The sequence below is a fragment of the Canis lupus genome, chromosome 9 (assembly GCF_003254725.2).
Source record: "Canis lupus dingo isolate Sandy chromosome 9, ASM325472v2, whole genome shotgun sequence".
In the NCBI taxonomy this organism is placed as follows: domain Eukaryota; kingdom Metazoa; phylum Chordata; class Mammalia; order Carnivora; family Canidae; genus Canis; species Canis lupus.
This window is the reverse complement of record NC_064251.1, coordinates 38754409-38826140: the sequence shown is the minus strand read 5'-3', so window position 1 is coordinate 38826140 and position 71732 is coordinate 38754409. Positions and strand designations below refer to the sequence as shown.

The following is a 71732-nucleotide window of genomic DNA, read 5'->3' as shown; positions in this document are numbered from 1 at the left end:
GCCACCTTTCTGCACAATTCTCTACATAGTGCATCAGAACATTTTGAGAAGTCCTTTGGCAAGCTGCACCCCACGGCCCCCAGTTTACCCTCAACCAGTGCCCCAGACCAAACCTTTGGTCCCTCTGAATGATTTTCTTTCTTGTTCAATATGATTTCTTAATCTGTGAGCCATTAATAATTAAGGTCTTGATCCTGATATGATATATGACTCTAAAGCACAAGTTGCAAACTCGGCCAAGCCACTTAGATGGGAGGAGATACTGCTTTGAACCTAAAGGATGCTGGTTACAATGGCCACTCAGGCCCCTCAAGCATGCCATTGGCCTCGCTGCCAGAGAAGGGACTAGGCTGTGCTTCTGCTGTGGCCAGGATGACGGAGGGATCTCGTCCTAGATCTGGTGACTTTAATACCTTCGTCACAGTCCTTGATTTTACAGCTTCAATGATACAAGGTGGCTTTTGCTCAAATTAGCCTTTGATCAAGTACTCCTCTGCCATTCTAAGTATGTGGTGCATTTTCTCACTGACCCCAAGAAAGGGAAGAGAAGGCAATGAAGTTTGCCATGTGTCAGACTTCAGACACTGGAAAGACCTGGTGTTGGCTCCTGCCACTACATCTGGAATGGTGTCACAAACAGCAAGAGATCTCAGGAGGCACCAGGGCTCAGGGGCTGAGCAGCAGCACTGTCTCCTTGGTGACAGAGGCCCTAACTGGGAACCACACTGGGTATCATGCCACCCTACGACACCCAGGAGGGAAGAAGCCACCTTTGTAGATGCAAAGGTGGGAGTCATGAAGGCATCAGATGCCTGGGAGGTCAGGGATGATATGATTCCTCAACTGTTTATGAGTTTCTGCCTTGAAGGCTCACTGGTCACCTCCCTGCAAAAAAGCCCAGTTGTTATGCCTCCCAAAAGACACTCAGATGTATATGGTCCCAGCAGAACCAATCCGAGCTGAATCCATATGGGTGTGTGTCGTGTGTCTTCTCCTTCTGTTTTCCTGCTGATCAACGCATTGGCCAAAAAGCTGAAGCTTATTTCTCTGAATTTTCCTCATTTTTAAATTTTTGTGTTTTTTTCTTTATTAAAGTTACACTTTTCTTGCAAGAGCTAAACCAAAAGGGATAACTCTGCCTACACTCTTACCCTCTTGAAATAATCGCCATTAGTAGCTGGGTGAACATTATTTCAATTTCTTCTATAAGTATGCCGATTTAGACTTATTTTCACATTATGTCCTATTTCACATCATATTACATTATGTACTATATACTGTTTATAAGCAGGCCTGCTTCCAGATATCTGCGTCTGAGTTGCCTTTGTATTCACTGGGTCTTTTCTGATGTCAGGAGCCTACGTGGCTCTCTGCCAAGGCAACCAGGAGTGTGAGGGCTGGAGAACAGTCTATCAGGAGGGGATATGGTCCAATCTACTTCTCAGCTCTGCCCGGATCCCCAAGCCCCACGTAACCCAGGGAGACTTGCTTAGCTCTGCCCACACTTCTCTTTCTTGGGTGGTTAATCCCCATGGTCTCTGCTTTCAGGCTTGTCATTTCTGAGGGATTAGCATGACATGGCACTGTGTGTCTCTACTTTCTGAGCACAGAAACCTCTTCTTTTACTTCATTATACAAGTAATGCATGCCCATATAGAAATACTACTAATAAAAAAGAAATTATCCATCATCCTACCACCTGGACAACCATGTTAACATTTATTTTTTTTTAATTTTTATTTATTTATGATAGTCACAGAGAGAGAGAGAGAGAGGCAGAGACACAGGCAGAGGGAGAAGCAGGCTCCATGCACCAGGAGCCCGATGTGGGATTCGATCCTAAGTCTCCAGGATCGCGCCCTAGGCCAAAGGCAGGCGCCAAACCGCTGCGCCACCTAGGGATCCCCCATGTTAACATTTAAATAAAAGTTTCCATAATTCACAAATGTGTACACACACACACACTTTTGCAGATTTCACAATGCATAGAGGTTTATTTGTGGTTACTGTGCTAAGCACTGGAAGGATAATTAAGGAGAGGTCTGTGTCCTTAAAGATCTTATAGTAATAGAAACATATAAACAAGCCAACAAAAATCTAGGAAATGAACATGTATTTATGATTTTCACAAATGTGATGTCATCCCTAATCAATAAATCATCCCTAATCAATAAATACAGTTCTACCATATGTTTTAAATGGCTTTATTGTGTTAGTATATAGGTATGCCTTATTTTCCACACCTTGTCCTGCTACACTTAGAAATTCTGTCATTTGAGGCTAAAGTTCTGTAACAAGTACAAGACAAATGTCCTTGAGTGAAATAATATTTCTTTTTTTTAAAAGATTTTATTTATTCATGAGAGACACAGAGAGAAAGGCAGAGACACAGGCAGAGGGAGAAACAGGCTCCCTGCAAGGAGCCTGATGCAGGACTCCATTCCAGGACCCCGGGATCACGCCCGGAGCCAAAGGCAGACACTTTACTGCTGAGCCACCCAGGTGTCCTGAAATCATATTTCTTTAGGAGAAATTCCTAAAAGTGGCATTGCCAAACGTCCAATTGAAAGTTTTGATGTATGTTGTAAATGCCTTCGTTAGGCATTTACACCCCACATATTTGTAACTTAGTAGACAAATGTCTGCTAACATTTTATGTGTGTATTTAGGTATATTATTGATGTTTTTCTGTTTATATTTGTAAAAACACGGAGAAAATTCTGGAAGGAGTAGAATCAGAAACAGTGGATACCTCCTGGGAAGTGGACTTGGTGGGTTCGGGAAAGGGAGACTGACTTTTTACTTTATATAGTTGAGTGTTTTTTGTCTTTTAAAAATGAAAATATATTATGAATATTGGCCCACCAGTAACTTTCCACAGCACTGACCCCAGTGCACTGGTAGGAAGCAGCTGCTTCCCTGGGCAGCATCATGTGCCATTTAGACCTCAGCAACATTGCAAGCCACCGTCAGGTGAGATGGTACTACTGTTAAAACCCAACCCTACAGGTCCCCTCTTAATCTCTCAAAGTTAATATGAATAAATATTATATATTATAATAGTGCAAACTATGCAGATATCTATATATTTTGAATTGAACAAAAGTTTAAACAAATAACAGCCCCCCCCTGCTCTCCTGCCAGGCTTGACAGTTCTCATTTTCTGGTGGTAGGTCTCTGTGTGGAATAGTGCCAAGGACACTGGGACTGTGGGGTTGACTGGCCATGTGTCAGTAGCCGATGCAGCCACGTCTGTGTGCCAGCCCAAGACAATGGTAAGAGCAACACATCCTGTTTGCATACCTTAGACTGACTGGAGGCCTAGTCCTGCCCAGACAATGGCTTCAGGCCCAACATGTGCGTGCACACAATAACACACACACACACACACACACACACACACACACACAAGTTGGCTGCAAGGGGGCCAGTGTTACCTCTGTGAAAATTAGAAACGATGTCCCTTCTCCCAGGTCTAGAAGACTATGAAGACAGATAAATAAAATCTTGCTTAGAAGTATTTGTAAACCTTGAAAAACCTGGAAGTAGTCTTAAAACAAAAATGAAAAATCAGTAAGTTACCAAATTATTCCTCAGCAAGGGCCAGAAGGAACATGGGTATGAACAAGTTAGCCTATATCTCACACCCAAACAGAGGTCTGTTCAATCACTCCACCAATCTTCATACCTGCCCAGGCTGATTCTTGCCTGCTGTGGCTGGAAGTTGCTATTTTACCAGAGACACATGTAGCTTGAACATCACCTCATGCTGGAGTCCTCCGAGCAGGGCACTAGGAACCGAAAGCCAGCACACCCCACAGTGAATGATCTCAGGAGCCAGTAGGATGGATGGTCCAGTGACTAGTCTGGAGAATAATGCCCAAGGCAGTGATAACTGAATTGCTCTTCTAGTCACCATTCCTGTGCTCCACAGAGATTGTAAAGAATAGCCTCTTAGCTTTGGGGGTTTAACACCCAACTGGGGATAAGACATGCATTTAGAAAAGGAAAATATTTTATATAATATATCAGGTGTTAGATTTTTTTCTCTAAGTTATTTCCTTATCCTTACAAATAGCCCCAGGAGTGAATAATCTGAGCCTCTAATCCTTGAAGAAACCTGCTGAGACTAATTGCCAAGGATGTAGTAGATTATTATTAGGATGTAGTAGAGCCTGCTTTTAGATCCAGATCCTGGTGGCTCCAAAACACCCTCTTTTTTTCCTATACTTCCTCCAGAAATTATAATTAGGATGTGTATTATCTGGCAACCAACCAATTTGAAAGCATGTATACTCCTTACTCTCCCGTGAAGGGAAGCACTGATAGTATCGGGGCCTTAGGAATAGAACTGGAGGGTTTCTTAACATGGTTAGTGACTTGTTATGGGATCTTGATTAACATTTGGGAGACCGAGAGTTTGAAAGACCTGGACCGATTATGCAGTCTCTCTGTACCAAGTTAATTAAATAGTTCCTAAAATAGAGGCTATGGGTCTTGGGTCCTCCTAAAACTTTGAGAGATTAAGAGGGGACCTGTAGGGTTGGGTTTTAACAGTAGTACCATCTCACCTGACGGTGGCTTACAATGTTGCTGAGGTCTAAATGGCACATGATGCTGCCCAGGGAAGCAGCTGCTTCCTACCAGTGCACTGGGGTCGGTGCTGTGGAAAGTTACTGGCGGGCCAGAAATCTGTGCATATTTCAAATAGGTCCAAATCTAAAATATGTATCATCCTACCCCTTTTCTCTTTTTCATTGAGCTTCACTTTCTCAGTTTCATGAAATCCCAGGGCTCACAAATATTCCCTCTACTATGCCAATACAATGCATGATAGTATAGCCCCAAAGTCCTCGAGCCCCACCCCCATCCCACCACAGCCTGTAGGAAGAAATAAAGTTACATCTAAATGACAACATGGGCTGATACTCCTTAAATGCAGTAAGAATGTAGTATTTCATAACAGCTGTACCACCACCATTATTCACAAAATATCAATAGTGACTTCAAGAAATTAGAAATCTCAAAAAGTGGCCAGCCTCTCTGTTTAGCAGTGCAGTGTGGATGGGGAGAGAGGAGCTGGGGGCAGGAAAGGCTGGACAGGAGAAAGAGATCAAACTGGTTTGTCAAAAGGGATGTGACTGATTAGAATTCACATTACATTAATTAGTTACTACAACAAATAAACTCCCAAGACTTATGGGCTTACTTCAACTGAGGTTTACTCCCTTATGGTGTGAAATCTAAAATGTGTATTCTTGAACAACAGACAGCTTTTTTCTGAGTGGTAATTTGGGGACCAAGCACCTTCCATCTTGATTCACCAATCTCAATACTTGGCTTCCAAGATCATTTGTCTATGTGCTCAGGCTAGCAAGTGGAAGAAAGGAATGCAGGGTTGCGCATGGTAGGAAGGGAGGGGAAGTTGGGCGCCTCACCCTAGAGGTAGTGCATATCACTTCTGTTCACATTCTGTTGCCTAGAACTCAATCACATGGCCATAGCTAACTGTGGGGGAAGGTGGGAACTGTAATGTACTGTTCTCAAGAAGAAGACATGAGTCTACCTGCTGCTCCTGTGGAGGTTGGCCTTCCTGACTGTGGCCAAGGCTGCATAGTACTTAGACATTCCACAGAGCCATCCTTATAAGAAGAATGTTCTTCCAAACAGTTTTTCAAAAGGAAAAACAAAAATGTCTACATAAAAGCTGGATCAACATTTCTGAGAAGCTGTAATAAAAGAAGGCTTGAGGATTCTATGTAAGGTGGAAGGAGGGAAAAAGTTGTTATACTCAGATATGGGGTTTTTCCTGCACCTGAACATGGTAGGAGGCGTTTTTACCTAAGGGAATCTCTACTTGTTAGCATTTCAGATAGCATGACCAGATGAGGAATTCTAAATAATTCTATGAAGACTGGGGGAGAAGTAGAGAGGTTCCCTGTTCATAGACCAGGCTCTGAGCCCTGCAATATTAATTTTTGGATCTAACATCTGGTGAATAGCTATGTGTAAGGAAAAGGCATAACTGTGTGTGGAGGAGAGAGCTTAGGATTTAGATCAGGAGGACCTGAGTAATTAGGAAGTTACTGGAGAGGGCCTTCTCTTCATATGTAATGGCAATAATTGTGGAGAGTACTTTTATTTTTTATTTAATTATTTTTATTTTTTTTTACTTTTTGTTTTTAAGGGGGAGATAGAATGCATATATATAGTAGTTTAAAGATAAATTTATATATACTATTTAAAATAGATATCTATAATATCCAATTTGTATATGTGTATGTTTGTAAAATCTGGCATACAGAGGTGCTCAGTAAGTACCTATTCCCTTTCAGTCCACTCTCTTTCCTTCTGCCATTCACAGTGGCCTCTCTTCTAGGGCACCTGGCTGGCTCTTGTGGAAGAGTTTGCCACCCTTGATCTTAGGGTCATGTGTTCAAGTACCACGTGGGGTGTAGAGATTACTTAAACAAATAAAACTTAGAATAAAAGTGGCCTCTGTTCTTTAACAGTCTTGATTATTAGGTGGAAACTATTTTACTTGGGCTCAGAGAGCTTGTTTGAAGATACACCATTACTCAATATTAAACATGGATCTGTATAATCCTGAAAGGTCAGCTGCCCACATCAGGGCTTAAGCTTCCAAATACCTGTATCTTGACTCAGGTTCCACACCCTGGCCCATCTCAGTGGGAGGAAGGGTAAGGACATCAGCCTCTCTCTGCCCATCTGCATTGTCATCAAAGGAGACTCCACATAGCAATATGGCATGAGGGTGTCCTCTTCCTTGCAGCCCTCCCCACTCTCAGCATAGAGCTTCAGGGTCTGCCCTCCAAACTTGCAAGGTGATTGGCAAATCCAATCAGCCACTGCTTGCCAATGCGAGAACAAGGAAATGGATAGAAGGATGCGGGTACAAAGATGAGCAGGAGGGGAAGGGAGTGGGGAAGGCAGGGGCACAAGGCATTGTATGGGAAGAGGAAGCCCAGGGTGGCATCTCAAGTGCCACCTCCATCTCTACTCACATGCTGTCCTCTTTTCCAGAGCTCCTTTGCAAGGGGCCTCTTCTGCTCCTGCATTCACTGGTATTCACCCCGGCATCTTGCTGCCCACATAGCAATGCTCAAGAGCACTGGTAATATAGAATTCACTTCATTTAAAGAAGCATACACCTGTGTCTGTGTAAAGGAGAAGTGCTCACGTCCAAGGGGTTTCAAAAGGGGGTTGGGAGGGTACTTGTGAGCTTCCTGCTCTAGCAACAGCTCTTAGCAATGAGGAGCCTTTCATCCCACAAAGATGGAATGACTTAACCAAGGTCACACAATCTGAGGTGTAAACCTAAGTACATTTAGTTATAAGCAAGAATTCCTTTTTAGAAGTGCCTGGGTGGCTCCATTGGTTAAGGGGCTATCTTCAGCTCAGGTCAGGATCTCAAGGTCCTGGAATGGAGCCTCCTGTCCAGCTCACTGCTCAGCAGGAAGTCTGCTTCTCCCTCTCCTGTTGCCCCTCCCCCACCACTTGTGTGGTCACACTCTCTTTCTTAAATAAATAGATAAAATCTTAAAAATAAAAGAACTTCTTTTTAAATAACACTGACACTGATTCTGAAAATAGCTATAATTATAAGGTGCTTGCTGTCTTCCAGATATGGTGCTGAATTATAAACATAATTCTCATTGAATTCTCATCCCAACACTGTGGGGCAGGTAGTATTCTTATGCTCGCTTTACAGGGGAGGAAACAGAGCCTCCCAAGGGTTCAGTAACTTGTCCCTGGTCACATAGCTACTGAGTGGGAATCAGGATATAACCCCTGAGCTCAGACTCTTGCCTGCTACATGATCTAGATTTGACACAGCACAAAGAGGACACATGTTTAGCATTCTTCTGAGGATCAGATGTTATCCTCTCCAGGTCACCTCCACCTTGGTCTCACGCTCTAATTGAATAGCTCAGGGAGCAGCAGAGCTGGTATTTGGAGCAGGTGAATGTTCACTAGGCATTGCTGATAATGAGCTCCTTGTCCTGCAAAGGCTCTTATCTGGAGCAAGGACTCTTTGGATGGGGACAGTACCTTCTAAGGTACTATGCTCTTTACCACTTTGAGGAGAAATGATATAAGATTATGACTTAATTGACCCTCATTAGGCAAAACTTGGTCACATGCTACGTTTCCTGACCTTCAGATGGGAATCATGAGCCCACATACAGTTGTTGAATGGATAGTAATATCAGTTAAGTCTTGCAGTCTCTTCATGGTTCAGATTATAATTTCCAGCAGCATAAAATATGGACAGGTTCTGATTCCCCTTTCTTTTGTGATATTTCCTTAATGAGCTGGTACATTTTTGCATGGGCTGTCTATAAGTGCCCTGCTATTGGGAATAGAAAGCCGTACATTCCTTTTCTTTCTTTCTTCCTTTCTCTTTCTTTCTTTCTTTCTTTCTTTCTTTCTTTCTTTCTTTCTTTCTTTCTTTCTTTCTTTCTTTCTATGCTGTCTATTCATGAGAGACAGAGAGACAAAGACATAGGCAGAGGGAGAAAAAGGATCCTTGTGGGGAGCCTGATGCAGGACTCAGTCCTAGGACCCTGGGATCACAACCCAAGCAGAAGCCACCCAGGCACCCCCATGCATTCCCCTTCATAGAAATTAATTATAATGGTAGCTGCCAGTTTTGAGGACTGTGCCAGAAGTAGATATATGTACATATATGTTTATTTAATTTGCCCACCAAGCCAATGAGGTAGGAATTATAGTGCCTGCTTTACAGATGAGGAAGTGAGGCTCAGAAAGGGAAATTAATTTTCCCAAGGTGTTATAGCTACCAAGTAGTGGAGCCAGAGGCAAACTGGATCTGTTGCACCCTGGAGTCCTCACATTTATGCATTGGGCTATACTCGTATCAGCCTTAGTGAACAGCCAGAAATAAGGATCATATTGCTGTTCCTCAACTCTCTTAAAATCAAAGTTACAGTTTTAGGTGGATGAGTCCTACCTTTAACCTGACTGGGCATCAGAATCCACTGTAGCAAAGCAGTTGTGCTCTGCTAATGAAACCTTAGCACCAGGCCTATTGCCATGTCTTCAAAACCCATTTACCTGTGTCCCACAAAGAAGTCAAAGTTATTTTCTAGGAACTTGGACCTGGCCTGACAGTAATGTGTACTGGTTAAGAGCAGTCTTTGGCGTTTGATCTTAGTTCTGCTGTATTATTTTGGGTATGTTACTAAACCTCTGTGATTTCATTTTCTCACCTGTAAAAGGGAAGTAATAGTGCTCGTCTGTATTGGAAACTATATGGGGTATCTTCCTAATTACAATGGCTCCCTCAATTGTCCCCCCTGAACACACACACATAGGGCCCTCAGGAACTTTGTTTGTATCATCAACAATCTGACCATCAAATTCTCTCCTGCAGCATTCTAAATGTGGGATTGAAAATATCTAGTACTTTTTGGATTGACTTTAAACTTAGGGTTCCAAAGTGGTCACATTTCCTCCAATATATGGCTTGAGAAGCAGGAAGAATCATGGGTGGGGAACCCTTTGAAGGTTGCTGATTTTTTTTGGGGGGGGTGGCAGATTGGGAGCACAATCAAGTTTAAATGCAAACGTCACTCCCCTTGATAGGCCTGGGGGACATTTGCTCAAAATTTGCTTATATAAACAGATTATTTTCTTCGTTTCATACTAGCATGTGTGCTGTTGAATGTTTACCTCTCCCTTTGTAAGAGTAAGTCCACCTTGTTCATACCACATCTCCAGCATTTATACAGGGTGTGATACAGAGTAAGAGATCAATAAGGCTTTTTCCAAAAAACTGTTAAAGCAATTTTTTCATTCACTAATATTAATATTTGCCCATGAACACACCCAGGAAATGACCACATGGAAGGATTCAAATGAAAGTTTATCAAGCTGCAATACCATGTCTGTCCTGCTATTAGTGCCTTTATGGGGCTTCCATTCGGGCAATGAAAAGGTGCACAATGGGTGCTATTCAGACCCATTCTCAACCCCATGCACCAAAACCCCTTCCACTCTCCCACTCTTCTCTCTCCCAACCTTTAGTAAAAACTCCCATTCATTTCTCATTGTCTCTACTATGTGTTCATTTAATGATCATTGAGCAAAGTAAATGCTTATCACTGAGCACAGAAGACAAAATATACATAGGATGACTCCCTCATCCTAGCCATCAGGATATTCACAGAAGAGATATGTAAAAATAATAATAATTAATTGTAATGTAGTGTGCTAAGTGCTATGATCAGACAAGTATAAAGTTACCCCTCCCAGGGTTGAGGAGGGTTTTAGCAGTGATGTTTGCGCTAAGCCTGGCAAGACGTGGCAGGAAAAGAAAGGGAAAAGGTGTTCCAAGTTCAAAGAACAGAGTATGATGTACTGGCAAGGGGCAGCAACCAGAGCAGCCCAGAGTGCCAGGGTGAAGAGGAAGGAAGGAGGCAGGGAAGCCAGCTAGGGCTGCATTGCCAAGGCCCTATTCAGCTCTGAGTAACCCAAAGGACAAACAAAGCATGTGCTTAGGGCACTGGCAAAACAAGGCACCCAAAGTAAAATCAGGGAAAAAAGGACATCTAAAAGGAAACAGGCTTAATTTCAACATACTTTTGAGTTTCATTGAAATTTCAAAATTATTTCAAAATATTTTTTATTTCAAAGTTAAGCATTTTTTAAAAATTGGAATTGCACATGGAGAACATCATTATAGTTTTTTCAGTGTTTAGGACCTCTTAAATGTTTCTCTCTGGCTCTGACTCTGTTATAGAAATTGGACACCAACCAACTTCAGCTTTGGGATAGGCAGGATTGAGTTGAGGCAGTTGGCAAAATTGCTTTGTGAATAACCTGTAACTGTATTTCTTAACCTACATGGGGTTACTAGCAGTTTATGATGTCAGTTCTTTGCCCAAAGGACCTCTCACTGGTGTCATTTCAGGAACTGTGACAGAGGAAGCATGATAGGGAGGGTCTCTTTCTGTAGCCCTAGAATTAAAAACCAGGGCCCCAGGTAAAATGTCAAGGACTCTACTTGAAGTGATGGGGATTGAAAAGAAGTCAACCCTCTCCCTAGAGCTATAAGAATCTGCAAACTAATCCTGCCATTCCCAAGCAGCCAGTCATCCTTATACGACATCAAATAAGACATCTTATGGGACACAATATTCATGGTCAGAAGTTACATGTGCCTCTGCCCCTACTGCCACTGGGGAGGGAAGGAGGGCGTATTCCTCCAAATAAACCAAGGGGAGTATAGGTTTCAGAAAATCACTTATGTAGCTTAAGAACACTTACAAGAAGGGGGAAATGAAATCTCACTCCCAGATGGTTGGTTGCTGTAGCTACCCTGCCCTTCCTCCCTTCTACCCGAGTGCTGCCTGATGAGAGACATCTTGTATGTTGAGAGTTAGGGTTCTCATAAAAGAAGGTGAACAAGATAAAATGAAATCCTATGTCAAGAAAAGGACATATATAGGCAAAGACAACCACAGCTGCCTAAATCAGACCAACCCAGAAAACTAACGGGGCCTCATTCCCACTAGCCGGTGACCTAGGAGCATCCCTGCCGGTTCTCCTCACTCTCTGTCCTCAATACCAGAGACTCTAGGTCCCAGAGCCGGCGGGGGGGGGGGGGGGGAGGGGGGGGAGAAGTGAAATAGGGGGCTGCACCCTTGCCAATATCCAGTTCTTAATTGTAAATTCTATAAGGGTGTATTCCGTGCCTAGCATGTGCCTGGCCCAGAGGAGACATTTACTTGTGTTGAAAAAGGAATGAGTGGATAAAGTACATGATAAGAGTCAGTGGTCACCCTCACCCACTGCACCCCTTTCTCTGTCACTCACAGCTTTCCTGCTTTAGGAGACTCTTACTCATCTGCCAGAGAAGGGTGTTCCTTTGGCTCAGAGACTATCTTGGGCAACAATGAGGCCTTACTCAGGAGACCTACTGGTGTGAGTTCTTCAGAAGTAGTTTCTGGGCAGGGCTTAGGTTCTCATCCCTAGTCCCACCCCTGGCCTTGTGTTCCGGCTCAGTGGGTGGAGGAGCATAAATTTCAGCTGTTCTCAGTCTTGCTGCCTTTTTACCGAAGACTTCCGACAGCAACATGAAGTTGGGGGGATTCCTCCTTCTGGTGATGCTTCTCACCCTCAGCTCAGAGGTACAGGAGCTCCAGGCTGCGGTAAGACCATTGAGACTTCTAGGTGAGTCTGGGCAGAAGGCAAGATACTTGAGTCCAGGAGCCACCTTGACTGCTGTACCTCTCTCCTTCTGTCTCCATTATTCCCCCTCCTTTTCTTGGCTGGTTCCTGTGGCTGGACTCGCCACTCTTCCCTTTTGCTCCCCCATCAGCCACCTGCCATCTTCCCCAGTGTCTCTTTCCCCCCTGGATTTCTTGGTCTCTTGCTACAAATAGATCAGATCACTAAAGAACACATTTTCTTAATCATGTTAAATGTGAATCATCTCATTCTACACTTTTCCCTTTACTACCAACATTCTCAAGGGAGCAGTCTTAACTCTCTGCCCTTACTACTCCACAACTCATTCCTTTACCCCTTGAAGACTGAGTGTCACCATTCCTGTCCCCAGCAATCTCCAGGAATTTCACTCCCAAGATCTGCTGGCAAATCTGCAAATCTCTTGGCTCTCCTCAGCAGTGAAAATCTGTAACTCCCTCAATCCTTAAACTTTCTTCTCTCCTGGATTATCTTCACTGTAGCCCCCTTCTTCTCCCTAAAGATTCTTGGATTCAACTCTTAACTCCTCTCTCTCCCTTGCTGTCCTCCCCCCACTTTAAACCAGTTGCCAAATACCATCCGTTCTTTGAAATTGTTTCTTGCGTGTGCTCCTTCCTCTCCATTCCCCTTTGCCACACAGCAAGTCCGGCCCTGACTACCCCATGCTTGGGCCAACACAGTAGTTTCCTGATAGCACTTCCTGGTCCTTGATTGCTTCTCAGGTTTGCTTGCTCACTGAATCCTGGTCCATTCTGTGTCCTCACACCAGAATAGTCTTCTTAAGTGAACTGCAGGCATATCCCTCCCTTGGCCTACCAAATGAAACCCAAACTCCTCAGGTCCTCAAAATCTGGCCCTGGTAACTTTATGTCCTGCCTCCTTTTCCTGCCTGACTTCCAACTGCCCCCTTATCCTTATCCCACCTTGCATTTATTTGCCAGTCCTCCTGTATTCCTTGTATTTTAGACAGAGGAATGAGGAGATGAGGCACCAGGGTGCCATATTTAAGGAGGTGGTCACTCTCAGGGTTGTACAAATGCTTCCTTAAACTAGGTGCCTTGCACACATCTTCCCACTCCAGGCCCTGTTACATTTCCCCTTGTGAACTTTTTCTAGTAATTCTTTTCTCTTCTACAAGACTCTACCACCACTACCCGCCTCAATTCTGCCTTAAAAAGATTCCTATACTTCAAGACTCACCTTTTCTGGTTTATCTAATTGGAAGTAATGTCCTCTCTCTTCTGAGCCCCTTTTCCTTTGCATGAAACCTCTCAGGACACTTGTCACATACTGCCTTGTTTTTAATATTTTGAATACAAGTCTTCTCTCCATTGTTAGATTCTAAGCTGCTCTACTTTATATCTTTATATTTTCTGAATAACTTAGCTCTATGCTGTGTGCATAGTAAGAAATGAACAGATTTAATGAATGACCAAACTATTATGAGTGAGGACAAAATCTGCAATCTTTTCACCAATACATAACAACAGAGAATAAAAGCATGGAGGTGTTGTATTGACTTTCTCTGAGGTCTGCAAGTATATTGTAGACATTCCACCAGGCCCCCTTCTTACAGTCTTACACTGCTGGTCATCACAGCATTCTTTTCCTTCTGAGCCTGGACAAGGTATCCCAGCCTTCTCAACGTAGCATCGGATAGTCATCTCTACTGATCAGAGTTGACACTGGAGAATGAATTTCATTTTCCCTGCTGGATCCAAGAGCTCCATTTTACAAATGAGGAAACAAAAACCCAGAGAAGTCCAGACACAAAATCAGGTAGAGAAACTCCTGATATTGGTTGAGTAGAAGCAAAAGCACAAGCACAACAGAAGCACAGCATACGTTTGTCCAGAGCTCTGCATACATTTAACTAGAAGTTCTTGTGGAGTCTTAACCAGCTTCTTGGACCTACTTCACTGGTTCTTAAAGACTATCTTTGAGGCTCTGGGAACCTGGGGGGCTTCCACTCAGGTCAGGAATGACTCCTTGAAATTGGGAGATGTGCTCTTCATGTTAGGGTCTATTTCATCATGTGGGACAGCAGAGGGAACTTGGCCTCGGGCCAGGCAGGTCACGATTTAATTCCACTTCTGTAACTACTAATAGGGGGGATTCACCTCGGTGCACCCCAGCTGCCACAACTGTAAGTCAGATTCATCCTGCAGGGTGACTGCAGGGCACCCTTGACGACATTTGGTGAATATGTTTCCTGTCTTCTGTCCCTTTTCCTGCAGAGGAGTGAAGTAAGGACATATGAATGGGCTTCTTTACACTTCTCTTCTGCAAACACAGTTATTCTCTTCTTTAAAATAGGCCTTCCTTTATTGTGAGAATGTGAATGCATTGTTTTTACCTAAAATATAGAAGATGTTAATGAGTATTGTTCTGTGAGTAATCATTTACAAATTCCCTTATTTACTGAACTAAAAGACAAAAGTGGAACTGGTTCTTTCAATCAGTCCTCTCTGATAACTGTGCTTAAAGCAGGGTCATTTTCAGCTGGTCTGTTCTGACATAGGAACCTGCGTTGAGCTCTGCACAAATGACGAGGATTGTGATCTAGGAGAGCACTGTGTCAGCAATGGGTGTGGCCACATCTGTGCTCCAGCCTAAGGACAGGTAAAAACATCAGGCCCTTCCCTTCTTCCTCAAACCTCATCCAAGCTAGATAGGTTGGCTGTGATGGGACTTTCCAGAAGTGGGTGGGACAGAAGCCTGTCTCTGTGCCCTCTCCCTCTTATACCTTTCCCAAGAAAAGGAAGTATCTGTCACTGGATGGTGGCTTCCAAACCTTTAAAATAATTTCATTACCCAGTATATCCAGGACAGAACTCAGACTATTTATTTGAACAAAAAGAATATAAAAATCAGTCACATTATCCCCTACTCCCAAATGATGTCTGCTTAATACTTTGGTGCATATTTTATTTTTTAATTTTTTAAAAGATTTTATTTATTTATTTTATTTATTTATTTTATTTATTTATTCATGAGAGACACAGAGAAAGGCAGAGACACAGGCAGAGGGAGAAGCAAGCTCCCTGCAGGGAGCCTGATGTGGGACTCGATCCCAGGATTCCAGGATCATGCCCTGGGAGGAAGGCTCAACAGCTGAGCCAACCCAGGCGTTCCTGGTGCATATTTTAAACACACATGCAAATATATAATACATAAATTGAAATGAGATAATCTTGTGTCTATTTTGATTTCTTAATTATTTCACTTAGAAATAGTTGGTGAACGATCTTTAACACCAATCTTCTATACCATCACCTTTAACAGCCTTATAGAATTCCATCATATATGCTCATATACTTAGTAATCTCCACTAATACACATTTAATATGTTTATTGTTTATGTTATTAACATGGTTATAATGAATACTAAATTGATGTACATGCCCTTAGTAATTTCCTTGGGATAAATTCCAAGAATTATAATTTATGACCAAAGACTATGTTCATTTTAAGCCTCTGATGCACACTGCCAGATGGACCTAGGAGAATCCCTCTTCTGTAGAAATATTTCAGGATTTTCACATGATAGTTTCTTTATTTTCAGTAGCCATCCAATGAAAAAAAATGCACAATGAAAAGTTATCATGATTCAGTCTTGATTATAAATTAAATTGTATTTATTAACTAATGTAATATTAACACAAGAGAATCAACATAAACTTTAAGTTACCCATTTGTGTTTAGAAGGTACTATCTATCCAATCCATCCACAACATTTGGGATGCTTTTGGCCTTGCTGGCTCTTTGTAGGTGCTTATTGATTCCAAGAACTGGGAACTGTCACCTCAATTGCCTTCTGTAATTTCAGGTCCCCAAAACAGCAGGTCTCATGTATAATTTTTTGGTCCATTTTTCAGATGAAGATTTATCTTAAGGCTCATCCTTCTCTAATAATTTCTCATCGCTTCCTATCTTCAAAGATATGACCAGAACTCCTTGACCAGGAAGACAGTTGAAAATGGGGGCGTGTGTGTGGAGATTACAAGAGATGTGTTGGGGAAAGGAAAAAGAGTCATTTCTTTTAATAAATCATCATTGTTAAAAGCACCCACACTGCTTGCATTGTTATTTGATTAAGGGTGATGATAAAGTAGAGGACAGAGTGGGAGACAGATGACATTTATCAAACACTTGGTATGCAACTGTGTTATATTCTCCACAAGCATCAACTAATTTATCCTTACAACTACCTTGTGACTATGCTTTTCATCAATGCCATTTTACATATAAGGATGCTGGGGCTTGGAGAGATTAAATAATTTGTTCAAAGTTATATGGTAGATAAGTTTCAGGGCCTTACCTCTAATCCTGTGTCAAACTCCAGGGCCTATGCATTATAGCGTCGTAGTTAGGAGCTCTGGCTCTGAATTTCAAACTCAGATCCACTACACAATTGTGTGACTTTCAGCAAGTGTCCTAACCTTTCTGTGCTTCAGTTTTCTGATCTGTATAACAATATATACCTCATAGAACTACAAGGACAAAAGAAGTTAGTTCATGTAAAGTACTTGGCATAGTGCCTGATACAGAAAACATTCAATAATGTTAACTACAATTGTTATGGTTATTATCACATAGTTGGGCTGATGGCCTTAGTGCTAATTTTATAGGACTCTAGAACAGAAGTCTAGGAAAATCCTCCTTCCTAGCCTATCCTAGTTCAGCTGGATCCTGAAAGCCAGCCCCTCTCTTCTGGTTTTCCCCATTATAAAACATGGGTGGTAAAGATAGAGATGCAGTAAAACAATGGGGCACCTGCACCCCAATGTTTATAGCAGCAATGTCCACAATAGCCAAACTGTGGAAGGAACTTCGGTATCCATTGAAAGATGAATGGATAAAGAAGATGTTATATATATATATATATATATATATATATATATATATATATATGTAATGATGTTATTGTGTTATATATATAACATTTATTTTTTATATATAACATTTATATGTTATACATATTATGTTATATATGTAACTATATATATATATATATATATATATATATACACACACACACACAATGGAATATTACTCAGCCATTAGAAACGACAAATACCCATCATTTGCTTCGACGTGGATGGAACTGGAGGGTATTATGCTGAGTGAAGTAAGTCAATTGGAGAAGGACAAACATTATATGATCTCATTCATTTGGGGAATATAAAAAATAGTGAAAGGGAATAAAGGGGAAAGGAGAGAAAATGAGTGGGAAATATCAGTGAGGGTGACAGAACATGAGAGACACCTAACTCTGGGAAATGAACAAGGGATAGTGGAAAGGGAGGTGGGCGGGGAGGTGGGGCGACTGGGTGACGGGCACTGAAGGGGGAACTTGACAGGATGAGCACTGGGTGTTATGCTATATGTTGGCAAATTGAACTCCAATAAAAAAATATACAAAAAAAAAAACCCATGGGAGGTAAAAATAGACTTACAATTTCTTGTCTATGTTCTTCACAATCACAACTGGCCTGGGTTGTAGTCTGAATTTGGCCAATTTACTGCCTGTGTGGCCCTTGACAAACCATATTTTCTTTCTTTAAGACATCTAAACTTTTCTTATCTGTAAAAAGGGGGAAATAACAGTATCTATCTGATTTGGAAGCTAAGATTTATAGAACCCAATAGTTTACAAAGTATTTTCACAAAGATCCCATTTGATTTCCACATCAACCAACAGATGAGAAATAGGAGGCTCTGAATAAATGGTGAATTTATTCAGTCTTCTTGCAAGTATTGGGAGGTGTCTACCATGACTCAAGTGCTGTGCTAGCATTGGGGATACAATAGGAACCAGATAGACAATTTGTATGCCTTCACAAATTTCACACTCTAGAGGAAGAAACAGATAATATAATAATAAAGAAGATAACTATACATTATGGTAAATTTTCTCAAGGAAATAAACAAAGATGAGAATTAGAAGGGGAAGGAGGTAAAGCCTACTTCAGTTAAAATAATCCCGACTCTAATGAGGTGATTAAAATAGTCTTGACAGAGTTCCAAAACATGAAAGAGGTGATATTCCAGAATAAGGCTCCAAATCACCTTATGTGCAGAATTTATAAAAGGAAATTGGCCGTGAACATGCTTAACATCTTTAAAGCCCCAAGGTCACTGTAGGATTAAAAAATATTGAGAATGAGGAGGAGTCAGCAAAAACAAGAGGGCAGTCCATCGTCTTTGTACTGCTTGCGAACGTGCTAAGCACGTACACTTTCTTCCAGCACCCAGGCCAGTATTGAGATTGGTTCTCTGTATGAAGGAAACAACTTCTTTACCTCAATTACTCGTGCCCAGTTTGAAGAATTAAATGCTGACCTATTCCATGGCACCCTGGACCCTGTAGAGAAAGCTCTTCAGGATGCCAAGCTGGACAAGTCTCAGATCCATGATATTTTCCTGGTGGGTGATTCTACCCATATCCCCAAGATTCAGAAACTTCTGCAAGATTTCTTCAATGGAAAGGAACTGAATAAGAGTATCAACCCTGATGAGGCTGTTGCTTATGGTGCAGCTGTCCAGGCAGCCATTCTTTCTGGTGACAAATCTGAAAATGTTCAAGACTTGCTGCTATTGGATGTCACCCCACTTTCTCTTGGCATTGAAACTGCTGGAGGAGTCATGATTGTGCTCATCAAGCACAATATTACCATTCCTACCAAACAGACACAAACCTTTACTACCTACTCTGACAACCAGCCTGGTGTGCTTATTCAGGTCTATGAAAGTGAGCATGCTATGACCAAGGATAATAACCTACTTGGCAAGTTTGAATTCACAGGCATACCTCCTGCCCCTGTGGCATTCCTCAGATTGAAGTCACTTTTGATATTGATGCTAATGGTATCCTCAATGTGTCTGCTGTGCATAAGAGCACAGGAAAAGAGAACAAGATTACCATCACTAATGACAAGGGCCACTTGAGCAAGGAGGACATTGAGCGCATGGTCCAGGAAGCTGAGAAGTACAAAGCTGAAGATGAGAAGCAGTGAGACGAGGTGTCTTTCAAGAATTCACTTGAGTCTTATGCATTCAACATGAAAGCAACTATTGAAGATGAAAAACTTCAGGGCAAAATCAATGACGAAGATAAACAGAAGATTCTTGACAAGTGCAAATGAAATCATCAACTGGCTTGATAAGAACCAGACTGCAGAGAAGGAAGAATTTGAACATCAGCAGAAAGAGCTGGAGAAAGTCTGCAACCCCATCATTACGAAGCTATATCAGAGTGCAGGAGGCATGCCGGAAGGAATGCCTGGAGGCTTTCCTGGTGGTGGAGCTCCTTTCTCTGGTGGTGCCTCCTCTGGGCCTACTACCATTGAAGAAGTTGAATAAGTCAACCTGATGACCGGTCTAGCATTGTTCCACACATTTGAAGGACCCAAATTTGTAGCAAATTCCATGGCAGTTTTAAAGTCAAGCTTCTATAGTAAATATACTGGGCATTCTTGATATGTGAATATGGAATATGTGCACAGAGAAAGGAAATAAACATTGCACTTTATAAGCACTGTATTGTTAAGTGGAAAATGCAATGTCTAAATAAAACTGCATTTAAAATTGGCACCAAAAGAGAGAGAGAGAGAGAGAGAAAATGAGGAGGAGTTAGGATGTGTAAGGAGATTTTTTTGGAAGAACTTTCGCCAAGGTTTAAGTTCCACAGTTTAGGAGTGGCTATCATTTAAATATGAGCCAATGAAGAGGGGCTCTCAGGGCTTCCCCCTAGAGCTTGATAAATGTTTTCTTCAGTTGGTGTCACTAAAGGGTAGGAATGTTCATTTCTTTGTCTGCCATCTGCAAGGGTATATTCCATCAGAACTCAACAGAATGGTATCGTTATACTTACAATATCTGGGTCATTTAGTCCTGAGTAACAGTATATGTGGGCTATCCACGTTACAAACTAAGATAAGCCACACTGAACCCAGATCTTTCCACAGTCTACGTCACATCACCTCCACTGTGGTAATGACACAGGTCTCACATCCTTCTAACACAATGTGTTGGAAATATCTTGTGCACTGCTTCAAATACTCTTGGCCTTACACTCTCATTTTAATCAATCCCTACAGCAACCAGTTTCTGTCAGGCATCTACTAGTTTAGCACAAGGTAACTTGTCAGAGACTTGCCTTGGACTTGTACCCTATACCTCTCACTTTTGCCTCAGGGCTTCTTCGTGCAACAAGAAACTCCTGCAGGAACCACCACCCCCAATGCATGCTCAAATAAGAAGCACTGGAGAACTGATGCTTGGTGGGGTAATGCTTGACAACAGAATTCGAAGAATTCAAAGACTAACAGTTATATGCTTCTATCTCCATTCCTCAGGAGGGGACTTCTTAGAAAACGGCCAATTCAATAGTACATATAGGTACCGATTCCCCTTTCTTCCCTGTTCATTCCTGAATAAATCACTCATACATCAACATCATCTAAGGTTCAGCTTTGGGAGAAATCAAACTAACACATCGTGATTAGGTTTCAGCTCCTGATCTTCTCTGAGCAAATGTTTGAATATCACAAATACACACGTTCCCAAGAATATGCAATAATATACAAGCACAATGGAATCTAAATCCAAACAAAAAATTAATATCTCTCCCCAAAGAAGTCTAAAGTCTTCAGACAACAAGCTCTTCTATAGCCTGCCACCAACTGTGACTGCCAAACAAAGTGTTTTAGTCTCAGGATAAAACATGCACATTCAGGTGACTTCAAGGTTTTCCCTAAGAACCATTGATAAGAATCTGCTTTATATTTGCATAATTCAAAGGCCCAAGAGATGACCAAGTGTAAATTTTATGCCTTCACCTCTTGGGTGACTAAAAACCGTTAACAGCTTTTATTTTATTTTTAAAATATTTTATTTATTTATTCATGAGAGACACAGAGAGAGAGAGAGAGACAAAGACAGAGACACAGGCAGAGGGAGAGGGAGAAGCAGGCTCCATGCAGGGAGCCCGATGTGGTACTTGCTACTCAGGACTCAATCCCGGGATCCCGCCCTGGGCCAAAGGCAAGCGCTAAACCACTGAGCCACCCAGGGATCCCCTTTTCAGCTTTTAAAATGGCTATTTCTTTTAAATAAAACCTTTTACAGCTTTTAAAATGGCTATTTCTTTTCCAGTTTTTTGCTTTTAAGAATACAGGAAATCTCGGGGTGTCCAATCTCAACCAGGTCAAACCTTTGCAGGTTATATTTTTACATGACTTGGTTTGAACTTCAAATGACTTGTGTGGTGAAGCGCAAGATCTAAAGGAGGATGCACAGCCAGCTGCAATGAATACTGGGAAATGTACCCCTTATTCGGGGTGCTTTTGTGCCCAAGAATCAAGGGCTCTCACACGATATGAGAAGAGGCCAAGGATGTCGTAGAACTAGCACTTTCTGCTATTGCCACCAACAGCAGCCCTTCTCCAACTCCAACCCGCCTGAAACGCTAGTACTACTAAATAGGCCTGTCAGCCCTTCCCAGGAACACACTTCCTAGGAGGACAGGGCTCCACTTTTCAGTCGGGGCTCAAAAACAACTGGGAGATGAAAAAGCCTCCCAGCTAATTTCGCACAACCATTTGCAAAGCATCCCGGAGAGCATCCCGGGTCTTTCAATAGGAGCCTGGCCTAAAGAAGTAGTTCCGGAGCCGGCGCGCGGAGGCGGGGATGCCCCGGAAGTAGTTCTCTGTTGTCCTACGTAGGCAAGATGGCGGCGGTACAAGTGGCCGGCTCCCTCCCGGGTGAGCCGACGCGGGAGGTGCCCCGAGAGTCACCACCGCCGGAGCAGAGCAGTGGGTTCCGCTGCTTGTCGGCCAGGCTCTGCGCCCTGCGCCCGGATGACAGCAGCTCCGCCCGGACCGAGATCCACCTGCTCTTCGACCAGCTCATCTCTGAGAACTACAGCGAGGGCGGCGGCGTGGACCCCCGAGGTAGGCGCTGTGCCGGGTGGGGCGGCCTCGTCCCGCCTGCCGCTCCCGTCCCGCCCGTCCCGTCCGTCCCGCGCCTGCTGCTCGTCCCGCCTGCCGCTCCCGGCTTTTCCCAGCAGCGCTTCGCGTTACTTAGTTCTAGGCTCGTTTGCTCCCCACCCCGGACCGTGGCAGCCTCTGCCCTCCTGTCTCTGGAAGATCCTGCAGTGCTTGGCAAACTCGCATCCTGCAAAACCCCGCTTGATGACTTCTCTGATAACACCGCAGGTGTCATCCCTAGTCCCACCTTCCGGTCCCCCAGCTCCACTCTTTGCGTACAAAATACTTTGTATATAGGGACGCATGGTGGCTTAGTGGTTGAGCATCTGCCTTCCGTCCAGGGTGTGATCCCGGGATCGAGTCCCGCCTGGGGCTCCCTGCGGGGATCCTGCTTCTCCCTCTGCCTGTGTCTCCGCCTCTCTCTTGCTCTGTCTCTCTGAATAAATAAATAAGGTCTTTAAGAAAAACAAAACCCCAAATACTTCTACCATATATAAAGGGACCATATATATAAGTATATAAGTCAGTATATAAGTATATAATAAGTATTATATCATATATATAAGTATATAAAATCCACTTCTACCATTTCGTGTACTGTCCCGTGTACGATTCTGGGAATCTTACAGTGTGGGTATTATTAGATCTACTTTACTGATAAAAATACTGAGGCACATAAAGATCCAATGTCATACTGCTGGCAAAAAGGCAGAGGTAAAATTGGAGCCTAAGGCCGTCACATGGTCCCTACCATTTTCTGTTCCTTCGTGCTAGCTCTTCCCTCTCAACCTCGTCTTTAGAAGTACTCTGACTCTGCGTAAAAGTAATAGTCACACACATCAGGCCTTGGATACTACTTACTGAACTCCCAGAACTCTTGATTCAGTCATACCACTGCCTCTGGTGCTCACAGGCACCTCAAACCTGACAGTTCCTAAAAATGAGTTACACTGTCTTGTAGGCACATTGTATCCATAACCCATCCCATCCCCCAACGGAAACCTGCGGAGTTCGCCAAGTCACAGTGGCACAAACACTGGTGCTTGCCCTTTGTCCCTCCCAGATCTATCCAAGTCGAGTTTTTCAGATTCTATCTCATAAATATTTCTCATCCCCTTTTCTGTGTTCCCATTGTCAGGGCCTTAAGCCTTCAGACAAGAGGACTCTTTCCTGAACCTTTCCACTGATCTCCTCAAACTTCTCTTCTGGTTCCTCCTGTCTAGCCCTCCTCCAAACCATTCTTTGCTCTGCTGCTTAGAGTGATCTTTTCTTTCGTGGGGTGGGGGGGGGGGGGGAATTCTGATTAGAAAGGCAAAATTCAGATTTGGGAAGATCTTCAGTACATATTGGTAGATGGTCAGAGCAAGGTCCAGAATGGTTCATTGCAGCATGACACCAATATAGGGTAAGGAGCACGTTGAACAGAATATGTACGGTTATCGATGTAAAGGGTTCAAAACAATGAATGGAAGAGTTTACAACAAAATGATAGTGTGTGTCACTAGGTGGTGGAGTGGAATTAAAGGGGTACTTGGGAACTTTTGCTTTATTGGTATAATTTGATATTTTTATATCAAAAAATATGTGCATTTCCAGTATCCTGTCACTTCTTTTGTGCCCTGTGTGCAGTCATTTTAAACCTGCTATTCCTCAAGCATCTACTAGTGTTTCACACCTACTGGTATTCTAGGTCTTTGCACACCATTCCCTTTGCTTGCAGTGTCTTTTATTGCTTTGTCTGGCAGATTTTAATCATCCTTCAGATCATTCGAGATTATGCTTTAAAATCACTTCTGTGGGCTCCTGGGTGACACAGTGGGCTAAATATCTGACTCTTAGTTTTGGCTTAGGTCATGATCTCAGGGTCCTGGGATTGAGCCCCACATCGGGCTCTGTGCTCAGTGCAGTCTGCTTGGGATTCTCTCTCCCTCTCTCTCTCTCTGCTGTCTCTCCTCTCTCTCTCTAAAATAAATAAATGCTTGTGCTGTCTCTCTGTCTCTCTCTAAAATAAATAAATCTTTTTTAAAAAGCACCTCTGTAAGACCTCTCTAATTACCATTTCCCCACAGAGTTTGCACTTAATTCCTTCAGCATTTAATTCACTTTAATTATTTGTGAGTATTTCTGTCTCCCTCATTATGAGCTCTTTAAGATTCAGGAATATGCTTGTTCACCTTTGGAGCCCAAAGATCTAGCATGCTACCTAACACATAGTAGGTGCTCCAAACCGTTTAGTTCAATAAATATCAGTGGACGAATGAATAGTGTGATTTACAAATAGGTGGCCCCCCCTTTTTTAGAATTACCTAGTTTTACAATAAATTTATACAAGTGTCATTTCTGATTTTTCCCACTAGCATTGAAAATATGGTTTACTTACTTTTTCTTTTTTAAGATAGAATGAATGAGTTCTATTTTTTTAATTAAAATTTTTTTAAAATTCCCATATAGTTAACATAGTATTATATTAATTTTAGGTGTACAATACAGTGATTCAACAATTCCATACATCACCTGGTACTCTTCACAAGTGCACTCCTTAATCCCTATCACATATTTCACCCATCCCCCTATCCATCTCCCCTCTAATAACCATTAGTTTATTTCTATAATTAAGAGTCTGTTTCATGGTTTGTCTCTCTTTTTTTCCCTTTGCTTGTTTTGTTTCTTCAATTCACAGATGAGTGAAATCATACGGTGTTTGCTTTTCTCTGACTGACTTATTCTGCTTAGCATAATACTGTCTAGCCCCATCCACAACATTGCAAATGGCAAGATTTCATTCTTTTTTATGGCTGAATAATAGTCCTTTTTTTTTTTAAGATTTTATTTATTTATTCATGACAAACATAGAAAGAGAGAGGCAGAGACACAGGCAGAGGGAGAAGCAGGCCCCACGTAGGGAGCCTGATGTGGGACTCGATCCCAGGTCCCCAGGATCACACCCCTGGCGGAAGGTGGCGCTAAACCGCTGGGCCACCGGGGCTGCTCTCCATTGTGTATATAAACCACATCTTTATCCATTTATGGACATTTGGGCTGCTTCCATACTTTGGCTATTCTAAATAATGCTGCTATAAACAGGGATGCATGTATCCTTTTGAATTAGTGTTTTTTTTTTATCCTTTGGGTAAATAGCCAGTAGTGCAATTGCTGGATCTTAGGGTGGTTCTATTTTTAATTTTTTGAGGAGCTTCTGTACTGTTTTCCAAGTGTCTGTGCCAGTTTGCATCCCCATCTACAGTGCATGAGGGCTCCTTTTTCTCCACATCCTCACTAACACTTGTTGTTTCTTGTGTTTTTTATTTTAGCCATTCTGACATGGCTAAAATGTGTGCAGTGTGCAGTGATGTGTGCAGTGATGTCTCATTGTAGTTTTGATTTGCATTTCCCTAATAATGAGTGATGTTCAGCATCTTTTCATGCATTTATTTGCTACCTTTTGGTATTTTTAACTTCAATGTGTGCTTTTACATTCTAGAACCCTTTCTTTGGTTATTTAATTGCACTCTCTACATATGTAGAGGCTGGAGTCTTTAGCCTGATAACCATATTGAGTCTTTTACTTTTTTAGCACATCCTATTTCTGTGGTATCATTTAATTTTTTTTCCTACTTTCTGCTGCAGATTTCATCTTTCCTCATTTTGAATGTGAACGTTCACTTTCATTTTTCCATTTGGCCATGTTGGGTGGGGGGGTGGGGGGGCTGGTTCTTCAATTGATTGATAGGCATATTGCCTTTTCATTGTCTTTTTTTTTTTTTTTTGGTAGGATGTCAGTACTCTTCTTGTCCAAGCTTGCCGACTGGTGCCTCTTAATCAGAATCATCTTGTTAGCAAAGTGTCTCAACTTATCCACCATTTACTTAACAGATTACAGGTAATCATTGTATGACTTTAGAATTCATCATGAATTAACCCTTCGAAATACTACATCTGTATTAGATATGATAGGCTAATCTTTTGAGAAACTAAAAAAAAAACAATTCCTTACTAAGAATGATACTAAATAAAATTCTGACCCAAAAAATATGCTGTACAATTCTAGAAGTTTGTCCATTAGAGGTGTCTCTTTCTGTTTGTTTCAGGAAACCAATATCACTGAGGCCCCCAGGTTTTAGGATTTTTTATGGAAGATGTATCTGACCAAGACATATCTAAGAATAATTTGAAACAATCCCCTACTCCTTTCCTTCTGATATTTATTCCCCTTTCCCAAAGGTACCATTTTTGTGGTCTACTTTTGCTTATCATAAAACATAAGAAGTAGCTTGAGAACAAGAGGACACTAGATAAAAGACCCTTGTTATTTATATCAAGATCTGTACTGTAATTCCCCTTTCTCCAAAACCTTTTTAAATAAATCCTAAATAAATCTCATCAGAAATTACAGCTGTTATCTACCATAAGATACCCCATGAGTATGTGAATATAGTTAGCACAAAACTTACAGTTAGCATGATGCAATCTAGAATTCTTTTGGCTGCAAGAAACAGAAAAGCCAATCTAGAATACCTTAAAAAAATTTTTTTTTAATTCTCTCATCTCATAACCCCCAAAAGAGGCACTCTAAGGGGGAACTGAGTAATGAGAAACTTCCTGATATTTTCCATTTGCTATCAGTGTCTGGGTCATCCTCAGCTAGCATCTCTCATAGTCAGGATGGCTGCCTCAGTTCCTGGAATCCCATGTGAAATAAATAACACCCCACAGAAGCAAAAGAACAATTTATTTTGTGTCCCTTTGATTTAAGAACGAGGCACCTTGTCCTCCACACTATCCATCAGAACTCCCCTGATATCTGGCTGGGGAGACCTAGGTCATATGAGAACCCCTCTATACCCGCCTGTTCAGGGGAATGATATTACCATGAGTGGCTTAAACCAGGGGTCAACTTGTCTGCACATTGGAATCACCTGAGGGCTTAAGTTCCCTAGATGATTACAATGTGCAGCTCAACTCTTATATCAGGGTTTCTTAATCTCAGCATCATTAATATTTTGGATCAGATGATTCTTAGTTGTGGGGGGCTTAGTTGTGCATTGTAGGTTTTTAGCAGCATCCCTGACTTCTCAGTAGGCTTCTAATTTTAGAAGCCAGTAGCATGCCTCCAATTGTGACAGTCAAAAATGTCTACAGTCATGGCCAAATGGGCAAAAAAATCTTATTTCCCTCAGAAATAACATCGCCCCTGTTAGAGAATCATTGTCTTAGCTAATTGGAATTTACCGTCAGGTCTCATGTGTGAGAGATGAGCATTCAAATAAAATCAGTACTCTGCCAGCAAGAGAGAGAAGATGTAGGTAAACAATGTCTGCTATGTCTCCTAAATGAGATGAGGCTATTTTCAAGTTTAGAATTTTTCACACTGATATGGTGGCTTCTGAATGTTTATTATTCTCAGGTATATTAGTACTTTGTAATACTGGCAGTTGGAAAAATTCCTGATCACATATACCTACAGCCCTTAACCAACTTTCTAGCTTTTGATGACATTTTATCTCAATTATTCATGAATTGATACTTTGATTAGCTGACATTGCCCCAAAAGGACTATAAATTCCTTGAGGACAAGGATATGCCATCTCTTCCTGCTGTATTTCCCATATCATAGTGAGACATAGTAGCTATTTAGCAGACATAGCATTTACATGTAGAAGACAATTTCATTGGCTTGAGTCTTATATGTATGGATTTATAGCTGCCAGTGTCCGGTTAGCTCAAGGAAAATTTACAAGGACTTTGCTAGATTCTACTTTGAGTGGAAGGAGTAAAGGGGAGGAAATGAGCAAGGCCCTGGGCCAAGGAGAAGGCCTTGTCTTGATCAAACTTTCAAGGCCTTTAGAGTTGATCTTTTTGACCTCAAAAAGATGGACACATGTGCTCTCTTTCATAGCCTGATTTAGATGAGCATACGTGTCTGAAAGAATTAAAATATTTTTTTACAAGTTAGATTATGCATATTTTTTCCTCTCCTGATAGGTGATTGTGGATGAACAGAACCTGGATTTCCTGCTGGCATATGCTATTTCTGCTCTTCAGCAGTGTAGTTCCTGGACACACATGGAAATTCTTCAAGCCCTGGCAGCTCTGGTTTACTGCAATGGCTCAAAATGTCAAAAGGTAGTTTAAACTGTGTTCTTTCTTTCCTTCAAAAGTTAGGAACACAGGCTCTGAACCTGTGCTGAGGTTTCTATCCTATCATTCAAGAAATATGTGACCTTGAGCAACCTTTACTCAACCACTGTGAGCCTCATTTCTTCATCTATACAGTAGTTCCTCTGAGGATGAAGTAAGACAATCCTTGCAAAGTGCTTGGCATTCGGTAAATATTATTACCATTATTATTAAATCGTGTTATTATCATTACCCTTCAGCTATGCGCCTACAACTAAAGAGCTTCAGCAATTACCTGGGCTGGGAGTGGTGATCCCCACTGGTGTTTTGGGGGCACATCTTTGCATGCCCATCTGGAAGATTTACCTGGCAGCTAGTCTTTTGGTACTTAACTGCCCTTTAGTTTAAAAAATGGCATGTCTAAAGAGTAATATTTTTCTAGAAGTTTTCTTTGACCAACATTAGCTATTATTTTGTTTTAGTATCTCCCAGACTTGCTAGGCAAGAGCGGGATTTTGATGAAGTTGAGTGACTTGGCTCAGCCCGACCCTGAAGTTAGGAGAGCTGCAGTGCACTGTATGGCAAACTTATGTCTCAGGTATGTGGATCCAGTCACATCACCCAGCTGTAATAAGGTAGAGCCTCTCATGGATCCTTTATAGGTAGTTCAATCTGTCTGAAGCCAAAGCCAACTTAGAAAAATTACCTACTTTGTGTTTCCTGTGTTCCTTGCTAATAATATCATCATATATTGTTTATTTTTTAATTTTAATATTGCTGATAAAAAAGATAAAGGAAAAACAGACTAGGACTTTATCCCTAAAATAGGGTAAAAGTAGTCCATGTGCAATATGTCAAGGTTTTGTTTTCTTCTATAAATTTTAACCATATTAAGTCTTTTAGAATATAGTTGTATAAAGTTAAGCTTTGGTGAGGCCTCTGTCAAGGTCAGTTTCTTCTAAGAAATTGGAGCTAATCCCAGCCACCAAGTTGTAGATTCATGCCATGAAAAATCTTGTCCTAGGCTCAGGCCGGCCTAGGACAGCCGGCTCAGCTGAGTGACTCTAGCTTGACAGGACCTGTCTGCATTATTTCCCTTTAAGCACTGAAAAAAACTAAAAAAGATTTCTTTCTCTATAATTCTTCCACTATAGACCTGTAACTTTTCCCTTTGGATACATACTGCTCTTCCTCCTTCTTATTTATTCCATCCTTGTTCTGTCCCATAGCCATAGTTAATCACCCAAAGTGAATAGTCTTCCTTAATACAGTTTCATACAAGGGTGTATTCCAGCTCCATTGGTTGGTATTACTGCTGTTTTTAATTCTTACTCTTTGCAAGCCCCATTAAAGGAGACTATGTTTGAGTCACTTTTTCTATGTGTGTTTTAGTGTGCCAGGACAGCCATACTTGGAGGAGCCCTACCCAAATATCTGCTTCCAGGCTTTCTTGACCACTTTACAGTCTCCAAAATCATCTGATATGGATGATATCACGTTTTGCATGGTAGGTGGGGCTACTACTGATCCTTGTGAATGTTACAGAGATGTCTAGAAGCAGCAGTAGAACAGAAGCTGTTACTAAAAAGTATAATTTGGTTGCTGAATTAGTTTTGTCTAGAGATAATAGGCATACATGGAATATTTAAAACTTCCAAAGATGGACATCGTATCTTTCAAAGTTAAGTTATAAGACAGTTTCTGTTTGGCAGCCTTGGTGGCTCAGCGGTTTGGCGCCGCCTTCAGCCCAGGGCATGATCTTGGAGACCCAGGATTGAGTCCCACATCGGGCTCCCTGCATGGAGCCTGCTTTTCCCTCTGCCTGTGTCTCTGGCGCTCTCTCTCTCTCTCTCTCTCTCTCTCTCTATGTCTCTCATGCATAAATAAAATCTTAAAAAAAAAAAAAAAAGTTTATTTTGTTTTGCAGTTCTGGATTCTTAAAAGTATTTTTTTCCTCCTGACTATAAAAGTGATATAATTTTAGACTAGTAACTTTTTTTTTATTTGTTTATTTTTTTAGAGAGAGAGAAAGAGAGAATACAACAGGGCGCAGAGGGCAGAAGGAGAGGGAGTGAGAGAATCCCAAGCAGGCTCCACACACCCAGTGTGTAGCTTGATGTGGGGCTCAATCTCAACCCCGAGATTAGGACCTGAGCTAAAATCAAGAGTCTAATGCTTAACTGACTGAGCACTCAGGCACCTCTAGTAACTATCTATCCTTTTGATGGTAGGGAAAGGAGTAGATTTCAACAGTATCTGCAATAGTATTTCTTTTTAAAAGTTTTGATGCAAATATGACAATGTATTACCATGTTTTAAGTTCAGGGTGACACATAGCAGAAATTACAGATCTTTGACACTGAAAGTTCCTCATAGCTCCATGCTCAGATATAACCACCTGGAACAACAATTTGTTCTGCAAGTCCCCAAATATTTTTTTTCTCTATGTAAATGAGCATATTTTATAATTTTCAGGTGGGGTCATATTAAATATGCTGTTTTACAACTCTCCTTTTTAAAGTTAATATTTCTTGGGCATCTTTTCCATACATGTTGATGTACCTCATGCTTTCTAACTGCTGTCGCTGGGAGACCTTGGGCAAGTTACTGAACTTCTTGAGCCTCCATCCCTTCTCTCTGAAATGGGACAAATGATGCAATTTCCTTGTGGGGTCCTATGAGCAGTATATGAAACACAGCATTTAAAGTGCTTGGCAGATGCTTGCTGATACTGTGGTTGAATTTCCCATGTAGAGAGGAGGGTCAGCTTCTTACACCATCATTGTTGTAACCGATGGAAATGGAATTTCTTCAGTGTTTCTACTATTTCAGAAAAAAGGCTATGGTTCACATCCTCTCCATGGGGGGAGTATTTCTTAAGGATGGTATTTCTCAATGAGAATGCTGAGTCAGAAGGTCAGTCTGGATCAGAATTGCCCTCTAGAAATCTTCTCCCACATACATGCCTTTGCCTTTAAGATCTAATGAGGTTCCTGCATCAGAGAGCTTCCCCGCTTCCCATCTCCACTGCCACTTTCTCATCCCTGTCACCGTCTTCCCACTACACACCTGTTTTTTTTTTTTTCTTGCTCACCATTTGTACATGCTAGCTTAAGAACATGTACGATAAGACCACTCTTCTTTGGTGAAAGCACTCTATATTTCTAGAAAATAATTAGTAGTAGCTCATCAGATCTCTCTCCTCTGGATCTTCATTCTTTTTTCCTCCTTTTGAATGTGTTTTTTTTTTTTTTTTTTTTTTGTCATCTAGAGACTTTCTCCTCTAGCCTCAGTGATGGTAGAAAGTTGATCCCTAGATAACCACATTTCCTTTACCTTTAAACTCATCCTCTTCTTTCCCCTAGTTGTTACAAAATGCATTAAAAGGCATACAGTCTCTTCTAAATGGGGGTAAGATGAAACTGACACAGACTGAGGAACTTGGAGCTCTTCTGGCTGTGCTAAAGGTAAGGCATTGCCCTTTAAACCCAAGTCCTCATTATGGCAAGTGTCTATCCTACTTTATACCCTGGCTGTAAAGACCACTTTATATCATCACTCCAGTATTTTAGGAAAGATCATTCAAATGTTATATTTTAGGAGAGATCATTCAAATGTTCATATACAAGCATACTTAAAATTAAGAACTGAAAAACAGTTTTAACTAAATGTTTCAAAATTCTAAAACTTTACTTATGAATCTTAACTTAGGAAAAGAATAGGTTATGTAGATAATTTAATTTCAGATCGTCTCAAACCTGTTTGTACTTGAAAGAAGAAACCAGGGCTTCCCTTTGGCTCTTGCCCCATGCAGTAGGCAAACCAGTCAAGTTGGCGTCAGTAGGCTGCATGCTTTGGCTTCTGAGCCTGCCGGTCAGTGGGAAGGTCAGATCAGCCTCTTTGGGGACCCACGTTTCAGTTCAGTCAGGAAGCGGCCTCGGGTCAAAGCCATCCATGTATGATAACCTAGCTTGATCGTGACTAAAACTTCAAATCTTTACCTGTCCAATCTCCCAGATAGACAGACAGCTAGGTCTAGACACAGATAAGTGAAATAATGATAGATTGGTTAAAAATTATAGATAGACCACAAAGAATTGGATAAAACAGGTTGGATAAATTTAAAAATTAATAATTAACCCATCCTCTCCATGGGGGGAGTATTTCTTAAGGATGGTATTTCTCAATGAGAATGCTGAGTCATTTTCTTCTTTCCTCATGTTGGGGACATACTCAGTAGTAAACTATAAGTAAATAAACTAAAATCAAACTTCACCTAATCTAGACAGACCAGATCCATCCAGATGAGACTAAACTTTTCTATAAGCCCTGAACCTCCAAAGTATCAATTTTCTATCCATTTTAGTTTCCTAAATATGCTTCTACACATTAATCTGTTCATTGATGTGATGTAGAACATGGTGAATCATTCTATTTTATGATTAGTTTTATGTGTGTGTTTTCTTAATCATCATTATTAGAAGTCTATGTTTCATGGACTCCCGGGACTAAACATAGAGCTGCCCACGGTCTTATACCCCACTCCACTTCCTCAGTATGATGGGCGACCACCTGTCAGACCACAACAATCTGAATCTAGCGCTTCCGGACCAACTGCGGTATGCTTCTGTCTGCTTAGATTTAAATTGTAGATTGTCTTTAATTGCGTGTTATATGTGTTTTCTGTGATTTGTAACACGACTTGTGCCAAAGGCTCCCTTTGAATTTGGCTTCAGTTTAGAGTTTTTAGCATAGTAAATTTAAATTCATCAGACTGCTGAAAATACCAGTTAGAGCGTATTATACTTCTAAGATGCCTAAACAGTGTAGCAGCCATAACAGTGGACATTCACTTTATACCCAAAGCTGCATATCCTTCGTTCCCCAAATGCTTAAGACTATAGGCAAACCAACGTTTTCTCTAAAAGGCTAATTGGTGGGATCCCTGGGTGGCGCAGCGGTTTGGCGCCTGCCTTTGGCCCAGGGCGGGATCCTGGAGACCCGGGATCGAATCCCACGTCGGGCTCCCGGTGCATGGAGCCTGCTTCTCCCTCTGCCTGTGTCTCTGCCTCTCTCTCTCTCTGTGTGACTATCATAAATAAATAAAAATTTATTAAATAAAATAAAATAAAATAAAAGGCTAATTGGTAAATATTGTAGGTCTCTGTTACAAATGCCAAACTGCCCAGCCTGTCCATATAGCTGCCATCTCCCTCATGTTCCCACTGGAGAACCTAGAGCATAGAGAGATAATACTGGCCATGGGATTACATCTAGAAATGTATCAGGTATTACCTATAAAATGCCTGTAATTAGAAATTCTTTCATTCATTGACTTAGGCAACATTAACTGAACATCGCATTAAGGATATAGACTCTGCTTTTTGGAGTTTGGGAAAGAAGAAGTGGATAAATAAACAATGCAGTATTGTGATTTCTTTCATCAGAATATTCACAGGGTACTCTGGGATCACATTCAGGGCACCCAATCCAAATAGAGGCTTAAGAGGGGGCTTTTTAAGTTTGGCAGGCAGACTGAGACTTAAGAATGAATAGACTAAATAAATAAAATCTTAAAAAAAAAAAAAAAAAAAAAGAATGAATAGACTACAAAAAGGAGTCAGGCTTCCTGCATGGAGCCTGTTTCTTCTGTCTCTGCCTCTCTCTCTCTCTCTCTCTCTCTCTCTCTGTGTGTGTGTGTGTGTGTGTGTCTCATGAATAAATAAATAAAATCTTAAAAAAAAATACAAAAAGGAAGGAGAGTATTTTATTTGGAGGGAACAGAAGGTACGTAAGCATAAAGATCAACACAGCCCATTTGTTAACCAGTAGGCTAGAGTGTCAGGTGCGTGCATGGAAGGCTGGGACACGTGGTAGCAGAGGCCATATCATAAGGGTCTTACACAGTACGCTAAGGAGTTTTTATCTTACACATGGTGGAAACAAAGACTCTTGTATAGGGGAGTGAGGTGATCAGATACACATCTTAGAAAAATCACTACAGTAACAAGTAAAAGGGTTTGAGTCTAGAGCCATGTTAATAATCCAGAAGAGAAGGGATGAGGACCTTCCTTACTCAAAGTCAGGGACCTTGAGAATTCAGAGGGTAGCACAAAGATACATGGAAAGGAAATAGGAGAAAGGGAAAAAACCCTGGCTTTTACTTAGTATCTATAAAGCCCCAGTGCCCTAACACATGCATTGTATATGGTGGATAAGCATCTCTCTACTACATCTAGTGTGGCGCTTGCTATGTATCTTATCTGGGAGAACTGAGAAAATTGTCACTCAGGTCGTTTTCTATTCTTTAATTCTCTTGTGGCTGAATGCTTCCACAACTATGCAGGAAAGGTGCCCTTAACCTCATACTTACAGATGAGGAAGGTTAGGCTGAATGGAAGGCTAAGTGATTTGCACAGAGTGACAGGGAGAATATAAACTCGGGCCGCATGCATGGCCCTGGTGCGTGTACTTTATGCCTTGTTTCCTATGGCCCAGTAGGGTGTGTGCATAAGCGCTTTACTACAGGAATTAAGTGCCACTTTTTTCTCTTCTCCTCTTTTCTTCTTTCCTCATATTGGGGACATACTCAGTAATTATCAAGTGGGAAAGGTACCAGTAGCTGTCATATATATTTTTTCATTTGCTCCTAAAATCAGAATAAAAAGAAAAAATCAAAAGTAAAATCGAAGAAAATCCAGCAAGGAGAAGAGGAAGAGGAAGAATCCAGCGGTGAAAGAGAAGTAGCCCGTGTTCCTAGCTCGGGCAGAGAGCACGTGCATGAAGGGAAGGCTCCCTGTTCCTCCCCCCTCGGAGGCCAGAGTTTGCCGGTGGAGGGAAGCGCTGCAGGAAAAGACCGAGTCTCCCCGCCGTTCCGTTCTGCCAGTTGGAAAAGGGTCAGCAGTAGTGAGTCTGACTATTCTGATGCTGAAGGAGGCATGCAGAGTAAAATGAGGTAGTAGTATTTGGTTATGTTGTTATGCTTTATAATCTGTGTTGCTTCTAAGTTTATAACTTTGTTTAAAAACCTGGCCGGGGGATCCCTGGGTGGCGTAGCGGTTTGGCACCTGCCTTTGGCCCAGGGCGCGATCCTGGAGACCCGGGATCGAATCCCATGTCGGGCTCCCGGTGCATGGAGCCTGCTTCTCCCTCTGCCTATGTCTCTGCCTATCTCTCTCTCGCTGTGTGTGACTATCATAAATAAAAATTAAAAAAAAAAAAAAAAAAAAAACCTGACTGGTAGGGATTCCTGGATGGCTCAGTGGTTTGGTGCCTGCCTTTGGCCCAGGGCACGATCCTGGAGTCCCGGGATCGAGTCCCTCGTTGGGCTTCCGGCATGGAGCCTGCTTCTCCCTCTGCCTGTGTCTCTGCCTCTCTCTCTCTCTCTCTCTCTCTCTGTCTATCATGAATAAATAAATAATAAATCTTTAAAAAAACAAAAAATAAAAACCTGATCGGTATGTGGGATTTAACTTGAAGATTCGTTTATATGGGGCTTTGCCTTACTCTGCGTTTTGCTGTGTATCCTTCACTGCTTTGTGCATGTGGTTCCTCTGCCTGGAATTTCCTTTCACTCTGTGTGCCTTCTTGCCATGTTAACTACTACTCCTCTTCAGTGTGAGCTCAGCAGTCACATCCTCTGAGAAGTCTTTTTGGACAGTCTCCCGTGTTCCTAGCCCTCCCGTGTTCCTCCCTACCCCCCTGCCCAATTCCGGCTTATTTTTTTGACCCTTTGACTTATCCCTGCCTTAGTGTTAATCACAGTGTGCTGCAGTTATCTCTTTAACTGTCTTGTTTCTCCCACTCATGAGCTTATCAGGGGCAGGGGTGGCTTTATGTCTGCTGGCCTCAGCCCAATGCCTGGCACATCCTTAAGTACTCCAGGCATGTTTGCTGGATGACTAGATGCTCTGCAGTGTTTTATATCTAGCAGTAGTTTCCTGATGTCAAACTGTTGCCCTTTTTCTATTCTTGACTTTATTAACTTGTTATATAAACTGTTTTAACATGTTTTGATTAGGTATTTTGAAAAAATCATTTTTTTATTACCATTGCTGGCATCTATACCTTAGGGTTTATTCAGAATGTTGAGTTTTCAATGTATCATTTGAGTTGGCTGGAATAAATAGCCTTTCATGTCTATATTTTTTAAACTTAATATTAAAAGACTTTTTTCTTCCTTCTCTTGGGCAGGTCTTACCAAGCCAAAGTTCGCCAGGGAGCATTAGCTTGTTTTCTTTCTACTATAAAATCAATAGAAAAAAAAGTTCTCTATGGCTACTGGTCAGCCTTTGTACCTGATACACCTGAGCTTGGCAGCCCTCAGTCCGTGTCCTTGATGACTCTTACATTAAAAGATCCTTCTCCGAAGGTAAGAGCATTTAAATTCTCAGTATGATACTAGGAAGAAGAACTTTACACATCTTTTTTATTTTCTCTGCCTTACCTGGTCTCATCTGAATATAGCTGTCTTTAATACCAACCCAAGTCCTGTGTGGAGAATCAGTGGACAGGGAGGAGGATGGGAAGTGGGCCCATGTGAATAACAGGTTGAGAAAGATCATAGTGAGATGGCCTCCTGCCCAGGGCTTGCTTAAAGCCTTAGCACACTGAGTTAGAACTTCAGTGTCCAAAAAAAAGAAAAAGAAAAAAAGAAAAGAACTTCAGTGTCCCTTTTGAGCTACACTGAAGCAGCTGTGTGCATCCTTCCCTTTGATGAAAATGTTGATTGCCATGGTATTTGTACTAGGAAAGAATAAAAAGCAACTTAAGTATTTAGTGGAATATCTTGGTCTGTAGTGGTTATGAAGGATATGGAAAGCTTAGAAAAATGTTTATGATGGGAAACATAAGAAAACTTTTAGATGACCCTTCAAATGCTCTTAAAGGGTGAAGAAAAAATAAATGGGCTTCAGTTGTACACAAAAAAATTTGCAAATACCCAATATCCTGAGTAGTTAAAAGCAGCAGAAATTTTTCCGATTGACTGAATCAATAGCAAATGAGGACCTGGGAGGAAAAAGGGAAATGAATCGGTGGCAAATAAGTCAGTAATGAAGCCATTCTAGTAATTGAAAGGAAAACTACCATAAAAGTTAAAAGTACATATATTTGAAGAGCCTTCAGCTGAGGGGAGCTGCTGGCAGTAGCCGAGGAGATGGTGCTGTGGAGCAAGTAGCAGGCCAACTAAACCACCAGCTAAGGGTGCAGCTCCCCAGCTAAGGGGATGTGAGACATGTGAATATGGGGTATGAGTACAGAGAGTTTATGGAGTCAGATCTCATGAAAGTGGATTAAAATCAGTTTCATGATGTTTATATATCTTTATTTATTTATTTTTTTAATTTTTATTTATGATAGTCACAGAGAGAGAGAGAGGCAGAGACACAGGCAGAGGGAGAAGCAGGCTCCATGCACCGGGAGCCTGATGTGGGATTCGATCCCGGGTCTTCAGGATCACGCCCTGGGCCAAAGGCAGGCGCCAAACCGCTGCGCCACCCAGGGATCCCTGTTTATATATCTTTATAGTTCTAAATGTTTACATTTGACTTAGAGTGTCATTAGAAATTTTACATACTGCAAAATACTCCTTGATTTGAGTATCTTTCAGATATGTTCTTGCTTTTTAGCTTTGGTGAATGCAAGGAATGTGGTAAGAAGAAAAGTTATAGAACTATAAAACTTCCTCCTAAAGATGTCCTAGATCCAGTACAAAAGCCACATGAAGGCCCTAGAGAAATGGAAAAGAGTCATCATCCTTAAAAAGTATTAAAGAAGGTTAAAGTAATGATTAGAGTTTGTGGGTTGGTTCAGTGTAATGGCAAGTGAAATGATTGTAATCAGCAACTTTGTAGCAGATTTTAGGTTACAAAGGTGTAAATAAGTGTGACAGTCATGGTCCACAGTGAGGCTTAGCTTCTGCATATTTCTGTAGACTGTCCATGTGCACCAAGACATATACTAGAAGAAAGTATATACTAGAGAGGCTTTTTACAAAGACTCCTAGAAAGCTATGTGCAAAAATAAAAAGATGTAAATGGAATGGAGCAGCATTCTGCATTGATCAGAGCTAGATTAAAAGGTACAGCCTTGTGTAAAGGCTGAATGGTCATCTGCTCAAAGGCTCATTGTAAGTGTAGAGTTGGGTGCCTGAAGTTTCTCTTAGCCAAGATGAAATGTGACAAAACAATAGCACATCTTGTTGAAGTGCAGTAATGATACGACCAAGGGTAGATTCACTTGAAAGCACAGTTTTCACTGGTAACACCGAGAAACTTTCCAGAGAGAAATGGACAGAAGAAGAGGGGACTGGACTCTTCCATTCAAAACACTGACAATAGATTATTTTCAGGAAGTTGCAGTATGAGATGCTACAGTGATTAATTGCAAAGGAGAAAACTTACGTATTTCTTTTAGGCTTTGGCAGCAGGGCAGTACTTGGGAAATGGTCACATTTTTATATGTTGGAAATGTGTTTCAGAAAGCACATCCTGTATGCCAGACAGCACGGAGCAAATTATCAGTAAAAATGCCATGATTAATTTATAGATTTCTTCTATGTAAATCCCTGAGGTGTTACAAAAAAGATTATGTATATCAAGATTTGATCTAAGGAACAAACTGTGGGACATACTTTCCTCTTGGTACCTTGAGAATTACCCTGATTTTCAAATACCATGATGATTATTTTTCTTTCTTTTTTTTTTTTTTTTTAAAGATTTTATTTATTTATTCATGATAGTCACAGAGAGAGAGAGAGAGAGACAGAGAGAGAAGCAGAGCGAGAAGCAGGCTCCATGCACCGGGAGTCCGATGTGGGATTCGATCCCAGGTCTCCAGGATCGCGCCCTGGGCCAAAGGCAGGCGCCAAACCGCTGCGCCACCCAGGGATCCCGATGATTATTTTTCTTTTGGAGAGCTATGAAATGTGGAAACAAAATCTAGAGTAATAGCATAACTATGAAAGGGAATAAAGCAAGTTTTTAAATATCATGAACTAGTAGGTAATCAGGTTTTCTCTCATAAGGCCAACCAAGAACAGATGACCTTGGCTTGGATATCTCCAGATCTAGAGACACTGATGTAGTGTTCAAATGCCTCCACCCTAAAGGCAACCAACTTTGGGAATACACTCCAATAAAATTAACCTTGAATATGGGTGCAGAATAAGCAATCCTGGGATGAAACCAAACAAGGGAATAGCCAGGTGTATCAAAACCTCACTGCTATCCACTCCCAGAAAGATTGAGACCAAACATAAAAAAAGGAAAACATAAGGATTGACTGAGCTACCTTAGCAAATATTTCTGCCTTACACATTAGTAGCAAAAAGAGGGAAAGTGCTTTCCTGTTTCATTACCTTTGAACAAGACTGCCTGTCCAAAGAAGTGAAACTACCCACTGGTGAAACAGAGCACACTGACATTTATCACATTGAAAAGACCTCAACCATCATTGTTAATATTCTGACAATAAAAACTTAACAAAATGAACTCTCTGGAGAGCTGCACCTCTTATGGTTTGTTTGCACATCAGTAGTTTCTGCTGAAAGTGCTGATCAGAACTGATAAATAGTATATTAAATATTGATATAAGACCCAGTGAAGCAGAACTTGATTCAGTGTCATAAATAGCATTTTTTTTTAGCAAGAAAGATATATTAAACAAGGTTTAAAGGAAATTAGAACTAAGAGAAGTAGAATTTGATATAAGATCACATTTTTTTACATAGATTTCATACCTCAGTGATATATTTCAGTGACATTACTTTTGTTTTCATTTTTGAGCATTAATTCATCTCTCTCCACAACTTGGTTTTTAATTGTAATTGATTTGTGAGCTGTTTGGGGAATCATGGTTTTTATTTTTATTTTTTTTTATTTTTATTTTTTTTTTTTTTTATTTTTTTTGGAATCATGGTTTTTAATTGCCATCTAAAGAAATGGAAGTTTAGCATAACATCTATCTTTTTCAGTTCAGATCAGCCATCCAATCAGGTGTTGGGAAACTATGTTTTTGTAAGACCCATGAGCTAAGAATAGTTTTATGCTTTTAAATGGTTTTTAGGGACGCCTGGGTGGCTTAGTGGTTGAGTGTCTGCCTTCAGCTCAGATCGTGATTCTGGGGTCCTGGGATCAAGTCCCGCATCATAAAAATTATATGAAATTCAGATTTCATTGTCCATAGTAAAACTTTATTAGAACATAGTCCGATTTATTCTTCATTTAATGTCTCTGCTACTATGGCTGGGTGGTTGCAACAGAGACTTTTAGGCTTACAAGGTCTAAAATGTCTAAAATATAAAGTATGTGCTGCTGGTCCTTTGCAGAAAATGTTTGCCAGCCCTGATCTAAGTAATTTTTGAGTCAGCTGACTTGTGACTTGTGCATGAGTTCTTTCTCGCTGTCTCTCTCTGTCTCACACACACACACACACACACACACACACACAGAGGCACACAATTTCTTAATACATTGTCAACTTCCTAACTTCAGCAATGATGCTTAATTCTGGAGACTCATATTGCTATACTATAAATTTATTCTCAAAGCAGTCAATTTTCAGTTTTTTGTTTGTAAGTCCACTCTACAAAAGGCATGCAAAAGTGACTTATTCCTTGTTACTTGGAGGTGATATAGTTGATGTTTTTCTGGAAAACCTTTTTACACCAAAGTTAGATATGCTTCATGACGAGCACATACTTAGATTCGAATTATAATGTTGATTCTTCATTTTAAAAATATCTGACAGTGTTTAATTGGCATTTTGGGGGTACAGTATTACATTATTAGCCCTGCATTTATCACCTACGTTACATTTTGGTTAAATTGGCTTTCTTTTTATTTCATTTTTTTCTTTCATGCTTTTTAAGACCACAGAATCATCGAGTACAAATTGAAAGTCATCTTTTAACATTATAAACACAGTCTTAACTCCAGTGAGCCTTTTCCTGACAAGCACAGCAGACCATTGACAAAGGGGCACATACTTTCCTCTCTATCCCTCAGGTTATAGTTAATGATTTTCCTTTATTTGCTTATCAAAGACTCTCACTGCAGGCAGCGTTTGTTTTGATTCCTATGAATGTTTCTGAAAAGTTGGATCACTAATGATGCCCACTAAGATGAATGTACATAAAGTTCCTGATACTCTCTTTAATTAACTTTTTTAATTGTAAAAAATGGATGCATCAGGAAAGCAGAGAAAGCAGCGTGTTTAATGTAAAACAGACTCCATACTCATGTATTTTTTTTTCTACCCCATGAGTATTTCACTGTCTCTTTTCACTTGGCCTTATGCTTGAATGAAGTAGCCTCTAATCTTTAAGTTATTCGTACATTCATGATTTCAGGTTTTCATACTGTGGTGTAGCTTAGACTTATTCCTTACCATAAGAAAACCTAACAGCAATGTAATGGAAGTGCAAGTGGCCTAGTTCATGGCTACTGTTAGGACCTGCTAGATAACCCTACTGCCTCTGTTTTCCTACATGATTGGAAATACTTTGAAAATTAAAAACAAAAATAGGAAGAAGGGGATTTGACTCGTGATCAGTAACTGATTGGGATCATCCTGAAATTTCAGACACGTGCATGTGCTCTGCAAGTTTTATCTGCTATCTTGGAAGGCTCAAAGCAATTTCTTTCTGTTGCTGAAGATACCAGTGATCACAGAAGGGCTTTCACGCCCTTCTCCGTAATGATTGCATCCAGCATTAGAGAATTGCACAGATGTCTTTTGTTAGCTCTGGTGGCCGAATCATCCTCACAGACCCTTACTCAAATAATTAAGGTAAGCGTGCCAAGTTACCCATAGGTTCTGGAGGGTTTTCTCTGCTCAGTTTTGCATAATGTTTTATACTTTCCAAAAGTAATTTGACTTAAGAATGTAACTAAGTAGTAATTTTACTTAAAAGATATCCTATTTGGAAGTCTAACTGGTGATTTTATTTAAAGCTACCCTATTTATTTAAAGCTATCCTGTTGTGCCTACTTATTTGATCTTACCCATAATTTCTATATGTCCAAATAAATGATTTACTAAAATACTCCTATTTTTAGTATTAAGTTGTACCAATGAGAACATAAGTACTATTCCCCTAAAAAAAAGGACAAAAAAGAGAAAAACTGATTTTCAAATGAATATGAAGACTTTGCTTTTTAAATTAAATGCTATAAAGTTTTGTGTCTCTGCTCTGGCTTAATCAGACCTATTGATAGGCTATTCTTTATTTTGCAGTGCCTTGCAAATTTAGTGTCAAATTCACCTTATAACCGTCTGAAACTCAGCCTGTTGACCAAAGTCTGGAACCAGATAAAGCCTTATATCCGCCACAAAGGTTGGTGGTAGTTTAAAATCAATTGCTTTTTTATATCCATCAAATGTAGATTGTTAGTTTAAAAAATATTTAAGGCATTTTTATAGCTCTAAGATATCTCTACTTGTTCTCATGTTTTGGGGAAATCAGCTATTGCTAGAAACCCACTTTTGACCACTGAGCCCCAGTGGACACCACTGGAAGGAAAAGAGAGAATTAACTGTAAGGATTACTAGTTCTTTACTACTTCGGTACAGTGACTTTAGAATTAGGGGTGAGGCAAGTGTGGGGTGTGGGAGCAGGCTCTGATATATAATGCACAGTTCATGTCCTTCAGGCAAAAGTAAGGATGGATAGGGGTGACCAGTTGGTTAAGCATCCAACTCTTGATTTTGACTCAGGTCAGGATCTCAGGGTCACTATGCTGGGGCGGGGGGGGGGGGGGGCGGCTGGGGGAGTGCAGTCTGCACTCAGTGGGGAGTCTTCTTGGAATTCTCTCTCCCTCTGCCTCTCCCCCCACTTGTGCGTATGTGCTCTCTCTCTAAAATAAATATTTAGAAAAAAAAGGATGGATAGTCACATAGACATCATCTTTTTAGAAAAAAAAAAAACTGGAATATAAAACCTAACTTCTTTAACATTGTCTCCTCTGAATTTCAGATAAAATTCTAGAACCTCAAATCCCCACTGACACAGAATCTTATTTCTTATTATTTCCTGGCTTACTCCCACACATAATATATATATGCTATAATACTTGCATGGAGAACATTTGTTTTTCTTTTGGTTGCAAGCTTTAGGATCAGACCATATTCCAGTAAGTTAAGTTTTTCGGTGAGAATTCTGGTACTTGAAGGAGGTGGTAATGTTTCTGTGACATCATGGAAGAGCTAGTGGACCTGGAGTCAGGCTGAGGGTCTGCAGCCCATATCTGTTTTGCCATCTCATAATTGCAGCTATCAGAACCCTTGTTTCCTCCTAAGAGGAAGAAGTAGACCCACCTCATATAAGATATTTATAAGGCTTAAATGAGTTAATGATGTGTAAACTAAGTCCAATTCACTTGTTTCCCCAATGTGTAAAAGGGGACCCAGAAAGGTAAGTCTTGCCTTGGGGTCTCTTATCATGTCAGTGGCAGAAGTAAGATGGAAACAATCCACGTCTTTGGGCTTAGTCCCTTGCTCTTTCACTGCACCAGCTTTTCTCTATCTGTAAACTGAGAGCAGTAGGTCATGTCTCAAAAGTCCTTTCCAGCTTTGTGTAGTGGCAGTATCATAGCCAATGAGGTTTATCCGAGGCGCAATTATTGCTAATCAAAAGTCCCTTCCAAGTATCTGGCTTGATCTTCCAATATTTTTATTTTTAAAATAGTCAAACCCCCAGAAATCTGAAAGAATAGTATAGTGAACATCAGCCTACATCTACCTAGATTTCACAGTTAACATTTGTTATGTTGGCTTTGCCTCCATCCACATATATGCATCTGTGTATGTGTATGCATATACGTGTATAAATATCTATATTTTTGAACCATTTGAAAGTCAGTTACAGACACGATATTTCATCCTAAATATCTCAGCATGAACCTTTTTTTTTTAAGAATAAAGACAATCTCCAAAAAAACACACCACTATTCTCGCACCTAAGAAAATTACATTGGTTCCATGCACCTAAGAAAATTATACTGGTTCCATAATACTGTCTGGTATCTACTCCACGTTCAGATTTCCCCATGTCTCAAAAAGTCTTTTCCTCGACTTTTTTCTTTCTTTTTTTTTTAAAGATTTTATTTATTCATGAGAGACACAGAGAGAGGCAGAAACATAGGCAGAGGGAGAAGCACACTCCCTATAGGGAGCCTGTTGTGGGACTCGATCCCAGAACCCCAGAACCCCAGGATCATGACCTGAGCCAAAGGCAGATACTCAATTACTAAGCCACCCAGGTGCCCCGTTTCCTCATTTTTTGTAAGCACTTGAGTTCATTCTGGGTGTATGCATTACATATCATTATCATGTCACTCTAGTCTCTTCTAACCTAGAACAGTCTCGTCACCCCTTTCTTTCTTTCGCCACGTTGATTTACGGATGAGTCCCAGACAGTTGTCTTCCAGCACGTTTCACATGCTCAGTTTCTTTACAGTGTTGTTGAACTTCTGTTTGTGTCCCATGTATTTCTCTAAGCTGGAAGTTAGGGCTAGGGATTTAATTAGATATAGGTTAACCAAGGATGTCCTAGTTCTCCATTGCCTGCGGTGGTAATTACAATCTCTATGATAGCTGTTTCCACAGTGATAGTGATTCCCACTAACTTTGACAGATGTGAATGTTCGAGTGTCAAGCTTCACTCTTTTGGGAGCCATAGTCTCCACTCACGCACCTTTACCTGAAGTCCAGCTGCTTTTACAGCAACCCTGTTCTTCCGGACTCAACAATAGCAATTCAGCGACTCCCCACCTCAGCACTCCTGACTGGTGGAAGAAGGCCCCCTCAGGACCCTTTCTGGAAGAAGCATCAGTTAGCTCCCCAAAGGGGACTTCAGAGCCCTGCTGGCTCATCCGACTCTGCATTTCCACTGTTGTATTGCCCAAGGAGGATTCCTGTTCAGGTAGCGATGCTGGCTGTGCGGCAGGAAGCACCTATGAACCATCCCCTATGCGGCTGGAGGCCTTACAGGTAGGAGGTTTCAGCTCCTCATTTCTGAAATGGAAGAAATAATTCTGCCTTCAAAGGATGCTGGATTGTGAGAAGTGAGTCCATGAAAATAATGTAAAATGGAGCCACAGGGCAGAGGTGTTAGGGGAAGTTGTATTTTAGGTGTGAGTGCTCTATTATTTTGTTTTGGGTGGAGGTTGGGAGAAGACTTGGTTGTAAATATCAGATGCATTCCTTTTTGTTGTAAGCCATTTTAATCACCTCTGTTTTTATGTGACAGGTGGGTATGCTAGATGATACAGTAATTTTTTTTTTAAGATTTTATTTATTTATTCATGAGACAGAGAGAGAGATTGGCAGAGACATAGGCAGAGGGAGAAGCGGTCTCCATGCAGGGAGCTCGATGTAGAACTTGTTCTCAGTACTCCGGGCTCACGCCCCAAGCCAAAGGCAGATGCTCAACTGCTGAGCCACCCAGGCGTCCCATGTTGATACAGTAATTCTGAAAGAAATTGTACAGTTCATCTTTGATTTCTGCAGCTTTAAGTAAATCTGTAACTCTCCATAATTTCTCTTTCATCTTTTGTCTGCTTAGAGACTACAAAATAAATGCTCCTTCAAAGGAAGAGAACAATCTTAGGTTAATGTACTCGCTTCTTCTGTACTCAGCTGTGATCTAAGACACGGGTTTGGTTCTGCACTCTCCTGCTAATTGTTGGATTGATATTAAACATGCCCTTTAGCCTTTAACTTTTGCAGCCTTAGCTCCTTCAATTGAAGTATTCAGTTAGCCCTTGCCTCAGAATTGTTCCCAGCTTCATTAATATCGACAATCTTAATGAAACACATTTCATAAATTATAAAGCATCATGGAATTATATGATATAGTGAATTGATTTTAGTTGTAAAGATTCTGGTGGTTCATTTCATTTAACATTAGATCACTGCCCCTGGTTAAGTGTGAGTGATTTCTGAAACCTTAAAGCACTTTTCTGGATATTGTGGCCCCACATTGCATTCAGGTCTTGGCGTGTATTCTCTTTGCAGGTGTTAGCTCATCTGGCTAGGGGCTACTTTTCAATGGCTCAAGTGTACTTAATGGAGCTTGGAGAGGTGATTTGCAAGTGCATGGGGGAAGCAGATCCATCCATTCAGCTTCATGGAGCAAAGGTAACTTTTGTGAAAAGTCTCCTTTTTTCTTCTCTTCCTTTATGTTGTTCCCTCTGCTACATGTCTCTGTATTCTGAGGTTTTTATAGAGGTTTCAGGTAGGGAAAGTCATACATTCCTTTATTTTCAGCTCTAATATAAACCCAAAGAATTCATTTGACAATATACTAACAATATATATCTGGTGATTTTTTTCCTGAAAGAAAGCCTCTGACATAGGAATTGCTAAGATAAGAAAGAAAATTCAGTTGGAAATTAATTTCCCCTTGATTTGAGGTCATCTCCAAACAAGTGAGGTTTCCTACCTCCATGCTTCTAATACTGGGCTTTGATAATCTATTTCCTTTACCTCGGCAGCTTCTGGAAGAACTGGGTACAGGCTTAATACAACAGTATAAACCAGACTCTTCCATAGCATCTGATCAGAGAGTGCCAGTCAGCTTGGTAAGTACATGTCAGTTCACAGTTTTCTCCTTTCTTAGTACTTCAGTCAGATTTGAGGCTTAGTGATAAAGTGAAGGAAACAGTATAGTTTCTTCCACTGTCAAAAACTAGTTTATAATCTGTGATGACATGATACTAGCATAAATAGGATTTATTTGGGCTTCGGTTTATTTGCATTTCAGTGTGTGGTCAGATTATGTGTAATAGAGAGCCAGCAATTGAAACATCAATATTTCTTCTGCATAAAACCTCATTTGGTTGTTCATCCTGCCCAAGAGGCAGACTGAAATAATGGGAAGAGCCAAGGATTTGGAATCAGAAGGCATGAGATCAAATGTAGGGAGCACCATTAATGGATGTATGAGCATAGTTTCCTCATAAAGAGGAATAATAATCTTTAACTCCTGGGGCTGTTGGAAGATTGAAATGTAAAGATGCTGGCACATAGTAGGTGCTTGATAGATTTCCATTCCCTTAACTCCCTCACCACTGCACCCCCCTAGTTCCTATTAAAGTCCTGTGATCTGAGGTTGTTTCTGCTGCCCCCACACTGGCAGGCCTTTAGAAGAGGAATATGTGGACCTCTTAAAAGTGATGGCTTTTCCTCCTGTCCTCCTCGTCCTGCCTGTTCTCTTCCCTTTGCAATTTCCATCATCCTTGCAAGGAATTAGGGATACCTAGCCCTAGTCCTTTCATGAGACTGCCATAAAACTGAAATGTCACCATTCACAGGAGGTGAGTTGAACTTTGCTCAGACAGACCTGAGTTTGCATCCAGATGTCCCCCTCCTGCTCGTCAAGTGACTTTAGGCGAGACTCATCTGTTCACACTTGGGTATCGTTTCATCCATTAAAAAAAGATACAGAGACCCCAGGTTGAGCGTCTGCCTTTGGCTCAGGGTGTGATCCTGGGGTCTGGCATCAAGTGCCACGTCAGGCTCCCTGCATGGAGCCTGCTTCTCCCTCTGCCTGTGTCTCTGCCTCTCTGTCTCTCTCATGATAGAATAAATGAAATCTTAAAAAAAAAAAAAAGAAAAGATACACTTTCTATATTACTTGTCAATTGCTGAGTAGTAGATTATACAAAACATTTAGCAGCTTAAAACAATATATATCCTCTTACATGGTTTCTGTGACACAGGAATTGGGAGTAGCTTAACTCAGGTCTCTCTGAGGTTGCCGTCAGGATCCCAGGAGGGGCTGCAGTTACCTGAACTTGACAGAGGTTCGAGGATCTTCACCATGGCTCACTTATTTATACCTAGCAAATTAGTGCTGCCTTTTGGTGGTGGGCCTCACTTCCTCCTCCCCATGAGGACCTCTCCAGAGGACTGCATGAGTGTCTTCTTGATACAGTGGCTGGCTTTCCCTGCCAGAGAAACAAGAGAATCAAGAGCAAGACAGAAGCTACAGTGTTTTTATGACCGTGCTTTGGATATTTCATTGTCATTTCCATAGCACCCTACTGGATACACAGGTCAGCCCTAGCCACTGTGCAGGCAAAGGGCCACCTCCTTAACATAGGAGGTGAGAATCACTGTGAGCCATCATACCTGTCCAAAGTCTTCTGGTTTGGGGTGAGAAAGGCCCAAATTGGATTTTTAGGAGCTGGGATTTAGGGGAGAACAGAACTGTGCTGTGGGATACATGGTAAAACTCAGGACTAAATCCATGGGGCAGAAAGTAGAGATACCAAACCACAGATAGGTTTGCAAATGCACGTGAATCCCCAGGTTTTTAGAACGCATGGGAAAGAAAGTGTTCTAGGTATCTTTGGAGGCCTCTTGAGAGCCTTAGAGTGGAGCTCATTCCTCAAAGTGCTCACAACAGAGCCCCCTGTTCAGTTAAAGAGTTGCCATTATGCATCAGGCCCCAGGTGAGGAACTTCACACACAGCATTACATTTTACTCTCACCTAGACTCTGCCAAGTAGACAGCTTCACCCTGTTCTACTGAAGAGGAACTGACAATGAGACAGGTTCAGTGACTTGTCCAAGGTTGCAGAGATGGGATGTAGCCACTGAAGGATCCAGCCCCAGCTCTGCCTCTGGATCCTGCGTTCTTTGGGCTCTGGTACCAGCCTCTGGGCTCTGTGGGACCCTGATGCCATCCCTTCACACCTCAGTTTCCTTGTGTGAAAGTAGAGATAATGACTCTACTTCATTTAATTGTGCTGAGGACTGCGGTGGATAGATGTGTGTGAGACACTGAGGGCAGCGCCTGGCATATGAGATGCTCTCTGGAAAACTTGAGGGGCCATGGCTGCTGCTGTTACCGCCATCCTTTACCCCCTTTGTCATGATTGTCTTCTCTGGCCGCCTGACAGTAGCAGACCATTTTCTGGTCATTAAAGTAGAAGGAGGCAGTCATTGTTTTCTGAAGTTCCTTCCATTGCTGTAGAAGAAGGACTAGCAGAAGCACTTAAAAGAAGCCACTACTTTATAGAAGGATATTTCATTACTACAGCCCCCTGTGGCAGTCTGCATTGAGTTGGTTCCATTGTTGGTTCATGGTGGCGGTTTTAACTGTGGCCCTGTTCCAGGTGGTGATGTTCTGGACTATGATGCTGAACGGCCCTCTGCCTAGAGCCCTGCAGAATTCCGAGCACCCAACTCTGCAAGCGAGCGCCTGTGACGCTCTGTCTTCTATCCTGCCCGAGGCCTTCAGCAGCCTGCCGGTAAACTGAGGAGTGCTTGCTCAGCCCTGAGTGCCCACCCTCCCCCCACCCTGCCCCAGCATCAGAGCTTCTGTTTGATTCAGATTCTTTTTCATTATGAGTCAGTATTGAACAGGCTCTCTGAGAAAGGGGGGCTCAGTCTACTTGAGTCTGGGGTGAGGGCAGTGGTACAACTTAAAGTCTTAATGTCCTGGGAAGAGCCTTTCCTCCCTGTGCTTAGAGGGTGGGTGGTAGAAGGCAGGCGAGAGGCTTGGAAGTCAGAGACATTTCAGAAAAGCTTTCAAAGCCAAAAGTTAAGACCTGGATATAAATCTGTACTCTTATTCTCTGCCTCTCTGATGATCTTAACTTCTGTAAAACTGAGTTTTATCATCTGTAAAGTGGGCACAATGTGAGGAATGACATGAAGTGTGTGACCATACTTGGCTGGTGCCCACTGTACAGGGTATGCAGGCTGCTCCCCTTCTTTAGTCCCTGGTGGCATTTGTGTCTGTTCTAGCTTATGAAGGAGGAGAATGCACTGACCGTTCACATAGTGGTAAAGGTTACTGGTCACAGATGCTGTGTGTGCCCAGCACCAAGCAGGCATTCACCTCATGCCTGGGTCCAAAATGAATCTCTGTACTCTGCCAAGGTCATTTCAAGATCTCAGTTGTGTTCAGCTCCTGAATACAAACTCAGACACAGACGTGTCACATTCACCTGTTGAGGACAGTGGCTCATAGTTCTTCTGGTTTCACTTTTCCTTTGCCAATCTTTCTCACTGCAGAGTGACAGGCAGATTCTGTGCATCACCATGCTGCTTGGGCTGAACGACAGCAAGAACCGATTAGTGAAAGCTGCGACCTCGCGGGCCCTTGGAGTCTACGTGCTTTTCCCTTGCCTCAGACAGGTCAGAGGGAGCCTGTACCACCCTCTGTGCCTCTCATGGGCCAGAGTCATACTGGTTTGGGTGGATAGAGAGCTCTTGAGTGAGACAGTAAACTATGTTACATTGCTTTTGATCTGGTTTCTTTAATCGCTACTAAAACATGGTAGTGCCTGTAGTTCATTTATTTCCAATTACTTAGCACATTACCCCAGACTAAGAGAGAAGGGAAAAAGAGAAATGGGACATTACCTTGTGATAGTAATAATTTAGAAAGCCGATAAAGTTTTTACTAAGAAAGAAAGAAATTTCTCTTTCACTCTGTGACATTTATCTCTCTGAGAAGTGTGTAATAAATAGGGTGTATTTTAGAAATATATTTCATTGTCAGCATCATTTCCCAAGGTAGAAATCAGTGTAAGCCCAGAATTCACAGATAACGGTCACAGACCAGGTTGTAAGATGTTCCACAAGAGCAAAATCCATAGGCTCCTTGAATGTTCGTGGCATATCCTGAAATCATGGAAGACCCTCCCTTGGGGTTTTTAGTAGATGTCCAAATTGTAACATAGTAGAAGAGTAAATTGAGTAAATAAATTTTGATTTTCAAATAGAGATTTGTGGTAAAGGCTTATATCTTTCTCTGAAAATGAATTTCAGAATTTTCAAGGCAGCATTGTGAGCTCATAAAGTAACTACAGTGTTTTATCTTCTAGGATGTCATATTTGTTGCAGACACAGCAAATGCAATATTGATGTCACTTCAAGACAAATCTCTGAATGTCCGGGCCAAAGCAGCCTGGTCCTTGGGCAACCTGACAGACACTCTGATTGTCAACATGTAGGTGACTCAGCTCACTTCTCCCTCAGTGACCTCTGAGGCTTAGGTCCCTAGGAGGATATCTTACCTCTACTATAAAAGAACTAACAGTAATTCTCCCATGTTGTATATCAGTCTTCCTGCTTTGTTTTATATTTCTTCAAGTAATAAGATTAGGAAGTTATCCTTTATGTATGTTTGTGTATGTATATATATTTAATACTGTATGCTAAAATAAGTAATATATCCACATTATAAAAATGTGGAAAATATAAAAGTAGAAATTCAAAACCATAGTATGGCTGCATTTTAAGTGTCAAATTTATAATTTTTTAAAGTAATGTATTCACAGGTTAAAAAAAAATTGAAACAGTACAAAGGGGGTATTCATTATGAAGCCTTTCTCCTAACTCACTCCCCTCCCTAGAGGCAACTGTTGTTCCTCATATACTAGCATCCTGCTGTTCATTGCTTAGCTCTCACATATGATGTGTATAAGCATTCTCCTGACTCTTTTTTTTCTCCTCTTTATAAATGTTAATTACTATTACACAGCCATTACCGCACAGTGATTATTTAACCGTTTCCTTGTTATCGAACTATTTGCATTATTTTAGGGTTTGATATGCAGTGAACATTTTTGTGCACAATATCTTTATTTTGAGATACACCTTTTGGTCACATTCCTAGATGTGGACCTACTAGGTCAAAAGGTATAAACTAAGTTCTTGGTGTAATCTAAACAGATTTTTTGAGCTGTCTTCCCAAATTTTTTATAGTTATACTAAGTGAATGTATGTGTATATGTGTATACTTAACTGGGTTTTACCATTTAACATGTTTTGCCTGCTTTGGATGGAACAGGGAGACACCAGACCCAAGTTTCCAGGAAGAGTTCTCTGGTCTCCTGCTCTTGAAGATGTTGCGATCAGCTATAGAAGCATCCAGGGATAAAGACAAGGTAGATTCACAGCAAAACCTAGTGCTTCTCAGGTGGATACGTACTATATTATAGTTTTATCCCACCAAGTTTATCCCTGTTCAGAGGAGATTGAGAGAGTACTTGGTATGATGTGGCCTACTCTACCTTGCATAGTATCTTTTGTTTCCTGTCTCCTGAAAAATATCAGTGCTTTTGTAATACTACTCTGTGATCTCTCCATGTTTGTTTTAATATGATCTATTTTTGTTTTGTTTTGTTTTTTTCCAAAAAGTCTTTAAGTGTCAGGTTAGAAAGATGAGCAGCCCTTGGCTTTAATAAGTTGAAAGTATAAAAATGGGCTTTAGGGCGAGTCAGACATGGTTCAAAATCTGGCTTGCCCTGTAATGGCTGGGTGATGTTTGGTGTATTATTTAACTTCTGTGAAGGTCAGTTTCCTTATCTTGAACATGGAAGTCATGACCTCTACCTCGGTGGCCCCAGAGATGCCTTGTGTCAAAGCACCTAGCATAGGTGCTGACCCATACTGAGTGCTTAATTTAGCACAGTGATTCTGAAACTGGGAAGCCCTGTGTGGGACTAATTTGTTCAGAATTTCTGAGATTAGGGCCTGGGAATTAGTTTTTGAAAAAGAAAGCTCCCCAGATGATTCTAGTAGGCCGCAAAGGTTGAGACTTGGGAAAATTACCAGACAAGAATTTTGAAGCCTGGCCTCTCCTCACCTTGCTGCAAGCTAGATTTGTCCTCTTGCCCCTGGGCTTTCCATGCCATCTCTGCAAAATTAGGACAGACCTCTCTAAAGTCTAATCTAAAGATACCAGTGAGGACCTATGGAGAACTTCACCTTTCTGATGGTATAGGCTGTTCACCATGCAAGTCATTTCAAGAAGCTACAGCTTTATAGGCTGCTTGTCTCGTTGCTTTAAGATGTCCAAGACTTCCTGGGTTTTTTAAAGCTGAAATTATACTTTCTGTAACATCTCTTTGGCAAAGCAGATTTCTAATGCTTTTTTTTTTTTTTTTTTTTTTTTACATTTTATTGTAGGTAAAAAGCAATGCAGTCCGGGCCCTTGGAAATTTGCTTCATTTTTTACAACCATCTCATATAGAAAAGCCCAGGTTTGCTGAAATCATTGAGGAGTCTATCCAGGCCCTGATTTCTACTGTTCTAATTGAGGCTGCCATGAAAGTCCGATGGAATGCCTGTTATGCAATGGGGAATGTCTTTAAAAATCCTGCTCTTCCATTAGGTAAGAAAGTCTCAAACGAACTTCAAAAGGGGAGGGGGAAGTGGGTGGGGGGTGGAGGTGACTGGGTGATGGGCACTGAGGTGGGCACTTGACAGGATGAGCACTGGGTGTTATTCTATATGTTGGCAAATTGAACACCAATAAAAAATAAATTTATAAAAAAATAAAAAAAATAAGTAACCATTTAAAAAAAAAAAGAAAGTCTCCCTTTTCTCTCTGGTGGAGAACCCTAGGACAACACACACCAGCCTACATTGTTATTAAAGATATTCCTTAATATGTTACTTATAACAGTATTAGAAAACAATGGAAATGTTCTGAACACCTAAGTTTAGGGGAATGGTTGAGGTAAATCATAGTGTATATATTCAAAGGAATCTCTTAGAATTATGATTACAAAAAGTTTTTGATAATCTTGGAAAGTACTTCTGATGTTAAGCAAATTAAAACAGGATGTGAAATTGTTTCTACAGCTTGATCTCAATAAATGGGTAGAAAAAAGACTGAAAGAAAATTAGCGTAATTATTAACAGCAATTGCCTCTGGAGGGGACAATGAGTAGGATTTTTTTCTGCTTTCACTTACAAGAGTGTATGTTGTTTTAACAACAGGGGGTAAAAATGAAGGAGAAAAAGTGGCAAAGTATAAAGGGTGGAATTTGGAAATCCCGTGTGAGCCCTTGGAACTGAAGTGGGCTGCTGCAGTTGTAGGAAGCCATCTAAGTAATGACTTGCTATGTGTCGTGATAGACCATCAGTGGCTAATAGCTGCTTAGGCAGATGGGTTGTGGCTTCTAAATCCCTTCACTTTCCTTACCAGCATTTGCCTTATATGTTTGTCTCAGATAAGGTTTAAAACAAGGTAAGTTCCTGGAGAAGTTAAATCCATCCTGGGCCAGTAGAGCATGCATCAGGTTAGGGAAATCTGGCCCTCCTCCCCTTTACTGCCAAGAGCTCACAGCCAGGGAGCACCTGGCTGGCTCAGTCAGAAAAGCATGTGACTCTTGACTCTTGATCTTGAAATTGTGAGTTCAAGCCCCACATTGGGTGTAGAGATTACATACATAAACAAATAAACTTAATTAAAAAAAAAAGAGAGAGAGCTAGCTTTCAACCTAGCACTAATGGAGAAGTAGCTTCTTAGCTTTTCCCATGGAGGAAATAGCCTAACATGAAATAGCCTTTGGAGTTGGAGCTCATTAAGGTAGGTGTCTGCTTGCATGTCTTTAAAGGCAACAAAGAAAGGGGGAGGAGGTGCTAAGAGAGTTAAGGAAGCTGAAATCTATTCTTTTGCCCATCTTGAGGAATAAGAATACCCCCCAAAATGGAGTGATAGCTCTGATGGAGGAAGAAAGCAGGCTAATCTGAGACCACCAAGAAGGGAGAGACGACAGAAATCTGGGCATCATGTTCTCAGAATTAAGACAGTTGCAGGTTTTGTTAATGTGAGTTCTCTGTTCCCCAGTCACTTCCTAAATAGTATTTTCTTTTTTTTTTTTTTTTAAAGATTTATTTATTTATTTATTTATGATAGACATAAAGAGAAAGAGAGGCAGAGATACAGGAGGAGGGAGAAGGAGGCTCCATGCCGGGAGCCAGACGCGGGACTCGATCCCGGGACTCCAGGATCGCGCCCTGGGCCAAAGGCAGGCGCCAAACCGCTGAGCCACCCAGGGATCCCTTTCTCTTTTTCAATAAAATGCATGACTTGCTATGTTCAGAGCAGTGTCTGGATGCTAATCTGGGTAATGAAATGCTCTTTTGTCAGCATGAACAAGGCTGGCGTAACAGTTGTGCAGTGTACACAGTGCTGAGAAGCATCCGACTGAGAGAACAGGTGGGGCTACAATTCAGTCTATGCTCCTCCCATCAAGCCTTATGCCCTCAGGACAGCCTCTTCCCACAGAAGAAGCCTTTTTCACAGTTGCCAAACTCCCCATTTAGAGTAACAGAGGCCCCGAGCATGCAGCAGGGTTGTTTAGGGAAATGAGAAGTTTGGGAATCAGTACTTGGCCCCTTTGTCAGAATCCCATAGTCAGCACTGATCACCCTAATCTATAAGGTTAGTGTGAGAATTAAGTGAAAACAGTGATTAGCTTGAGCACTAGTGTGTGTGCTTCCTCTGCCCCTGTCTTTCTCCCCTGTTTATTTTTAAGCCTTCATTTGTTTCAATGCCAGTGGATTCTTTCTAGGAACAGCCCCGTGGACCTCCCAGGCCTATAACGCCCTGACGTCAGTTGTGACATCATGCAAGAACTTCAAAGTACGCATCAGATCTGCCACTGCCCTTTCCATCCCAAGCAAGAGAGAGCACTATGGGTCTGTTGACCAATACGTTCAGATCTGGAATGCATTGGTCACTGCCTTACAAAAGAGTGAAGACACCACAGACTTTTTGGAATTCAAGTACTGTGCCAGCCTACGGACCCAAATCTGCCAGGCACTGATTCACCTGTTGAGCTTGGCCAGTGCCTCAGACCTGCCCTGCATCAGAGAAACCCTTGAATTGAATGGGGACATGGTGCAGTCCTTTATCCTACAGTTTTTAAAATCAGGAACAGAGGGAGAGGACACTGGAGCACCCCACAACTTGCATGAAAGAGACCAGCTGGTCAGAACAGCCTTGGAGCACATAAGCAGTATCCAGGCACTGGCTGGCAACACAGCCAAGAGGGCCATCATGGGCTTTTTAGAAGATATCCTCACCATTTACTGTGACTTGTCTGGATCACAAGTAGCGCTCCCAGGATTAACAACAGATCGGTGAATAGTCCACCATACTTCCAAGTGTCAAGTGGTAATAGAAAGACCCAAGCTTGAGTATCAGATATGTAGGATTTAAGTTTAGGGATAGAAACAACCCACTTGCTTTTATTTAGAATAGGCCTAAATTTTTCTTGAATGGCTCAACCACTTTAGAGAGTGGTTCCATGGCACTGGCCACAGTCCAGATTGTTGGAGCCTCTGACCTGTGCCGCCGGAGCCAGAAGACAGAGTTGAGTGTGGGCCAAGCAGACTGGGCGGTTATGAAGCGCATTTAGCCTCAGAAAATAGAGACAAAAAGCAAAAGAATTTAGGAATGAGAATGTTGTGTGTTGTGTCTCTGTGAATTGTTTTTCTTTTATAATAAACTAATGAAAAATAGTGTGCTTAATCTCCTCTGTTTTCAGATCAAGTTGCATTTATAGAAAGCTTCCCGCAGAGCTGATGTTCAGCCAGTTTGCATTGGTGTAGCTGCTTCAGTCGCTAAAATACTGCAAAGTTCCTTACAGGTTGGTAACAGCTACTGCACTGAGCTCCCCAGGACCAACCCCAGAAGCCCCCCCCGCCCCTGCCTCCCTGCAATCCACTTAACAGAAGAGGATCCTGGCTTGCAGAGGCTGCCAGCACAGGCCCCTGTCTGTTGCATCCTGGCTGTAACGCTGACCTCTCTCCATTGCCTGACATCCCTGAGGAGACTGTGGTCCCCGGTACTAACTTTATGGTGGTTCTGCCACCTCTGAATGTTTGCCTTAAAAAAGAATTATTTAATTTAGATGATTAGAAAGAGAGGTTTTTAAATTGTATTTTGATAATGTCTAAGCAGTTATAAAAGTCACTTCTCAGTGAAGAATTATTTACATTTGAATTTACATTCATTTCTTAGCCTCCAACAGTATGTTAGAATTGATTTCAGATAGGAATTTAGATAATATAACGGAACCAGTCAAAATGATTCCATACTTATATCTGACCTGGGATACATAAGAATCAAGATGCATAGAACAGGTTTTGGCAATACATTATTTAACTATTGTTATTTAGCTTAAAATACTATATTTTAGGGCATACATATGTCCTTAGCATTTCTCCTTTGCCCCTAGAGAGTTGCTGTCTTCCCTCTGCTGTGTTCTTGGTTGCTCAGGAAATACTCCGGCAGTTTGGGAAAAAGAGTAGTCCAGAAACTGAAGGCCCGCTTTTCCATTGGTAGAGTACCAACCGGTTTCCAAAGAATTAGAACACAGGTACAGTAGAAACACCCCTATAGCACATTCTTTAAATGTGCTTTTCTTTGGAGATGACTCTAGACACGAATTGTTACAGAGACTGGAGACTGAGTTGAACCTGTACTAATCTTAGGATGAATCTTGGAACTCGTTTACTTATCACTTCCATAAAAGCAAAAATGTAGCATAGCCACTATTTGGGGGTAGGGGAGCTCTCACTGGTGAATTTCTTGATAAAATATTTGTGAAAAGACTTTGAATGGTTTGATTTGATGATTTGCTTTTTGTTTATCTTAAATCTCATTTTTTTTTAAAAAAACCTTTCACTTCAGAAAAGGTTTCCAGATCTCTGAAAACATATGTTAGGATGTCTGTATGGAGGGAAAGACCAAGGGTAAGCTGCTAGAAATCCAGGTGTCTGGGGTACAGCTCCTCTCTGGACGGGATGCTGATTCTCACTGTAGCAATATGGGAGGACCCCAGAGGCCAGAACTTCCTCAATGCCCTGGACTGGGGCCTCAGAAAAGCCGCCATTGTGAAGGGAAGCCACACAGCCAATGAAGAGTTAGAACTGAGTCTGAGGCAGAAAAATAGGAGGTCCAGCTCCAATTCCGAATTCTAATTCAGAATGCCAAATTCTGAACTTTCTTTTGATATTTAAAAGAAAAAAAAATTGGAGAAGGGGTCATTAGGTACAGATGGCTAGAGCCTTTGTTTAATAAACTGACTGCATTAGGACACCTCACTTACTTTTGAACCTTTTCTGTGATCACTGAAAGAAACTCCCTAATTTCTATCCACTTTTAGAACTTGAGGAAGGTACATGTTATAACCTCTCCTGTGGTGTTAGTTAACAGGAAAGCAGTGATTATAGGGCAGCAGAAACCTCCCATGGAATACCAGGGCAAGGGCTTCTTTGAGTCTGACATTTGTGCATGAATACAGACCCTGAGCAGACTCACTGTCTTTCCAATATAAGAGCTCTGTGAGTTATAGCTACTCTAGTTCATTTGGCCTTCACTTCATTAATACAGTGTAGTGGTTAAAAGCTTAGGCTTAGATCCTGGCTCTGCTGCTTTCTATCTGTGACCATCTTGTACCTTAGTTTTCTCATCTGTAAAATAGGGATAATAGTGCCTACCTCATAAGGATGTTCTAATGATTAAGTGAGTTAATACACAGAAAGTTCTTAGAATAGCTTCTGGTACTCAATAAACGTCAGATATTTATTTTCCTTGAATTTTCAGAGCACTAGACAGAAATACTGTCAACACACCATGAACCTCTCGTGATGACAAATAGCTGGATTCTCCTGACTGCTCCTTCAGGTGAGGTGTTACCTGGGATGCCTTGGGAAGCTGAACCTAGCAGTATGAAGAGGTACTCTACCCCAGGACCTGGGTAGCCTGCCAGACACAGCCCTGCATCTTGCCCCTACAGGTCGCCTTGGACAAGGGAAAGGACGAGATGTGTGGGAGGCCACATACCTAACAGAACCTTCCCGAGTTCTGCCTCTTGACCCATCGCTGCGGGCCAGTCAGAAATTATAGACCCAGTTTCCAAAAGCTTTGGAATTATACCTGGGTTTTAAAGAACAACTGCAACTTAATAACCACATCTGTGGGCAAGTTACTTGACCTCTCATCTGTAAACTGGGGATAGCAGTACCTCAGAGTTTAAGGAGTATGTCACATGGTACATGGAAAGCATCCAGCTTGGAGTTGGCACAGAGCAGGTGTTCAATAAAAAATGGTGCCCTCCTGGGTGTTATGCTATATGTTGGCAAATCAGACTCCAATAAAAAAATATAAAAAAGAGAGAGAGAGAGAGAGAGAGAGAAAGAAAGAAAGAAAGAAAGAAAGAAAGAAAGAAGAAAGAAAGAAAGAAAGAAAGAAAGAAAGAAAGAAAGAAAGAAAGAAAGAAGGAAAGAAAGAAGAAGAAAAAAGAAAGAAAGAAATGGTGCCCTCATTACACTTTTCTTTGACATCTTTCCTGGGCTTGAATGTCTGTCTCATTAGAGAAAGATCATTGGAGTGGGATCTTGAAGAAGCATATGTCTACTACTAAAAGTACAAACTTTGAGTCTTCAGGTCAAAACTAAAGACATCTTCAGCTCCAGTGGACAAGGAAATTATCTTAGTGTTGGGGCCAGTGTCTCAGATACTTAACATTCATTTGCCTTTCCTGTACAGCACACCCAAGGACCACAGCATGGCCACTAGAAACAGCAGCACAAATGCAGTTGGGGGTGGTGGTGGTAGTGGTGGTGGTGGTGGTAGTACAACCCCTCTATAGTTAGGATTCAAAGCAGCAGCAGCTTGGATCATTTGCAGAAGCCTTTCCTTGTGAATTACTGCTTTGCAATTGATTCCATGACCAACTAGGATTTACTGTAGGAATGCAGACATTTTTTCAATGAGCAGTTCAATTAATAAAGTGTTATCACATTAACATGTCAAGTAAGAAAAAACCCCAATAGCCATTTTTATGGATTGTGAAAGCATTTGATAAAGTTTAATTTCCTTTTCTGATCAAAATTCTTTTTAAAGGGACACCTAGGTGGTTCAGTGGTTGAGCATCTATCTGCCTTTGGCTCTGGACGTGATCCTGGGGTCCTGGGATCAAGTCCTGCATCAGGCTCCCCACAGGGAGCCTGCTTCTCCCTCTGCCTGTGTCTGCCTCTCTCTGTGTGTCTCTCATGAGTAAATGAATAAAATATTTTTTTAAAATTCTTTTTAAAAAATTAAGATAATTGTTAACATCATAAAATATACTTCTCTTTTCAGTGTCTTTCCTTAAAAAGTCAGCAATGACAAGCAAGCCTGTCATCACAACTATTACCTAATGCTATACAAGATTCAATGGCCAAGGAGGGGATTAAACCAACAATAGAGTTTTCCAAAAAAAATTTTCAAAGAGAGTTTCTGAATTATCATTATTTATAGAACAGTCTGAGACCCTGAATTCACAAATCACTATTTGCAGAAAGTCAAGATAATCAGGTCAGAAAATAATAGAACTAATAAAAGTTCTTAAATCCTTAAGGTAGCTGTTTACAATTTGCCCAAATCAATGGTTCTTCCGTATGTCAGGCCATAATTGGATGCAATTTTTTATGTCAGAAAATATTCCATTCACACTAGTAACTAAAAGTAATATGTATCTAGGAATAAATTTAAACAAAGCCAATGCAAAGATTTTGTGAAAAAATAAAAAATGTTCAAAGGTCACAAAAGCAGACATTAAAAAGAGAAGGTATACCATGTTCTAGATTAAAGGATTCAATATTATAAAAGACCATTTCTCTTCAAACCTATAAATTTAAATTTCCATCAAAATCAAAATAAGATTGTTTTTGAATGACGAAACCATTCTCAATCTCATCTAGAAAAGTGAATGCAAAAATCCAAACCTAGGAATCAGGCTTTTAGCCACCAGGCTGTGGGAGAAAAGAATTTCTCCCTAAATTAGTGTGCCTCATGGAAACACCCCAGCCTTTGTAAACCCACGCCCCTGTTTGTGAAATAAAAATTCAACTCTCATTCGAGGCCTTCTCCGTCCTGTCCCTCCCACTGGATGCAGCTGTAGAGTGCGGACTAAATGCGTGGAACAGCTATCCCAAGGGGAAGGAGTAAATAGGGAACATCTGGGGGCGGGGACAGGCAAACTCCGAGCACCAGCAGACTGGCACTAAGTTTGCCATTTCCCCCTATGGTCTCCCCTGGCTTAGACCCCAAGCACACAGAAACCTGGACTTGCAGACCAGATGCAGATCACAAGAGAGAAGGTCTCTGTTTCCTCCTCTAGGAAAGGCAAAGAAGGCCGCATTGGTCATGGTCATCAGTCAGAGCGAGTGGGGAAACCCTGTTTGATGTTGCTTCTTACACCAGCCCCTTGACAAGCCCGCTCAGCAGGGGTTCTTGCAGCTAGGCTGTTGCCTAAAACTCCTGGGAGGGAACTCTTCTCTGTCCAGAGGAAGTGCAGCCCTAGCCTCAAGGGAGTGATGGCCATTGCTTTCTCTCTCCCTCTAGGTTTTCTTATCTGACCTCTTAATATGATAATATTTTGTTAATAGAACTTTGACACCAAAGGGAAATTTGAAACTTTGGGAATGAAAGAAGAACAACAGAAATGGAAACCATGTGGGTAAATATAATCAACTAGTTCCCTCGGGGACACCTAGGTGGCTCAATGGTTAAGCCTCTGCCTTGTAGGGCATGATCCTGGGGTCCAGGATCAAGTCCCACATCGGGCTGTTTGCAGGGAGCCTGCTTCTCCCTCTGCCTATGTCTCTGCCTCTCCCTCTCATGAATAAATAAATCTTTTTTAAAAAATCAACTATTTCCCTCATCTCGAGCCTTTTATAACATATTTTCAATGAAAGTGAAACAATGTCTGTTGGAGTTTTCGTAAATGTAGGAATAGTACGTATGAAAATTTTAAGAGGTAGGGTATTGGGATCTGTATAGTAGTAATAAGATTTCTACACTTCACTCGAAGCGATAAAATATTAATCCTAAATAGATTATGAAAAGTTAAGTGTTTTTGCAATCCCTAAGGACACCATATTTAAAAATTACACAAAAAGATAGTAAAAAAACTAGATTACTTGAAATACAAAAAAAAATTCAGTTAAGACAGGAAAAGAGAAAACAGGAATGAAAAACATAGGGAACAAATAGAAAACAACAAAATGGAGTAGCCCTATATCTAAATATGTCAACAATTGAATTCAAAAGGTCTAAATTATACCAGTTAAAAGAGATTGTCAGGATGTTTAAAAAAAAAAAAAAAGGCCCTTAATACCTAACTATTCACTTTATAAGAGGTCCATTTTTTTAAAGATTTTATTTATTTATAAAAATTCTATTTATTTTTTCATGAGAGACACACAGAGAGAGGCAGAGACAAAGGCAGAGGGAGAAGCAGGCTCCCTGCAGGGAGCCCAATGTGGGACTCCATCCCAGGATCCTGGGATCATGCCCGAAGGCTCAACCACTGAGCCACCCAGGCATCCCAGAAACCCATTTTTAGTAAATAGTGTAGGTTAAAAATAAAAGAACAACAAAAAAAGAAACTATACCATGCATATATTAATCAAGGGAAAGCTGGAGTAGCTATGTTAATATCAGACAAAATTGACTTCAGAGCAAGGGTATTTACCGGTGATAAAGAAGGACACTATAGAATGACAAGGTCAACAAAGAAGACACAATAATCCTAAATGGCTGTATACCTAACAATAAACGTTCAAACTACATAAAGCAAAAACTGGTAGCATTGCAAAGAGAGATGGTGAATCAGCCTACAATTATAGTTGGAGACTTCAATACTTCTTTCTCAGTAACCAATATAAATAGACTATATTCTGGATCGTAAAATGAATCTCAAGAAATTTCAAAGAATTAAAATTATATACACAATGTGATCTCTGCCCACAAAAGGAATTAAACCAGAAATCAATAACTGGGGGGAAAAAAACAATCTATAAGCACTTGGACATGAACATACTTCTAAGTAATCCCTGAGTCAAAGGGGGAAGTCTCAGAGGGTATTAGAAGATTAGAAAAATAGTTTAAAAGTGAACAAGAAAATACAACATGTCAAAATGTACAGATACAGCTAAAGCAGGGCTTTGATGGAAATTTGCAGCATTAGGAAAGAAATTAGGGTGGAAGAAAGGTCTCAAATCAATAATCTCAATTTCAAACTTAAGCTATAGAAAAAGAAAAACCTAAAGCAAGCAGAAGAAAGAATATTATGCTGAGTAAAGGAAGCCACTTTCACAATGCTACATACTGCATGATGCTGTTTACATGGCACTATGAAAAAGGCAAAACCAGACTCAGGAAAAACAAATCAGTGTTTGCTAAGGTTTGGGAGAGACAAAACATTCAATGGCAGGGAAGCATGAAGGAGTGTTCTGGGGTTGATGGAACTGTTTGGAATCCTTACTGTGGTGGTGGTTACATAAGTCTATATGGAAATTCATGGAACATATACTCCCTCAAAAGTCTATAATAATGATAATTTTTTAAAAATCTCCCTTTCTCGATGTCTTTCTCAATGTACAGACTGTGTCTGTTTACACTAGGTACCCATAGCCAACAAGGTGCCAGATATAATAGCACTCAGTATATTTTTTAAATGAATAAGAAGCATTCCTTCAGAAATGACTCCGTGTACTCAAAAGATGGGGTCCAACATGCCTAACTGATAATGGTAATAGCTAATGTTTATTGGCTGCTTTTAATTTCAAGTACAGAAAAGATCCTAGATGTGTTATCCTATGCATTTATAACGTAGACCATCTTATAATATACAAGAATACATCCTGTAGGCATTTTTATTACTTAAAAATTCAATTCTTGGGGCACCTGCGTGGCTCAGTGGTTGAGCCTTCAGCTCAGGTCATGATCCTGGGGTCCTGAGATTGAGGTCCTGCTTCGGGCTCCTGGCGAGAAGCCTGCTTTTCCGTCTCTCTATGTCTCTGCCTCTCTCTGCCTCTGTATCTCATGAATAAATAAATAAAATCTTTTTAAAAAACTTTATTTTTGGTTCTTTGATTCTCTTGGCAAATGTTCTTAAAAATACAAACAGCAGTGCCTCTTTGCAGGTAAATTATGGCAAGGCAGGAGAATGGCCAGCAGATGGAGACAGAGAACACAAAGTTATTAGACTCATGGGCTCACTTCTCAGGCTCAGGAGCCATAGCACCTGGATTCCAGGTAGCTCTCAGCAGAACAGTGAATCGCAAACCTGGCTGCATTGGAATCATCTCAGGGACTTTAAAGTTCATAGGATCTGGGTTTAGCGGTCTTGGGTGCCCTCTTGCCAATTAGCGGGTTTTTTTTTTTTCCAATTAGCAGGTTTAAAATCTGCACAAGTGTTTCTAACTACAGCAAAGTTCGAGAGCCACTACCCAAGCACGAGCAGTAACAGTGTGTCTCCAGCTGGCGAGTTTCAGACTCATCTGGAGAACTTGTGAAAAACAGAGACTCTGGTTGGGCTGTTGTAGTCTTCACTCTTTTGAGAAGCAGTGCGTACTGAAATGATGACATATTAAACTAATGGAGTTAAATATACAACCAGGGCTAAATCTGATATCATCTCATACTAAATTCTAATGTATCAGTACCTTTAGGCATCGAATGTTTAAGAAAATCTTATAGGGGATAAATTTGTTATTGAAAAAAAATCCCCGCTAACCATGAACTTCATTTTTCGTCTGAGTTGGCTGGGACTATCTTCAGGACACAGGCAGAGATCTCCTCTCCAGAGAAGCACAAGTTTCCGTCAGGTCCTAGGAGCATGAGTAGTCATATCTGGTCATTTCGTGGTGGGGCATTAGGAAAAAGTTGAGCTCCTTGGGCAACTGGACTTTCAGTCCTCATGAGGTATGCTCCTCAGGTTTGTTTTCACTTTCTTTCACCAAGTGTTTAAATTATTTTAATATCGGAGCCAGCATAGATTAATTTTCTAAGTAACATCTATCTCTTTTCCATATTATAAAAGCAATGAATCTTTATGGTAGAACTGTTTTAAAGATTTCATTTATTCATTTGAAGGAAAGAGTGAGAGAAAGCTAGAACTGGTGGGGGGGAAGGGAAAAGGGAGAGAGAAAAGCAGACTCTCTGATGAGCGGGGAGCCCTACGTGGGGCTCAATCCCAGGATCCTGGAATCATAACCTGAGCCAAAGGCAGACACTTTACCAACTGAGCTACTCAGGTGCCCTTCACTGTAGAATTTTTGCAAAAAAACCCAATAAGTTATGTAAGTAAAAATGACTGGTGATGATTACTATTATCATTTTGGTATATTTCATGTTAGACCTATAATGATACATGCATGTGGGAGTATGAGTATGTGCCATCCACATGGACTCACATGAGCACTCTTCCATATGTATGTGGGAAATCAGTCTACAAAACTCTGATCATAACCTGTGTAGCTTTTGGTAGCCTGCTATCTTACCTCTCATGAGCATTAAATGCTCTCCTAAAACATGATTTTAATGACTCAATAGGCGTCCACAGTATACCAATACATCACATTTTAACCATTTCTTGCTGGATATTGTTTTCCAATTGTTTGTTGGTTTACATGTAACTCTTTACCAGATGTTAGATTTTATTTGGATGTGTGATTTGAGGCAGAGATGTAACTTTATGTCTTTCCAATCATCTCTCTATTGCTGCTTTAATAATCAAACCATCCGTCCCCTGGGTATGATGTACCTCCTTGCGCAGATCCTACCTGCTTATGTCCCTGCAGGGCTGTGGTATGCTTCCCAGTCCATTGCCTGCTCTGCCCCTTTCTCTGAGTGCTAGTCAGTGTATTGACAGACAAGGTGACCAGTGGGGTGGTGGTCACTTTGGGAATGAGACTGATGCTAGAATGGGGACGACCTGTAGGGCTCTACCATTCCAGGAGGCTGCCTGAATATTGGATATCATTAGCTTCAATCACTGTCTACCCATATAACCATCAGTCCCCTCTGACCACGAGTCCCTAAGCCCAGGCCCTTAGGGACTATAACGACAGCCTCCAAAGAGGGTGCTCCCACCACTAGCAGGTTCTGTAGGTCTCCCCCCCTTTCTCTTTCTCGCTGCTCAGCTCATTCTCCACACTGCTGCTCACTGAGCTCTTCACATGGCATGGTTGCCTCCCAACGCCAGCGTGTGCACCAGCCACATGGGCTCCATGCATGTGCAGTCCTTTGGTCCCCAAGCTCCCTCCCAACTCTTCAGGCTCTGCCTGCCAAACCCCCCTACCTACTTCAGGTCCCAACAGACACACCCTTTCCTCCGGGCCATCTTCCCTGAGCACCTGTGACATGGGGTGTTGGCTATGCTCAGCTCAGAGGGTTGTTACAGGACGAAATGAAGTGATCTAGCCCCTAGCAGAGAGCCAAGCACTAACAAGACATAAATGAATGCTAGCTAATATCACAGGGTTTTTTTTTTTTTTTTTTTTTTACGATTTTAATTTATTTACTTGAGAAAGAGCATGAGCAGGGGAGGGAGGGGCAGAGGGAGAAGCAGACTCCCTGCTGAGCAGGGAGCCCCATGTGGGACTCCATCCCAGGACCCCAGGATCATGACCCAAGCCCAAGGCAGACAATTAACTGAGCCACGCAGGTGCCCTATCCCCTAGCCACGCAGGTGTTTATTATGATCCTTATCATGTCACTCGCCACACTGTATTACAATTGCCCTCTTACTTGGCCGTCTTCCCACCAGACTGAGCAACTTGAGAGTTAGCATTATGTCTTATCCACCTTTTTATCTCTCCCACCAAGCCCTGGGCCAGACACAGAGCAGGCACTCGGCAAGTGCCTGTGTGAAGGAAGTGTGAAAAATCCGTTTCACAGATGAGCAAACTGAGTCCCACAGGGGGCAGAATGACTTGCCTCAAATGATGCTGCCAGTACGGGGCAGAGCAGGAATTGAATTCAGGATTTGGAGACTCTCTGTCCAGTGCCATTCCCTAAGTAAGCTGCTGTTACCTTGAGGTCAGATATAGAAGAAATGAAAATACAGAGAGGAGTCATTTTCCAGCTTGTGACTTTTTTGCTGTGTTTGATTCTGACCTTCCCGACAATGGTTTTCCTGATAATTTGGGCACTCAAGGAAAGACCTTCATACAGCCTTGCTGTCAGGAGGGTGAGCTGTGACATTGGAGCTGACAGCAGCCCTTCTGGATCATCCAGTCTACCCTCACCTCTTCACCCCAAGGTAAACCAAGACCCTGAGAAGGAAGTCAGTCACCCACAGTCGCACAGCAGAGCTGGACTCCCTTTGCAGTGCTCCTCTTATCCATGGGAAGTAAAGTGTCATCAGCTTGGCTGAGCAGCGGAAAGGAGCTCAGTTATTTACAGGGCAAATGCTCCTTGGAAGCCTCCAGCATAAGCAGTGGATCCCTGCAGCCTGCAGCCTTCAGCAGGCCTTCCTGAGGTGGCACAGCCCAGGCCAACAGAGGAGAGAGAGGAAAGCTCAGTGGGCAGAGGGCACACAGTCTGGACCCCACCCAGAGGGATGGTTATAATCTCTACCCTGCCAACTGTTGATGGGCCATGCTCTTTATAGCTTCTTCAAGAGGAGAAAACGATTACCTTCTCCAGCCCGAAGATTTATGGCTAAAGAAGGGACAAGGGACATTCCACTCCATTCGGGCCCTTTGAAAGTAGATTTATATGATTTATCTCTAGGTGGGGGCATTATGCCTTTAGCTGCAGAAGGACTGTCACTCCCAGTCCCCCCTTTCCTGTCAACACCTCCTGGCACCAGGCCCACAGCTAGAAGAATGGAGCACGTTAGGGCCAGGTGGAGAAATGTGGAGGGACGTGGCCACAGTGTGGAAGCACACGTGCAACTCACTGGTCTAGGGAGGTGTAGTGGGCAGGGCCCACTGGCTGCCCCAGGATTAATGTTGAGACTTGGAAGAGGACGGTCAGGCAACTGGTAGGATTGCCTACCTGGCTCTCGTCCCTCCAGAGACCAGTAGGCATCCTCTCCCTCACTCATCACCCTTCCCCACCCACCAAACAAACCCACCTGCTGTGTGTCAGGCAGCTGCAGCTTGAGGATACAAAGATGGATGATATACTGGCTCTGGCCCAGAGGAGCTCACAAACAGGCCAATAAGCACAATGTTACAGTCAATATGGGAGAGAGGGCCCAGACAATACCCCAGGGAGAGCAGAGACTAGCCAGTGAAGGGGGACCCGTCAGTCCAAAGGCAAGGAGGTGTGGCAAGGGGCCACCAGAGTCAGAGAGGGGAAGAAGGACAGGACAGGGTGGTAGGTGGAATGAGGTCACAGAAATGCATCCTGGGGAGCTGGGATTTTGCTGAGGGCCACAGGGAGCCATAAGGGGGGTTTCAAGAAGAGTGCAGGTGACACATCAGATTTGCACTAAGGTGGCAGCATGAAGCATGGGTTACAGGTGCTGTGGCTATCACATTTGGCGGTGCCTATAATCACCTGGGAGCTGTAAAGGGGCTCATACCTGGGTCCCCCACCCCCATTGAGGCTGCTGTAATGAGTCTGGGGTGTGGCTTGGGCATTGGGGTGTTGAAACTCCTCCCTGTGAATCTGACGTACAGCTGAGGGTGACCTACTGGAGAGAAATCCCAGGTAGGAGGCATTGTAGTCATCCAGGTTAGAAGTGGTCAGGCACTTTCTAGAGATGCAGGAGAACACATGTTCAAGAGGGAGAACCATAGCCTATGGTGGTTGTTGATGTGGCTTCTTAGAGGAAAGGGAGAGTCTGGCAGTTCTTCAAAAGACTGAACATCGAGTTACCATATGTCCTAGCAACTTAGATCTATACTCAAGAGAAACGAAAACATACATTCACACAAAAACTTGATCCAAATGTCCATCGACTAATGAATGGATAAGATGAAATGCATGCAATGAAGTGTTATCCAATACGGAGGAATAAAGTACGAATACTACAACATGAATGAACCTCAAAAACATTAATGCTAACTGAAGAAAGTCACAAAAAAACACATATGATCCCATGTATGGGACAGGTTCAGAAGAGGTGCATGTAGAATAATCTACATTAAAATCTACAATCTGCAGAAGACAGATTATTGGCTGCATAGGGCTGGGGTGCTGGGGAGACTAGGAGCTAATGGCTAGGGGCTATGGGGTTTTGGGGGAGAGGTAAGGAAAATGTTCTGAAATTAATGATGGTCACATGATGGGTACCCACCTGATTAGGAAAGCTATCGAATTGTACACTTCCAAGTGGATGAATTATATGGTATGCAGATTATACCTCAATAAAGCTATCAGAGGGAGAAAGAGAAGGTACCCGGCCTGGCTAACTCTTTGCAGAAGAAAGTATGGGTTTGCAGACAAAGCATGGGCTTTCCAGTGTACTGGGGCTCTTCCATCCACTGGCTGTGCGACCTAGGAAAAATTACTTGGCTTCTCTGAGCCTCACTTTACTCATCTATGAATTGAAAAGGGAAAAATACATATGGCATACATATAAATGTGCAATACCTGGCACCTACTAGAGGTACAAGTGTCGTATCCCTTTCCTGCTCAAAGGATGGTGTAGGGAATAAAAAGCCCCTTCTCAGTAAGGCCTTCCCTGGCCATCCATATCCAAAATGTGAGCCCCCACTGTGCCATCCCCACCTTGCTCATGTCCCCTTTTCTTCCTTATTACTTATCATTATCTTACATTTTTCTTATCTGGTTTATTGTCTCTCTCCCTCACTAGAACGACTATGCCTCCAGGTAGGGGGTTTGTGTCTAGATGGTTTCCTAATACATGCCTGAAGCCTAGAACAATGCCAGCAAGTGAATTTTTGTTGAATGCATGGAAGTGCTCTGGCTATTGTGTTACCAGGTTTTGTCTCTTCCACACCTCTGAGGCCAGGGTAGTGCACGCATGTTAAGCCTGCAGCTGTTAGCCCCAGCAGGAAACAGTCTGAGCAGAGGCCATGGGGCAGGGTGGACAAGGGAAAAGACTGTAGTGGGAGGGATGGAGCAGCTAACACAGTCAAGAGCTGCTGGGTAATAATGCGAGAGTCTTCTGGGTTCTTCCACACAACACAGTAAAGGAACACAACGGAGTAATGCTCCTGTCTCGTCTCTCCACCTTACCCCTGGCACAGAGGTGAATTCTCCTCCCTCATAAACCAGCTGAGTCCATAAGAAAGAAATCCACGAAGTGTTAATAGTAGGGCCCTCAGAATCCATTCCCTGTCTTACAATGCTCTATCTCTGTGTTCCCCACTTCCTTGGTTTTGTGGTTGTTTTTTTTTAATATTTTATTTATGAGAGACACAGAGAGACAGGCAGAGGGAGAAGCAGGCTCCATGCAGGGAGCCTGATGTGGGACTCGATCCCAGGTCTCCAGGATCATGCCCTGGGCTGAAGGAGGCACTAAACCACTAAGTCACCCGGGCCACCCACTTCCTTGGTTTCTTAAGACTGTATTGGTTTCCACCGGCTTGAGCTCCATGACCAATGCACTCACATGGCATCCTCTTCCCAAGCTCTGAGCTTGATTTCATATTCACCCTCTAGTTTTATGCACCCAACTCTTGACTAAGAGGCACCCTGCACCCTGATCCCAATCCCCTGCCGGGGACAGTGGAACAGAACACAGGCCTGGGGTCAGGTGGCCTTGGGTTCAAATCCTGAGTCCACAAATCACTAGCTGTGCCACCTTGGTCAATTTATCTGAGCCTCGGTTTCTCATTTGTACGTTACAAGGGTAAACATTATCTTGCACAGTTGCTGTCAGCTGTGATTCTTAAAGCGTGTTCTTTGGAACATCCATCAGATGAGATGTGTGAGAAAGAGTTCTGATGTCAGGGGAGTCTGGCAAATGCTGACTCTCATCACATCCCCACCTGGAGGATTCTTGAATAACATTAGATCAACCAAGCTCCGAGAAAGCTGTGAAAGAATCTGTTTAACTTTGATCAACACAGGCTCTTCCAAGCAACAGAAAAGTATGTGTTTTGCAAGGAACACATATTAGCCTCCTGCCGAGCCAGGGTTCTCTGTAATGTACTTTGGGGAAAGCTGTTTTGGAGGATTCAGTGAGATGCTATACACATGGCTCCCAGCACAGCTGTGGCACATGCACAGAGGACACCAAGCAAGAATGAGCAGGGTCCTCTACACGTTTCTCCCTAAAGTCAGCAGTGTTTATTCCAACTTTTCCCAGCTCAGCGACAAAAGAGCATTTTAAACTGTTGCAACAAGTCATTTTCCAGAAAACTGTGTTGTTGATCCCTTTACACAAAAGGAGAATCACATTAGTTAATGACGTACTTTTGAAATTAAAATATGGGCACTCACAAGCCTAGATTTGAAGAACACTCGCTCTCAGATTCCTGGGGAGTGACTGGTCATACCTGTACCTGCAGGAGGTGGTAAAGTTGGGTAACTTAACCAAAGTGGCAGAGGCTGAGGCTCTTTCCAGTAACGACCCCACCTTGCACATGCAAACCAGAGTGCGTCCCACTGAATGTGGGTTCAGATCTAAGTACCTTCAGGCCCCATCTTTTTGGAAAAAGTCTGGCAATATATATGCCCAAAGCCTTAAAAATCTTCCCACCTAGGAATGCCACTTCTGGAATTACAGTAAGGAAATCATCCAAAATGCAGCTGAAGTGATATGCATAGAGATACTCATCACAACATTTGAATGGTCAAAAGTGGAAACAATCCAAGTGCCCAACAGTTGGGGAATGGTTAAATCC

General features: G+C 41.7%; 1 protein-coding gene, 2 long non-coding RNA genes, 1 other non-coding gene and 1 pseudogene across 4 annotated transcripts; 4 read left to right on the top strand and 1 right to left on the bottom strand.

Annotated features, from left to right (window-relative positions):
- Positions 1 to 12058: 12058 nt before the first annotated feature.
- Positions 12059 to 16323, top strand: LOC112655445 (uncharacterized). Its single transcript, XR_003133675.3, has 3 exons — positions 12059 to 12219; positions 14777 to 14877; positions 16134 to 16323. It is a non-coding gene; the product is annotated as an uncharacterized LOC112655445 (long non-coding RNA).
- Positions 16324 to 17691: 1368 nt separating this feature from the next.
- LOC112655639 (heat shock cognate 71 kDa protein-like) lies at positions 17692 to 19620 on the top strand (annotated as a pseudogene).
- Positions 19621 to 21968: 2348 nt separating this feature from the next.
- On the top strand, positions 21969 to 64033 carry HEATR6 (HEAT repeat containing 6). The gene is made up of 24 exons (XM_049114207.1): positions 21969 to 22208; positions 26018 to 26127; positions 28230 to 28370; positions 28847 to 28962; positions 29757 to 29871; positions 31730 to 31831; positions 32846 to 32983; positions 35024 to 35319; positions 36558 to 36735; positions 41949 to 42155; positions 42603 to 42702; positions 45001 to 45356; positions 46383 to 46505; positions 46862 to 46948; positions 49490 to 49624; positions 50394 to 50516; positions 51209 to 51333; positions 52177 to 52273; positions 53298 to 53502; positions 55694 to 56264; positions 56672 to 56773; positions 57365 to 57505; positions 58735 to 58815; positions 58928 to 64033. Exons 1-21 carry the CDS (start codon positions 21989 to 21991, stop codon positions 56733 to 56735), a joined length of 3609 nt encoding a protein of 1202 aa, XP_048970164.1. The 5' UTR covers positions 21969 to 21988; the 3' UTR covers positions 56736 to 56773; positions 57365 to 57505; positions 58735 to 58815; positions 58928 to 64033.
- On the top strand, positions 43934 to 44078 carry LOC112655714 (U4 spliceosomal RNA). Its single transcript, XR_003133846.2, has one exon. It is a non-coding gene; the product is annotated as a U4 spliceosomal RNA (small nuclear RNA).
- On the bottom strand, positions 45351 to 49495 carry LOC112655024 (uncharacterized). The gene is made up of 3 exons (XR_003133517.3): positions 48863 to 49495; positions 48071 to 48316; positions 45351 to 45837 (listed from the first exon to the last, which is right to left on the bottom strand). It is a non-coding gene; the product is annotated as an uncharacterized LOC112655024 (long non-coding RNA).
- Positions 64034 to 71732: the final 7699 nt, after the last annotated feature.

What these genes read in the sequence shown, in the direction of transcription:
- HEATR6 (XM_049114207.1), top strand. Translation starts at nt 21,989, where the DNA reads ATGGCGGCGGTACAAGTGGCCGGCTCCCTCCCGGGTGAGCCGACGCGG. An exon ending in GGGCGGCGGCGTGGACCCCC is followed by an intron (nt 22,209 to 26,017) that starts GAGGTAGGCGCT and finishes TTTTTTTTTGGT; the next exon opens with AGGATGTCAGTACTCTTCTT. An exon ending in ATGGCTCAAAATGTCAAAAG is followed by an intron (nt 28,371 to 28,846) that starts GTAGTTTAAACT and finishes ATTTTGTTTTAG; the next exon opens with TATCTCCCAGACTTGCTAGG.